The 72,089-nt window shown below is 34.0% G+C and overlaps 1 protein-coding gene across 5 annotated transcripts; it reads right to left on the reverse strand.

Moving 5' to 3' along the window:
- Nucleotides 1-7,703: 7,703 nt before the first annotated feature.
- PAIP1 (poly(A) binding protein interacting protein 1) lies at nucleotides 7,704-49,549 on the reverse strand. 5 transcript variants are annotated; one of them, XM_031964777.1, is made up of 11 exons: nucleotides 48,685-48,783; nucleotides 47,648-47,811; nucleotides 42,825-43,013; nucleotides 36,473-36,585; nucleotides 34,214-34,325; nucleotides 18,779-18,904; nucleotides 15,764-15,870; nucleotides 14,676-14,793; nucleotides 14,067-14,121; nucleotides 10,861-10,954; nucleotides 7,704-9,202 (listed from the first exon to the last, which is right to left on the reverse strand). In XM_031964777.1, exons 1-11 carry the CDS (start codon nucleotides 48,710-48,712, stop codon nucleotides 9,109-9,111), a joined length of 1,200 nt encoding a protein of 399 aa, XP_031820637.1. In that variant the 5' UTR covers nucleotides 48,713-48,783; the 3' UTR covers nucleotides 7,704-9,108. The 5 variants fall into 5 exon arrangements, with proteins under 5 accessions (XP_031820637.1, XP_031820624.1, XP_031820645.1 ...); XM_031964764.1 differs by having other exon boundaries at nucleotides 48,436-48,758; XM_031964785.1 differs by lacking the exon at nucleotides 48,685-48,783 and adding an exon at nucleotides 49,445-49,549 and having other exon boundaries at nucleotides 7,704-10,954.
- Between the last annotated feature and the right edge of the window lie 22,540 nt (nucleotides 49,550-72,089).

Raw genomic sequence — 72,089 nt, forward strand, 5'->3', positions numbered from 1 at the left:
ACACTGGGAAATGATTGTGGACCACAACATACTTTTACACACTTTTCTTATTGTTTGCTTGCATTTTTGTTTTTCTTCCCAGGTTATTTTTACCTTCTAAATCAGATTTTTCTTGTGCAGCAAGATAACTGTATAATTATGTAATCATATATTGGTATGGTTTAACATATTTTTATTTAACATATTTAACATGTATGGAACTACCTGCCATCTAGGGAAGGAGTGGAAGGAAGAAGGGGAAAAATTGGAACAGAAATTTTTGCAAGCATCAGTGTTGCAAAATTACTCATGCATGTTTTGTCAATAAAAAGCTATAATAAAAAAGAGAATAAATGATATACCCTGTACTTTACCTTGAAAAAGACCTTAAGTTTGATTGTGAAAGTGGGTGTCAAAATTCTAAAGCTACAATTTTAAAATTATTTTAAAGTGATAAGGCTGTTTTTGCATTTTCTCGAGATTGTTAGCAACCCAAATTTTATGTTTTGTTCAATTGTGTTATAACAAATTTGCATTTTCAAATTAAGTGTTAGAGAAATGACTAGATTATATACTAAAATTATTTTAAAAGATGTAATAAGTTTAAAGACTGAAAGCACATAGGAATGTGACTTCCAAGAGAAAGGGGGCCAATTCGATTTTTTTTTTTTAATGAAAACTTTTAGTTGTTTGCAGAGACAAATGTGGATATACAGGGAACTAACCAAGCAACAGAGATTTTAAAATTTGGAGTCAGGACCTGTGTTCAAATTCCACCTTTCCTTAAAATTTCAGTTTCTTAATAAAATAAGGTTGATTCCTTACAGTTTTACAGATATGATTTCATGCTCCTAAGATGGAAACAGAGCCAGGTAAAAAGAGAATGGAGATGTATGTAGGACAATCCCATAAAGTAGTATAAGAAATGATAAAGCCCAGAATCAATTGACAATGGACCAAAGAAAACTAGAGACAAGTTGTTTTTAAATTTTTAATAGCTATATAGGGGGAAAAGAGCAAAGGATCAAACAAGGATTACATTTGCTTAGAGTGGATGAAATGATAACTTAATTGGGAAGAAGCAAAAGCTGGTCCAATTAGATTCATAAATCTACAGAGTTAGAAGAGAACTCTGAAGCCATTTAGTCCAATTCCTTTATTTTAAACATGAAGAAATACACTCATAGAGTTGAAGTCATTTGTGCCAACCATCATGTAGATGGCAGCATCAGGGATAAGAGCTGAATTCCAGTTCTCAAGATTTCAGGCAAAGCTTTTCCCATGGTAGCTGTAGGGGTTTTTTTTTTGTTTGTTTTTCTGCCAAGAGAAACTTTTGCACTTGAAAAGACTGAACAATAACTGAGAGAGTTGATACCCAATATAAGTAAGACATAATGAGAACATTAAGCTGCCTTTGATGATTTATATCACTGTGTCCAGAAGAAACTTTAAGCATGAGTAATTAAATATATAAGATACAAGTGCTAAGCTGGCATAATGATCTTTAAAAGATTCAAGAGAATGGATAAATTTTACACATCTAGAAAAAAGCAAATGTGAATCTGCAAATTACAGACCATTAAGCCTAATTTAGATGACTGCAAATATACAAGAAATAATTAATGAGACAGTTGTTGAATATTTAAAAGGAAACAGTGATGACAAAAAACCTTCAAAAGAGACTTCAAGACAGTCTTGTTAAGACTAATATTCTCAACAGAATTACCAATCTGGTAAATTGGGTGAATACTAAAGATATTTAGTTGACCTAAAGTTTTAGCAAAAAAAAAAAAATTCTTATGAAAAATGTAGGGAAAAGTAATATAACAATTAGATGGGTTCAGTATTGCTTCTATGGCTGAATTCAAAAGAATGATATTTAAGGGTTCAGTTTTAATTTTGGAATATTCTCAGACGAAGTGCTTCAGGGATCTGAACTAGGCTGTTATTTTTAACATTTTTGTTAATGCTTTGAAGAATAGTAGCATTCTTATTAAATGTGCAAATTTATGTCAGTCAAGATTAATGAATACATTGACAATCTAGAAAACTGGGTTACATTTAAGTAGATCAAACTTATTTGGGATAAGTGTAAAGTTCAATATAGATTTTGAAGATCAAAAAAAAAAAAGAAAAAATTAAAAATTAAAAAAAAAGAAAAAAAAAGACAGTATAGAAGTTAAAAAAAAAAAGATTTTGAAGATCACTTTTTACAAATACAAGATGAAGAAACCATTATTACAAAGCAATTTGTCTTAAAAAACATATGGTTTTGTGGATTACAAGTTCAGCTAGGCACCAGTGTATCATCCCAGGCTGAAAAGCTAAAGGGATCTTGGCTGCATTATGGTCAGTTTAATGACCATGATTACAGAAGAGCTGTACTCTGCCCAGTCAGACCACATGCTGGGTAGTGTGATCAGCTTGGGTGACAATTAATGAAGGACATCAACAAGATGAAGAATATCCAGCAGAGGGTCAAGCATAGTAGAGTCCATAGCAAATGAAGAGTAACAGAGGAATTGGGGATATTTAGTTTAAAGAAAAAGAGTGAAACTTATTTATGATAATTGTGTTCAAGTGTTTGAAAAGCTGTCACACTAGATGAGGGATCATGCTTGTTTTCCTTGGCCTGGAAGGGGAGTACCAGAAGAAGTAAAGGATGGAAGTTTACAAAGGGAAGAATTTAGGCCACAGGGAAAAAAACCCCAACAATTAGGGATATCTCAAGGTGAAATAGGTTACTGAATTCACCTTCACTGAAGGGCTTTAAGTAGAGGCTAGACTCCCATGTTAGAGAGGATTGATTTTCTTTTCTAAGGATTGTACTTAATCCCTTCAAATTCTGAAACTGTGATAGTCTAACAGGCTCAAAGAGGGTTAAGTGAGTTGACCAATCTCAAGTAATAAGTCTTCAATCATCTCCCTACCATATTGCTCTGGAGAGCTTACAATTTTAAGATACATACAAAAATTACTAAGGGCAAAGAAATGATTAAAATTAAACTAGTGACTTGAAGGTGTGATCCTGCTCAGTTGTAGTACACAAGGAGGTGGTATTTAGGTTAAGTCTTCAAAAAGAGAGTTGGGAGGGAAGGAGCCCATTCCAGCCATCAGGTAGAAAGGCAAGGATAATAGAGTACAGCAGACAATGATTCATTTAGAAAAACTGATTAAGGAGCAAACTAGGAAAACAAGGTATAGTCCATTTCTCAAGTCTATGGAGAAGGGAGGACTTTATAGCCAAAGAAGAACTAGAGATTATAAAATGCAAAATGGATCATTTGATTACATTAAATTAAAATTTTGTTTTTACAAAAACAAAACCAATTCAGCCAAGATTAGAAGGGAAGCCAAAGAGGCAGTTAAGTGGCACAGTGAATAGACTACCAGCTCTGAAGTCAGGAGGACATGAGTTCAAATTTGACCTCATTCACTTAACACTTCTTCGCTGTGTGACCCTGGGCAAGTCACTTGACCCCATTTGCCTCACCCAAAAAGAAAAAAAAAACGAAGCAGAAAATGGGGGAAAAATTTTTACTGCTAGTGTTGCTGATAAAGACCTCATTTCTAATATAAAGAATTGACTCAAATGTGTAAGAATTCAAGCCATTCCCCAATTGTAAGTGGCCAAAGGATATGCACAATTTTCAGATGAAAAAATTAAAAGCCATTTCTAGACATATGAAAAAATTCTAAATCACTACTGATTAGATAAGTGCAAATTAAGGCAACTCTGAAGTATTAACTTCATACCTCTCTCATTTTGGCTAAGATGACAGGAAAGGATAATAAATATTGGACATTTGGGAAAATTTGAGACACTAATGCATTGTTGGAGTCTTGAAATTATCCAACTATTCTGCCCAAAAGACTCACCCTGTGCATAGCTTTTGATCTAGCAGTGTCTCCACTGGGCCTGTATCCCAAAGAGCATAAAAAAGGGAAAAGGACCCACGTGTGCACAAGTTTGTTTAATCCTTTTTGTAGTGGCAAGGAAGTGGAAACTGAGTGGATGCCCATCAATTGGGGATGAATAAGTTATGGTGTATAAATATTATGGAATATTGTGATGACCGCGTATTTTAAAATCAGCCGGAGTCAGGAATTCAGGTTATGGGAAAATCGTCAATCTTTATTCTTAGCAGAGATGAAGAAAGGTCGGAGGTAGAAGGGAATCAGCAATAGCAACGTCAGTAGCTGAGTCAAGAAGCTAGCTAGACCAGAAGCCATGAGACCAGCAGCTCCTAGAACTGAACCCCCTGGCAATCTCTCCCAGCTTCTCTTCCTGCCTCTGTGCCTCCACCCACCAAAATCATCATTTCCTATACAACATATTAGGACTTGCACAGAGAGTGGGCGGGGCCATTCTTTATCCAAGCATGTATATTAAGAGTATAGTCCAATTACTATTTAGCCTCACCTGCTTGGGACCTCAGTGCATCAACTCAAGCCACAGCCCATTACAGAATATTATTGTTCTATAAGAAACAATCAGCAGGATGACTTCTGAAAGGCCTGAAAAGACTTATATGAACTGATGTTAAATGAGCAGAATCAAGAGAACACAGTACACAGTAACAAGATAATGTTATCAAATGTGAAGGACTTGGCTCTTTTGAACAATGAGGGGATTCAAGGAATTCCAATAGACTTGGGATGGAAATGTCATTTGCATCCAGAGAAAACTATGGAGACTGAATGTGGAGCAAATCATGGTATTCTTGACTTTTTGTTGTTTCTTTTTATCTCATCCCCCCCCCCCCCAACCACCCCTCTGATCTGATTGTTCTTGTGCAGCATGATGAATATGGTTTAATCTCTATCAATTGCTTGCTGTCTTGGGGAGGGAGGGAGAAAAAACTGAAAGTTTTGCAAAAGTCAGTGTTGAAAACTATCTTTTGCATGTATTTCAAAAAATAAAATACTATTTAAAAAGTTGATTAAAGGTATTGTGAGATGAGGAAAGATAGGTTGGAGCCAGACTGCTGAATATCATGATGTGGAATTGTTTTGCTCAATGGGAAAGAATTTTGGGCAAAGGATCAGACATGTATTAAAAGATTATTCAAGTAGGTAATGTTTAAAATGGACTGGAGAGGAGATATACTAGATGCAGAAAGAAGAGCTTATAGTCGATTCCAATTTTTCAACTAAAAATGAGCATTTAAAACACAATGGAAAATGGAGAATGAAAGCAGAATACCTATGTGGAAAAGTATTTGAATTGGCAGTTTTAAAAAATATCAGTAATTGGAGCAACTAGATGGTACCCTGGATAGAACATCAGCCCTGAAGCCAGGAGGACCCGAGTTTAAATTTCGCCTCAAGACACACAACATTTACTAGATGTCTAATGCTGGGCCAGTCTCTTAACTGACTCAAAAAAAAGAAAAAAAAAAACATTAAAAATATCAGCAATCATATGAAAAAAATACTTAAATTAGCAATAGTTAACACTTACATTGGGCTTGAAAAGCACTTTAAAATAGCTCATTTTATCCTCATAATCCTGGGAGGTAAAGGCTATTATTCCTATTTTACAGAAAAGTAGAGACTGAGAAAGATTTAACTTGCAAAAGGTCACAATACAAAGTAAATGCCTGAAGCTGAACTTGGGACTTAAATGTTGACTCCAAGTATAGCACTCTATACATTGTGTCACATAGCTGCCCTCAATAAGAGAAATGCAAATTACAACAGAAGTTTCACCTCATCAGATATACAAAAATGACCAATGACAAAAATGGTAAATGTTATTAGAGGAGCTGTGAAGATAGGTACACTAAATACATTGCTGGTCGACTAGTGAAATGGTCCAACCCTTCTGAAAAATTTTTGAAATATATTTCAAAATGTCACTAAGTGAAGGAATACATATCCTTTGACCTAGTGATACTACCAATAGACTTAGCTAACAAGGAAACAGTTTCATATGCACAGAAATGCTGTCAAGATTCTGGTGTGGCAAAAAATTACAAGAAAAACAGGTACTCATTGAAAGAAAAATGCTTGAATATGAATAATTCAGAACTTGGTTATACTTATAAAAATCCATAGCAAAGGAAATAGAACCAGGAAAACAACTTACCCAATAACCACAGTATTATTAAAAAAAAAAAAAAAAATGTGCAAAGTCTTTAGAACTCTGATCAATGTAGACACCAATCATGACTTTTGAGCAGTAAAAAGTAAAGCATCCTTTCCATTTTTCAGACACAGCCAATGTATTGATTTATGAATGTACAAAAGAAAGTTTTGTTTTAGGGAAGGAAAAGTTATTGTAAAGTGGCAGTGGAAATATTTTTAAAAGAAAAGGAAATGAATGAGAAAAGAACCCACATGTGCAAAAATGTTTGTGGCAGCCCTTCTTGTAGAGGCAAGGAAATGGAGACGGAGTAGATGTCCCTCAATTGGGGAATGACTAAATAACTTATGGTATATGAATGTAATGGAATGTTACTGTTCTGTAAGAAATGATCAGCAGGATGATTTCAGAAAGGCCTGGAGAGACTTACATGAATGTATCAGAACCAGAAGAACATTATACACAGTCATAAGATTGTGATAATCTACTATGATGGACTTGGCTCTTTTCCACAATGAGATGATTCAAGGCAATTCCAATATACTTGTGATGGAAAGAGTCATCTGTATCCAGAAAAAGAACTATGGAGACTAAATGTGGATCAAAGCATAATAGTATTTTCACCTCTGTTGTTATATTCTTCCCCTCCCCCCCATTTAATCTGGTTTTTCTTGTGCAGCATAATAAAATGTGAAAATATGCTTAGAAGAAACACTCATATTTAATCTATATTGAATATAATTACAGTCTAGAGAAGGGAAGGAAAGGGAGAAAAATCTAGAACTGGTTTTGCAAGAGAGAATGTTGAAAACTATCTTTGTATGTATTCTAAAAAATAAAAAGCTATTATAAAAAAAAGGTAATGGATCATAGAGGTTTTTTTTCTGCAAAAGAATTAATAGGATTTTAAGCATTTTAAGTCATATGGAAGAGGAAAGAAAATAAATTCTGAAGGCCATGTGGTAAGTATACTCAGTCATATTCAAATCTTGAAGAAAGTCAAGTTTTCAAGAGAAGGCAATTAATTTAGTTTTGGACATGTTGAGGTTTATCTACTTCTATGGAAATATCCAGAATGTAGTTTGGTATTTGAAAATATAGTCTGAAAGAAATGTTGGAAATATTTTAGTAATAATTTGAAGGCCATAGGTCATATTAATAGCTGTAATAATCTCAAGGACTTACTTGGAATGCTAATCTCTCCTGAGTTCCAGTTTGAGAAACACTTCCTTTATATCCAGGCATTATGGCAATACATTTTGAACTGTTGTTGTGGTGCTTAGTATTTTTTTTCCTTAAGCTATATGCTGGGAAGGGAGAGGGAAGCTGAAAGTTTTTTTTTTTTTTTTTTTTTTTTTTGCGCCTTTTATTCTCATAAACATTTCTTTGGATTTCAAGAATAATATAAAGGAGAACAACACTGAAAAGATCAATTTTTACTTCAGAGAACTGCAAGTGAAACATAATTCAGAGCTGGTAGAATGAGACATATGTTGTCAAAACATGGCCAAAACGTTTAATTTGTTTTGCTTAATTGTACTTTTTGGTTACAAGAGAGCGTTCTTACTGATAGTGATAGTCAGGACTTGGGGAAGTAAAACAGATCTAGAGAAACATCAATAGAACATTTAAGAAATAAGGAAAAAAATAAATTTATTTCTTTTTTGGTCAATATAGTCAAATATTAGATCTGAGAATCTTACTTATTCCAACAGATGTCACATGTGGGACAAGCTCTTTTAAAGCAATTTAAAATAAAAACAAAACAAAACCTGGCAACCACTACAAAACTTCATTTAAAGAAACCCAAACTTTTTTATTTAAAAAAAAAAATTCATTTTAAACTAGTATATCCAACAAATAAACAGGCAGAAAATTTAGTCAGAAATCTAACTGTATTAACTGACACAAATAAAGGTTCCAAATGTGTTACAGTGCATTATTAACAGTACTATTTACATGCATATTTACAATTTTTTTATACATCAGTTTTTGTTTTTTACCTACTTATGGGAAGTTGGAAATAAGTACAGGTTTCAAGTTTGGTAGGCAATTTACTTAAATTACTTATCAGTACAGAACCAAACTGAAATAAAAGAATATCAGGAAAAAAAAAATGACTCTTTAAAAATTATAAAGCAGGAAAAAAAAAAAAAAACAAACACACGGAATTATAGATGTAGTAGATGAATAAGCCTGTTAAAATTCCGAAGTACAAAATCTTCAAAACTACAAAATAAAATTGAGGAAGTCACATAAATTAAATAAAAATTTCCAGTTCTTTTATAGAGGATAATCAAGTTAGTGATGTGAAAAAATTAAACTTGTATATCTAAAAAGAAAAAAAAAAAGCTGCCAAAGTAGCCGAAAATGTATGCTTGACTTTGTTTTTGTTTTTTTTTTTTTTTATCACATTAACACTATGGTTGTTTGAGCTTTCTCCTATAAAATGCTTTAGCTATCAATTTTCTTCCACAAACTAATCTTTAAAGACCCTGGTAAGTAGTATTTTGTTTGCATATGTAACATTAGTTGTTAGAACGATTTCAAACTCTGAATGCTAAAGCTTTTTTCATGATTATGACTCATATTTGAGACCCAATTTGTTAGTGGATACTTCTTAACCTAAAATTGTATTATTCATAGCTACTAAGAGGGTGCTACATTTATGTAGTAATGTATAAGCTAAGGTTTATTTTTTCTTACGGAAAATAGTATTTTAGTAAGATAAGCTTCTAAATCAGTAAAATCTTCTTTCAACATGTCACTTATTTCAAATAAATTTTATTGCAGCCAAAACAGTTCATAATATGTACATAATAAACTATGATATATTTACACAATTTAAGTTATAGGAAATAAGTTTACTTTTTTTTTTTTTGGCAGATATTGTTAAAACAAAATTAAAGTTGCATACATTAGTAACTTAAACTCAACATCCTTAATTTGGTATAAATGTGACATGTTTCCTTGCTTCCTTCTGTTTTTGCTAATCATTATACCTAAACTGCCTTATAAAGATAATATCTTTTTATCTAACTTTACTGTTTTCTCTTACGCTCTGATTCTAAGCAAAATTTTTCATAGGCTTCTTCTATTTCTGGGTCCATCTCATCATCAATGTCATCCAAGTATCTGTAAAAGAAGCAATGATGATTCTAAATTATTTATGTACCTATCATTTATTCAGAAAGTAGCTGCTTCAATTCTAAGACACTGAAACAGTTGGTTATCTACTTCCTGAAGTTCTCATTTCAGATTCATGTAAAACCTAAACTATGTCAACTTAAGATATTTTATCAAAAATTCTCCCTCTGGCAGCCTATTTTTAAAAACTAATCCTATATATATAGTATAAACTACTATTCCAAACACAGAATTCTAGAGTTACAATATCTTATCAGTTTGGCTCTGCCATTTGACTTTTAATGATGCTTTAGAATTTAGTACTTATCAGAATTTAAATCCCATTAAAAAGACCATTCCATTAATGATATATAAATGAACTACATATGATATTTACTTAGAATCAGACTTCTAGGGTAAGAAGAAACCTTAGAGAGCATCTTAGAGCATCCACTGGTTCAAACCAATAAACTGAGGGCAGGAGAGAGGTACAATGACTTGGCCAAGGACACATTAACCTCTTAGTATCAGAGTAGGGTTAAAACTCATCTCTTGATTCCTGCACTCTACTATATAATGCTTAATATTGATTTTAACTTCAAAAATCTAACCTTCACACCAAGGCTTAAAGTATATCCACGCTATAGCACAGTATTATTCAAATTCTACCCCTGTAAACAACTGTGTAATCTGTATCTAACTCCTAAGATTTACCTAATATATTCCTACATAAAGACACTAATAATAACAGATGCTTTTTATATCGAGATTACTCAGAATAAACACTATGGGTTTATTTTAAGTGCAAGACATTAATTCTGTGCAATTATTTATACAATTTTAAAAGTATTAAGTACAGAAATACAATGTTCTAGAAAGAATACTTTTGGAGGGACTCATGTTTTAAGCATCATGATACTGAGGAAACATTTTCTTTTTTTATAAATAAATAAAAGTACTGCCACAATATAGTAACTACAAAACTGTTGATATTATTCGATTCACTGACCTCACTACTAGGAATATACTTTAATTAACACTATTAAGATAAGACTTCTTTGTACAAAAATCTTTTTAGCAGCATTATCTGCGCTAGCAAAAAACTGAAAATACATTAAGTCAAATGGCTGAGAACTGGCTAAATAAAATTCTGACATATTAACATAAAGTATTACTATTTTACCATAAAAAATTATGAACATGAACAATTCAAAGAAATATATAAACCCTTATAGGAAATAATGCAATTAAAGAAAGTAGAATGAAAATAATATATGTATTTGCTTCAAACTATTTAAATAGTAATAGCTATGTAAAAATCTGAAAATACAAACAAAATTTTAAAGGGAATACAGAAGCAGATGTTTCTCATCTTTTAAAGTTACTTTCTGAGACAAACTGTAAACAGCACATATTTACAGTTTTATACAGTTTGTTTTTAGTTGATAATTACTAAACTTAAATTTTTTAAAATTGTCACGTATCTAATACCAGGGAACAAATACAATATCTAAGTAATCAAAATATATGGCCCCTCAACATCTAATTTTTTGACCACAAATTCATCTAGGAAAAAGCTTTTCATAAGAGTGATGGAATATTTTAAGAAAGCTCTGCCATAGAGAGATGTTTTATAGAAAAAAATATCAGCTACAAATGAAACATACGGATCTCCAGCCCCTGATAAGTCTGTTCCATTTTCCTCATAATCTGGGAAAAAAATCTCTCTGTCAAGTAACTCCTGATACTTTTCTTGATAATCTATATAAAAAAGAGAAATATCAAAGCTTAAGATGCTTAAAAAAAAAAAAAAATACAAAAAAACAAAACAAAACAAAAAAACCCCACTCTGCATACAAATATTTCTAAGTAATGCACCTATAATTATATGACATATATTGGGTTTCTTTGCTTTCTAATAGTAGTGAAAAATTTAATCAATTTATACAATTTCAGCCCATCCCTTTCCTGGGACAACAGAGTAACAAAATTAAATACCTTCTTTGGGAATAGAACTCTAATCCCAATTTTGTTATTAATTACCATTACATTTTAAATCAAGTGAACTAAATGAAAAAAGATTTAAAAACATTGTTATTCAAGTAATTTATGTAATTCTTCTGTTTAAAAGTGAATTATACTAACTACACACCATCATCCTGTTGAAAACAATAAACAGTAGCACAAGAAGAGTGACTAAATAATGTGAATTTACAAATCCAATTTATACCCGCTGGGTAATACTGCCAAAACTGACAAGAACTTCTGACTAAGTGGTCATTAATTTGAGGTTTGTAACTTTTTTTGTTGTTTTTAATATTGTGTTAATTGTATTTCAATATAATTAAGGGTTTGGGGATAATATGTATTTTATGGATTTAAACATCCATTATTCTAAATGGCTTCATCAGACAAAAAGATACAGGATACAAAAACATTAAGAATCCCTGAAATAGAGAATGGGTGGTCTAACAAACAATTATAAGAATAAAAGCTGGAAAGCAAAAGGCCTGAATTTGAAGGCTGGCTAAAATACTAGAGCTTTGGTACCCTGGGAAACTCAATGAGACTTTTTTTATTAGTAAAATGAAGACTATTCACCTACCCCACAGGGTTGTTGGAAGATCAGGAGATATACAAGTAAAAATCTTTGCAAATTTTGAAATGCTAAATAACTGTGAGCTGTTATTAGTAATATTAATGTAACATTCACTATATATAAATAAAGGTCCTTCAGATAGCAGTATTCTCATACTATATTTTAGGAGCATTTTTTAAAAGCCTACCAAATAAAGATTATTTTATACAAAGAAAAATCTTTTTTTTTCTGTTTCTGTTAAAAGTAAATTACTTCAAGCGGCAATTATATGGAGCAGTGGATAGAGTACCATCCAGGAAGACCCAAGTTCAAATTTAACCTCACACTTAATTATTATTACTTGTGTAACCCTGAGTAAGTTATTTAATTCTAATTGCTTCAATCACCCTCCCCCCCAAGTTTTTCTGACATTAATGAACAAATCTTCTGTCTGATTTTTATTAAGAACCACCTCAACTCATTAGCCTCATCAAAAAAAGCCACTAGATTCTGGAAAAGGTTTAAATGGAAAATGGGAATAGGGGAAAATTGTATGGTCTTATAATTCTTACCGAGGTACTTTCAAGTAACAGGCTCAAATGCTACTATTTTTTTTTTTAAACCAAAGTGTAATTAATTAATCTCTCAGAAGGAAAATTTTCAAACCTCAAAACATTTCACACATTCCTCAATTCCATTTTATTGTGCCTTGTTTTATCTTTCTTTCTAGACAAAAGGTTGGCAAATGAAAATCTCCTCAAGCCAGATCTAGCCTGCCACTAGATTTTTGTATGGCCAAAATGTTATCTGAAAAATGTAAAAGACATTTCTAATTTTCAGACCATACAAAAATAGGTGGCAGGTCCCTCAGGCTTTGCCAACTCCTGCTACAGAAAATGAGCTTCATGTTTGTAGAGATCACATCTTATTCTCCCTAACAGTGCCTTGAATACAGAAATTCTTTTTGAATGAAATTATAGGATGAAAGTTAGATTTAAGTGCATGACAAATTAAGGATGGTAGAAGATTGATCTATTTAATAAATGTTCCTTTTGCTCCTATTCATGATTTTTTGTGTTCTTGCTTTGAATGGTCACATGGATCTTTCTGTATCAGAGCAAAACTATATAAGGCATTATATCCATATGATATCCATATAGGCCTACAGGCTTTGTAACAGTGGGTTGTTTTATTGTGCAAGTTTTTTAATTTGCCTGTAAAATAACTGTGCCATACTCCATTTTCATGTTCTGTAGTAGGTGATTTATTAGTATTCCATCTTAGAAGAAACAGAAAAACAAAACATCATATTGTAGTGAATAAAGCAACACATTTGAAGTCAGGATGAAATAGACTCAAACCCTACTTCAAATACTTAACTAGCCACATAACCCTAGACAAGTCACTTAATCTCTTTTGGCCCCAGTTTCCTCACCTGTAAAAAGTAGCAGGACCTGATGACTCTAAGGTCCCTTTCAGCTTTAAATATATGATCCTATGAACACAACCTTCCACCAACCCCAAACAATTGGCTAATGAGCATACATTTCTATTAGCCTCCATAGATTTTCATTTTTGCTGTTCCCAAAATGGAACTTTCCCAAAAGTTAAGACAGGCAATACCAAATGTCTTTATGGCACTTAACAAGTGCCAAAATACAGATATATAAGTTACCTATCTGGTTTGTTTTCATGCACCTCTCATGTATTTCCTATTTCAATATGTTGCAAAATAATTTTATTAAGAACCCTAAACAAAATAACAATAAGACAAACATGCTTCTTGAATAGTAATATATTCCACAAAGCCAAGTAATGTTGTATTTTTTTTTTAAAGTTCCCTGTCAATAGTAAAATTATGTTCAAGTCTATAATTTTTTTTTTTTTTTGTATCTTAGTAAGGATTAGGTAAAAGAAGCTTAGATAATCAAAATAATAAAAACTATTTTTAAACTCTATTTGTATTTTATAAATATAATCATGTCAAATATTAAATGATCCATGGGCTAATTAACAATACTATTACTTCAAAAGAACAGAGGTCTTATTTATCCAATGTAGTCAAACTTCCAAAAAATAGAGCTTACTTCTAAAGTAGTACACAATAGAAAGTGATGATTTTTTATTGATTTCCTACATATTATCAGACAGACAATAAAATTGCTTGCTGTATAAGAAATTTCCAAAGTAGATGATACAAAGTTTGAAAACAACTAACCAATCCTAATAAGTATCTGGTTGATTTCAGACTTTTTATCACTTATTTAGAAAAAACTTATTATTAAAACAACATACCTGGATCAGCAGCAGTAAAAGGAATGCCATCAGATGTATAAAATGTAGGTTCATTCTAGAATTCAAATGGTAAATTATGGAATACACATTAGTTTACTCAATAATCACTTCTTAAAAAAAAAAAAAAACTGACAAAAGACAAACACTACCTACATTGTTAAAGGTTGTAGGAGTAGATAAAAATCTATGTGGTCAGGATAGGTAGGTGGTGCAGTGGACAGAGCACCAGCCTTGAAGTCAGGAGGACCCAACTTCAAATTTGGTCTCAATCACTTAACTCTTCCTAGCTGTGGGACTCTGAGCAAGTCACTTAACCCCAACTGCCTCAGCCAAAAAAAAAAAAAAAAAAAAAAAAAAAAAAAAAAAAAAAAAAAAGCGTACTGGAGCTTTATAATTCTAGAACCCCACAAATTTCTTAATTATTCCCCTTACCTAGATAATTTCTGTTTCATTTCTGCATGGTTTTGGTTGCTACTTTGGACATTAAAAAAAAGTAGTAACAGTTGGCTAACATCAAATTTCGGGGATAAACAACGAAGCAAATTTATTAAATGTAAAAATTTTATTCATACCCCAAATAAAACATTTTGATTTTGAACACTGTCATACCATAAAATAATTAGGATCATTTTCAGGTGTTGCTTCTCTATATGTTGAAGTGGCATGAACTCTACCCCAGTTACTTGATCGGAGTTCTACTAGCTTCAAAAGCATCTGTTTTACATCTCTGCAGTAAACAAAAGTTTATAATTTATTAGAACAATAATGGAAATTTTCTTGCAATATGGTAACACATAATCTAGTTACGAGAAACTAACTGCTTAAATATTTAGGATTTTATCGGATCTTGCTGCTTAAAATCCTTACCTTCTGAATTTTTCTATATAGTCATTATCTATTTCAATTTCTAAAACATGAATGAACATGAAGGCCTAAACTATAACTTGAGCTCTACTCTAGAAGGCCATCTCTAGCTCACACTACCTTAATTCTGAAGACAAAAAAAGTGTGCCTTATTTTTTTTTTAATACTCTATATTGGCGAAAGTACCATACATATTTAAATATGTGTTGAGTAAATAGGAAATTCTTGGCTTATTTCCCTGTGTTACTTGGTTTTGTCTCATTTATGAATATATGTAAGGATAATAGAATTAACTCTGGAAATTTCACTTGCTGTATTTGTAATAGAAGCTATAGGTCTGACTATTCAAAACACAATATAAATCTTGGTGTATGTAAATATGACAGATAATTATAGACCCAAGAAATATTAGAAGTTTCTGAATGAATTATTACAACCTAAATTCAAAATTAAATGATAAACTACAATAAAAACATCTTTAATGAGGCACTTTTTTTAATGAGGCTCTTTTATCTAGTTACCACATTGATAAACAACCATATTCTCTTTAGTTATCTTTAAATCTTATTAAGCTTTTAAATTAATTCCTTTGTTGAAAAAGAGATATGATACAAAGAATTAAAGCAAAGTGGCCAAATATTAATCAATAAACTAGTAATCCTTTGAAGAAAATATTTCTATATCTCTACAAAATATTTAAGATAGTGAATTCATTTAACCTAGAGATAAAATGGTCCTAAAAAAAGTATAATAAAACAAAACACTCCACAAATAGAAAGCAGGAATGAACTGCATTAAAATTAGGCTGCTATCTATGTCACTTCTCTTCCCACCTGCTGCAATTTGCATCTAGGACAACATTTTCAATTCTCTGAATCACTTCGTCCATATCTGTCTTTCCTTTTTCCTTCCATGCATCTTCCAAAACTGACCCTGTCAACTAAGAAAGCAGGTAATTAGTAAAAATAAAGAATTCAGTAAACTACAGAAATTCTTTAAAAAAAAAAAAAAAAAAAAAAAAAAAAAAGCAAGATTATTAGTTGCAATCCTAACATTCTCTGACAAATATAGAACTGAGAGAGCTAGAAGCAACTTTAAGAGATAATCTAGTCCAACTTCATTTTATAAATTGATGATCTGAGGTGAAATAGCTTTCTCAAGAGAACATTGCTAGTTAATAGCAAATAAAGGACTAGCATTAGTTGCCATTGCTCTTCCCATTATATCTAGCAAGCCACTTCACGTTTCCTAATTTCTTCTTTATGACTACAAAACTCCTGAAATTGGGGTCTTCTACTGGCTGTGGTTCTACTTTGAATTAGATAACAGTTAAAAAGCTTAACTTAGCCATGACACTAATAATTATAAAATAGACAGTTTTGTTTTCATTTCTTCTATTCCCAGGCTTTCAGGGAAATAATAATTTAAAAATAAATTTTTCAGTAAAATTTTTTAATGTATTGGGTATCCTGAAGGGCATATCAACTCAAATAGAACCATAAAATTAAGTGAAATCCTATATAAATCTGAAAATTAGTGTCTATAGCTCTTATATTGAAATATTGAATTGGATTGAAATAGATCACTTAAAAGACAAATATATTAGATATTAGTGAAATTTGGATATGAAAGCATATTTTGGATAAGCTTTTAATTTTATGAATGTATTACCCCACCCCAAATTAGCATGATCTTTTCTGCATCTTAAAATTTTTTTCTCTACTTTTTCAGTCAAAAAGAAAACAAAATCTATGTATGTAAAAAAAAATCTAATTGAAAACACAATTAGGACAATGGTTAAATGTTCCTTATTCATTTTTATATAAAGATCCTTCATTGATAAAGAAAACTATTTTTTTTTTTAAAAAGGCCTTGTTAGTGACATTTTACAGAGCTACAATGCTGTTTGTATTTTGATCAACACCTCACAACCAAAGTGAAATTGAATGAGCAAAAATTAGAGAAAAACCATAAAGCACTCAAAGACTTGGAGCTTTATTTAAAAGTGTAGGAATATTCTAAAACTATAACACACACACATACATATATATATATATAAATATAGGTATATATTTATGCATGTGTGGATGTATACATACATCCCCCTACACATAACCAATTCTACATGTTTCAAAAATTCATTTTTAAAGATATTCCAGGTATACCGTTTCTATGGAAAAACTCTTCGTAAAGCAAGGATATTGTCATTTAACATGGAGAAAAAATAGAAAACTGCTGTACAATAAACCAAAATAGAAAAATCAAAACTCAATAAAAGGGTTTTTATTTTTCCTCAATGCTAGTAAGTTAAGAAAAATCAACTCTGAGGAAGAAAAAAGGTATCAAATGGAAACTTTTTTTTTTTTAATTGTACAATTAGCTTGTGAAGGAAATCAAAAATGCAGGTGGGCATAAATATAGGGATTGGGAATTCAATGTAATGGTTTTTAGTCATCTCCCAGAGTTCTTTCTCTGGGCGTAGCTGGTTCAGTTCATTACTGCTCCATTGGAAATGATTTGGTTGATCTCGTTGCTGAGGATGGCCAGGTCCATCAGAACTGGTCATCATATAGTATTGTTGTTGAAGTATATGATGATCTCCTGGTCCTGCTCATTTCACTCAGCATCAGTTCGTGTAAGTCTCTCCAGGCCTTTCTGAAATCATCCTGTTGGTCATTTCTTACAAAACAGTAATAAAATGGAAACTTTTTTCAACAGATTTCTGGGATTTTCTCAGGATCTAGAGGAAGCTATTCGTATAAATTCTTTTAATATGTCACAAACCAGATGGCTCACAAACAGGGAAAAAGGAGAAGGAAATGAGATTTTAAGGTAACTGAAGAAAAGTTTGATAAAGAAAGGCCACAAGGGACCAATAGTAAAACTGATGAAATACTGAACTATAAATAATGAAAAGAAACAAAATTAACAGTGCCTATTTATGATAACCCTTATAAGTAAGAAATGGGTGTGGAAAGGAAACCCTGAGTAGTAAGTTTTCTCTGGGATACAATCCACTCAGCATAAGTTTGTTGCGTTTGCTGATATTTCAAGGTGAAGAGGTTATTAGACTGTTCCTATATACAGAATGTTCATGGGTCATATGTTTTTAACTCAAGAGCCTGTATGTGAAGATAAGTGTTTGTTAAATAATCAAGTATCAGCATCCTTTTCTTTCTTAGCATTTAGGGGAGGTTTGTACCAAAAAGTTTTGTTTCCTTTGAATAATTTATAGAAGTTTCAATACATATCTGTTAGGTTTATGAAGAATTAAAACAATATTTGATGGCTAAGGTGTTAAGGATGAAAAATCAAAAGAAAATTCAAGGGCTATTTGTTAAAGAAGGCAATAATCATTAGAAAGCACAAAAGCTACAAATGGTGAAAACTACCTTAGATTCTACACAACTTAACAAAGGAATGATGGAATGCTTTCAAGCAAATTTCCTTAATATTTATGTGAGTGGAAAGATTTTCATATGACTGACTATAAGAGTAACAAATTAATATTACATTTTGTTATGTAAATTACATAAAGCTTTCCCATTAAACAGGAAAAATTATGAAAAGCTTAAAGTTTACAAAAACAAAATGAGTCAGAATAAAATGTCAATATTTTTAATCAATCCTCAATAAGCATTTATTTACAAGTGTACAGGCATTGTGCTTACTCTTTTGCCCTTTAATGTTAGAATGTAAAATTTATGTGAAGTCTTTGATAAAATACTTAATATGTATAATGTATAATTTGAATAACATGTAATGTAGACTATCTTCTTTTAAACATAAGACAGATACAGTAAATGATAAAAGATGAAAAAAAAATTTTTTTTTTTTACAAACCCTACCTTCAGTAGTTTTACTGCACAGATTAAATTGTTGTCCACAGGATTAGAAAAAAGGGCATTCAGTAATTCTCGAAGACCAACCTGAAGAATATCTGCTCTTGTGACCTGCCCCTTTGTTCCTTTAATCTATGAAACAAAATAAAATAATTAAAACTTTGCTACTACATTATAAAGACCTAATTGGACAAAGTCCAAGAGTTATGGAAGAAAGTTTCTGTTTAATTTAAGAATTAAAAAATATATTTAATTCTACAAGCTGGTATCTTAATGGAATTACTTTGCACAAACCTATAAAGCTTTCCCTTATAAACTGATCAAGTAACAATAAAAATACAAAATTTTCAACTGTGACAAACAATGAATAAAAAGAAGAATAATTTTAAATGTCTATAATATAAAGAACACATTAAGATCATTACAGAGATAGATAATGCTCAATTTGGGAGTCAGGAAGATAAGATTTTGAATCCTAATTTAGTCCCCTACTGGCTATGTGACCTTAAGTAAATCACTTCAAATCAAAAGCACTTATTAGGTATCGTTAAGTGCCAGGCACTATCCTAAGCATGAGATCTTAGGGCTCATTAAATTCAGTGGAATCCATGAGTACACCAAAACAGAATATAACCCAGAGGAGGGTGCAAGGCAAAGCCCTTTTGTAGGAAGTAGGACATCAATGATGATTTAGCAAAAAAGATTTAAAAGAAGGGATAACAAAGTAGAAAAACCAAGAGAGAAGTTATCATTTAAAACACAGGGATATTCAAGGAGGAAGGTATGGCCCTAAGCATCAAGTACTACAAAAAAAATAAATAAATAAAATAAGAAGAATGAGGACTGAGCAAACACCAGTTAATTTGACACAAAGAGCTCTGGTAATCTTGAAAAGTGAGAAGTGAGGAAGGGAAGCAAATGAGTGAAAAAACTAAAACTTTGGTCATGAAAAGGAAGACAATAATTTGAGTTGATGACAAGGTTAAGTGAGAATGAAGAACTAAGCACATTTGGAGGCAAAAGGGAAGGAATCAGCGAACAAAGTAAAATTTAAGTGAGAGTGAAGGACAGAGAAAGGAAAGGTGATGATCAAAGGAGGTTAAGCTCTTAAAGATAGAAAAGAATGAGATGAAAGGCAACAGCAGAGAAGGTTGGCCTTGGTATAGAGAAAGATTACCAATTCTTCTAAGGTACAAGAGAGGAAAAACCAGGATGTTGAACTAAGGGCATGAAACTGAAGAGAAAAGGGAGTTTATGGAGGCTGGCCTCAATTTTCTTGGTAAATTAAGTAAAGAGGTACTTGGCTAAGGATGAAAGGAGATTATATGTGGCTTGAGAAGGAAGAAAACAGATGCTATGAGGAGTACAGCAGGGAGTCAATCAGGAAAGAATAAAATTACCATGCAGCAGGAAAGACTCAGTTAAAATTAGATAATAAATTTGAAGTGAACCCAGAGAACATTCTTGAATGACTTCCTCCATGCATCCAATAGCATAGGACTGTAACTTCTAAGACAAATTGTAGGGATGAACTAAGATTAGGTGCTTGGAAAGGTATGATCTAGCAACAGGACAGGAAGGAAAGCATAATGTAAAGTTGAACTATGAGTATTGGGCCAAGACTAGGAATGGAAAACAATGAGACCACTGCAGGGATGGTATTACTAGGAAAGCAGGGAATCAAGGAGTGAATAGAGATTATTGTAAAAATGAAGAGTGGTTTCAGGAAATTCTATTTTATGGGAATTAATGCAGGTTTGTTTGTTGTGAATTTTCTTTCTTTGCACAAGTTCAGTTTAGATTAGGTAATCATTTGGGAATATTAATAGGAAGCAGATATTAAATATATTTACATTTCCTCCCTATTTCTTCCCTCCCCTCAAGCTTGTTTGAAATAAATTAGCAATGGAAAACAACTACATTTATAGAATTTTTTTGAGGTGGAAAGGACATTTATAACATAAATAATCTGATGCTTCTCAGATCTGAAACATACTAAGGTAACTTTACTGTTACAGAGAGAGTTGGGTACTAGAATAACTGGGATAAAGGGAAGAAAAAAAAGAAAAATTTAAAGCAGAGTAGAGAATGTGAAATTTATTGTAATGGTACAAGTGACAAGACTCGACTATGGGGACTGTGTGAAGGTTGAGAACAAGGTATAGAAACTCTTAATTATCATTCTGATCTGATATCTCTCTTTTTTTTATTTGTTTTTTTTTTCATTTTTTTTTTTTTTTATTTAATAGCCTTTTATTTACAGGATATATACATGGGTAACTTTACAGCATTAACAATTGCCAAACCTCTTGTTCCAATTTTTCACCTCTTACCCCCCCCACCCCCTCCCCTAGATGGCAGGATGACCAGTAGATGTTAAATATATTAAAATATAAATTAGATACACAATAAGTATACATGACCAAAACGTTATTTTGCTGTACAAAAAGAATCAGACTCTGAAATATTGTACAATTAGCTTGTGAACGAAATCAAAAATGCAGGTGGGCATAAATATAGGGATTGGGAATTCAATGTAATGGTTTTTAGTCATCTCCCCGGGTTCTTTTTCTGGGCGTAGCTAGTTCAGTTCATTACTGCTCCATTGGAAATGATTTGGTTGATCTCGTTGCTGAGGATGGCCTGGTCCATCAGAACTGGTCATCATATAGTATTGTTGTTGAAGTATATAATGATCTCCTGGTCCTGCTCATTTCACTCAGCATCAGTTCATGTAAGTCTCTCCAGGCCTTTCTGAAATTATCCTGTTGGTCATTTCTTACAGAACAGTAATATTCCATAATATTCATATACCACAATTTATTCAGCCATTCTCCAACTGATGGACATCCATTCAGTTTCCAGTTTTTAGCCACTACAAAAAGGGCTGCCACAAACATTCGTGCACATGATATATCTCTTAAAACAGAGATGCCGCCCTTACAACATCCTAGCATAAAAAGAAATTCTTGTTTAAAGACCTCCATTGAGACAGTCCCCCAAAAAACCACAAAACAACAAAAATAACAATCTTAGCAACATTTTCTTTTTTTAAATTGAAGTAAGGAACTGGAAATAAAGTGAGTGCTTCTCACACACTGGGGAATGGCTAAACAAATTATGGTATAGGAACAGAGTGAAATTGTATACTACCATAAGAAATTACCAAAGGGATGGAATCAGAAAAAGACTAGGAAGAATTATATGAAATGTTGCATGGTGAAGTGAACAGAACCAGAGGAATTATTTATATAAAGGCCATAATACTGCAAATGAAATTAACTTTATAACATTTAAGAACTCTATCAGTACCAAAGTTAAACATGACTTCAGAAGATTGATGAAGCGTGTTTTCTACCTTTTGGCAAGATAAATTACTTTACTGTCCAGAAAATGGCACAAATTTACAAATGAAACCAATATAATACAATAAGGTTTTACTTGACTATAACTTACTTATAAAAGGGAAAGTGAGGATGGAGGGGAGGAAGAGAAGAGAAGAATGAATGATAATGACACCCCTTCAAAATATTAATGAAACAAAATTCAAATCAGAAAACAGAAGGAAATTCTTAACAGGATTTACACAAAAGCATTATTATTGTGAGTACATTAAATTTAAAAATAACTGTATAACTATAAACTCATGATTTCACACATTTTCTATCCTTTGTATATGGAAATATTCATATTTATGGAATGATTTTTTAGTTGATAATGCCCTCCAAAGAAGTCCATTCTACTAGTTAAGAAGCCTCAAGACTGTTTCTCTGTAATATTTGTTTAGTCACTCTGCCAAGCAAACGTATCTCATCTTTCCAATTCCCTGACAAGTTTTCTCTGCAGCCGCACATTTCTCTTCCTTTCCAGGCTAAATATTCCAAGTTCTTTTAATCAATCCTATAGGTTCAAGTCTCATAAATCATCCTGGTCATCTACCACTAGATATATTCTAGGTAGTTAATGTTAATACTCTTCCAAATTACTCATAATAATACCTCAACTATAGTCTAATCATGACTATCACCTTCCTTGTTCTGGACACCAGATACTTATTAAATGAAATGAAAGATCACATTATATTATAGGAGCCAAACTAGGGATGCCCAACATCGCTACTGACACCTTCTTTGGGGAATCAGAAACCAGAAATAGCAAGGAAAAAAAAATCAGACATTGCTAAAGTGGATCTGACCAGTTATCACCACAATTTAAATCAATATTCAAAAACTTTTTTTATTACGCAGCTATGTGCAAGGTACTGGGAAATATAAAGTCCTAGACCATAAGGAATTTATAATCTGATGTGTAGGAATGCTACCAGACTGATTCAGAAATCAACAAATATCTTCCCAACTAACTATCCCTACCTATTATGAAATAGGAGAAAACCCAGGGCCAAATATTACAGGTATTGCCAAATAAATCCCTCCCGAAAGATTAGCAGTTGCTCCCTAGAAAACATTGATTCTCATCAAATGCTTTTACCAACATCAAACAATGCATTCTCAATAGCTTACAGTTCACATCTACATTCATCATTCAATAGGTATTAAGTATCTACCACGTGCCCAGACAGGACACTTATCTGAAATAGCACAATAAATTAACCACTCCTTCCATAAATTAATGCCACAGAACAGAGGGAAACCTTACATATTACACTGAACACACACCTGTGCTCACTCTCACTGCCTTCTATTTCTCACATCCTGAAAGATTATAAACACACACACACACACACCACACGTATAAAATATGTGCTGCATGCTACATAAATGACAGCTTATGGTTTATTAAATTCCCTCCTCACCCCCATATTAACTATACATTTAGCCATGTCTATTCTCATTCTAATATTTGTACTATTTGTTTTCTATACCTAATACTAAGACTGTATTTATCCTAACTAAACCTCATTATTAAATTTGGTCCATTATTCTAGTTTACTGAGAATCTCTTGTCTTTTTGGAGCCTGTTTCTTTCATCTAATATACCAACTCTATTCTATCTTCATGTCATCTGAAAATTGAATAAACATGTTATACACGTCTTTATCTAAATCAATGATAAAAATATTGACCAGAATGGAATGAGGATAAGAACCCCATGATATTCCATTACAGAGCACCCTCCAAGAAGATATTAATTCATTAATCATCACTTCTGAAATAGAATTAATAGACAATCAATTTAAGTAAACTATCACCCAGTTCATCTATCTCTACCTTCGCCATAGAAGGTGTGTCAAAAAATTGAGGTAGACCATCCCACCAAAATGTTAATTAGATAAGGAAATAAGATCATCCTGACATGACTTGTTTTTGATGAAGTTTTGCCAATTCTAAGCAACTGCAAATTCCTTCTTGAAATGCATACAAACCCTCCTTTTAAATGTATTTTAGAACTGTTAAAATTAGATGTCAGTCTCCCTAGTCTACCTAGAGTTGGAAGAATACACTTTAAAGATCTACTTTTAAGGTTTGTAACCATCTGCTATTACACTACCCTCTCTAACCCTAGACAATCAATTTTCAATTCTTAAAATTTCTACTTGTAAAACTTCTTCTGTCCACTCATTACAGCTACGATCTAACTTCAAGCCCTCATATATCACCTGTCGCCTAGACTTTTGCAAAAACCTTCTAATTAGTCTCTCTGCTTGCATAGCTGCCAAGGTGCTTTTTCTCAAATGCAAATCTGGCCATATCACTCCCTTACTCGATAATATTCCAATGGCTCCCTAATTGTTTACTTTTTTAAGCTCTTCAAACCTAGTCCTAATATCTATCTATCTATCTATCTTCATATCTTCGGCAGCTTTATATAGCACTCCTCTTGCTCCACAATCTAAACTGGCTTTCTTTGTCCCTCATATACAGCATTCTATTTCCCTTTTCTAAGCCATTGAACTGCTTTTCCTATATGCCTAAAATACATTCTTTTTTCCACCTCTGCCTCACCAAATCCTTCTGTTGCTTCAAAATACAACTACAGCATCCCCTTCTATATGAAGCCTTTCCTTAGTGAGTAACTACTAGTGTCTTCCTTTTATTTTGTACCGATTCTGTATGTACTTATATATCTATGTTGCCTCAGCTAATATGCCAACAGAAGCTCCTTGAGTAGGGGCTATTTATCTTTTTTTTCCCTTTGCAATGTCTATACTATTCTGACTTGTAAAACCGCTTTGGAACTAATGTCTTCTCGTTTCTAGCTCTTTACTAAATTCCCTTGGAACTTTAGCCCAACTGAATTGGCGTCACAATTATCTCCTTGATTCTGACTGCTAAAATTCCATTGGAAATGAATTTTTTGTCAAGCAGTATAACATATCTTTGCCCCATAATTTGGAGACAAACTAAGTGTGCAAATTCCTTCACCAAATCCACAACATTGACCAGAGAGACTCTAATCTTGTTGAGGAATCTTTCTCCTCAACACCCAGGCTAAATGTGCCTCGTTTCTCCAACTAATTCTCATTATATGGCCTCAAAGATTCTTCACCATTCTGGCTATCCTTCTCTGGATATTCTTCATCTGTACCTATTGACTTAGATACTCATTCTTACAAGAATGTTAAATAATTCTTTCCTGCATTTATCAGTGAAATCAGTAAAGTTCTTGCTAAGATATTGTCTTTGATAGGGTATCTTACAGGGGTCTGAAGACTCAGACAAATATGTAAGTTAGAGAAATTAAAGGTATCAGGGAAATAAAGGGGTAACATGGGAGCCCCTGTAGACTTCCTCCAAACAGTTCTAAAAGGGAGGTTGTCAGGAAATCTATGGTTCAGTAAATATGAGAATGATCAGGGATCACAGGAGTACAGAAAGGAACTTGCACAGGGAATATTTACAAGAACCTTAAAGGGAGACAAGTATTAAATATATTTACAAGAAACTCTTAGGGAAGGAGTAAAGAAGTGGGTTCCCAGAAGAGATAAGAGATCCTTCTCCAGGAAACATTCCTCTAAAAGACAGAAAGAAAAGGAATTTTAAAAGGATGTAGGGATGTGTGTGTTTCTTCTAAGCTTCTATAGGTCTGCTGAATTAAAGAAAAAGACCTAGCCATTTAGGATTTAAAATTTTTCTTAAAATTTAAGCTTTCAAGAGATTAAAAAGAGCCTCTAAGTTTTTCCTCCCTTGAAGATATGGGGAATGGCCAAAGTCATTGCTAGTAAGATGATATGTCCAAATCCAATCTCTCTGAAAAACAGTAGGTCCCCCAACACCAACTAGAGTCAGTTTCTCTCTAATGAGGACCCTTTGTGTCTCCATTCTCCAGAGTCCTAAAATCTGGATTTTAGAATTCTGTAGAAGGGTGTGGTCTTTTATACTTACCATTCTCTCTCTAGATAGACTCAACCACAAAGCTTGGGGAAATCTAGAAAAATCCCACTTTACACCTTAAAAATCTTCCTTCTTTTCCTATATGAGCAGTAAAACAAACAAACAAACCAACCCATGAGGCACATGGGTTTGGGGAAGAGATTGTATAGGCACTGCCATTTTGTTCCCAGGGACCTGTCTCCATCTCAAGTCTCAAATACTCAAGATACCCTATCAAAGAAGTTTAAAACTCTGGTGGGGGGAGGGGGAAGAGGGGAAGAAGAGAATTAATGAAGAACCAGGAGATAATAAGTCATGTTCCTTAGGAAGGAGGAGTGGGTGAGGAGAGAGAGAATTGTTGTTATCAGAAATAAAGGTTCAACCTAGAAAAGTGGAAAATTATTACAATAGGGGAGAGGGGAGGAGAAGAAAGCATTTACAGTATTTACATGCCATTTCAAAGATTTTGAGGAGTCTAAGAGAGTCTGGAGTTTTGAGGAAGAGGGTTTTTTAATCTCAAAAATATAAACTAAATTTCTGGATATTTAAATTTATATTGCATATGATTAGAATTACTTTCAATTGATACACTGATTTTAGAAATGTGTGCATTAATATTTAAGTATTATTACTAAAATTTTAAATCTATATCTGATTTAAGTTATTCCCCCCAAAAAATGGGTATTAAAAAAAAGTTCTCTGGTAACTTACCTAAAGAGGTCACATTTTTGTACCTCCTCTAAATAGATGGAATATATTTAAGATACTAAGTTTCTTTCTAAATTGTATATTATGCAATTTGTAAAATTGTATGAGTCAAATTTTAAAATTCTATCAGCCCTGTTTGACATAGGATGTTTTGTGAAGTTTTGCCTAAAATTTAGATATTACCTATATGCTGAATCTTAAAGTTTGTTTTTAACAAAGAAATATACTTAAAAGTAGAGTCTATAAAACTTAATAGAAAGTTATTAAAAAGGATTTGAAAAACAAGGGACAAGAAAGGTTGATTATAAAAACAATTGATAAGGTAAAAAAGACAATAAGCATGTACTGACATTAACAAGAATCAGGTTTATAGGGCTATGCTAATAAAAATCTCAAAAAAGAAAAGGCCTGCAATCTAGAAGTTTAAAAACAAACAAAACCAGGTACTAAACCCAATTGGGAAACAATCAAAAAGTACCTGAATTTGGAACATCCCATTAGAATTTAGGAAATCTCTCAAACTGAAGAAGCACTGGTTGATTTTAAAATAACTTTTCCAACTGATGTGTTAAAATTAGAAATCTGACTGTAAATTACATGATATTTCTCCATTTTTTAAATAAATTATGTTAAATTTGCATTTCAAGACTATTTGGATATCTCTTATAAAATTTAATTAAGTTATTTGGGGTTATTGTCATAACATTGGAACCTAAAATTGATAATTACCATGTGTAGGGAAAACCCAAAGCAACTCTAAGGATAGAAAAAGGCGAGTTGGACTCAGGTCCTACATATTCTCCTTCCTATCGTTATCTTTCATAAATAATGACATGCAAAAATGAATGCAAAACTCCAAATAAAGTGTGAAGAGAGCACAGTACAGTGGATTTCTGGATTAGTATTGCGAACTTCTCAACTTCTTTTAACATAGAACAAAATCACATTAGCTTTGTTGATTGCCATATTATCCCAATAACATATTAAGCCTGCAATATAATAAAACACCAAAATCTTTTTCAGAAGTGAAACTTTAAAGAACTTTTTCATATATTTATGTATGCCTTCAGTTTTACTTGAATTTAATTTTTTGTACTGAAATGCAAAATTTCATATTTATCCCTACTGAATTTCATCTTTTATTAGATTCAGCCCAATGACCATATCGAGATAAAATGTATTCCCATACAAAGAGTAGAATAGTCCTGTGATTTGATGAACTCTTGAGAAATAGGTACTATAGATTAAAATTATGAATTCAAAAAACATTTAAGCACCTATTGTGTGCAAGAATGCAATGATTCAAATTAAACACTTTACATTCTATTAGCAAATATAACACAAAAAGCATAATGCAACAGAAATTGAGGAGAGAAAGAATAGTCCACATATTTAGAGATCAGTAACAGCTTCAGAGGTGACCAACCCTTTCTATATAAAAGATAGAAATGAAGAGACAATGCATTATAAATATGGGAAAGAGTTGTGTGAATTTAGAGAGTTGGGAGATGGGACATCAAGGGAAAACGAATAGCCTCGTTTGACTGGAACATAAGTTTGGGATGAGATGGGTAAGGTAAAAGAAAGCCAGATTTTAGAAATTATAATTAAATTTAGTAGCACAACTCTTATTTATTATTTCTACTCAGATATAATGGATATCAGTCCAGGAAAGGGCCCTAAAGAATATTTTATATATAAGGAATCAGATCTAAAGAGCTGAAGTAATATGCAAGCATTACTTGGCGACTTCTATTTTAATACAAATGTCTGCTGAATGGCAACACACACACACACACACACACACACACACACACACACAAATACAAAATAAAAATTAGATGAACGAATACAGCATGCATGGAATTCTTTGTACCAAACTCAAGAAACAAGGGAATCAACCAGTATTCATTTACATAGTAGCTTCAGATAAAGTGGGCTTATTTATAAGTGCTCCTTGAACTAGTTTTTTGGCAATTGATTCACTAGACCATGTACTCTCTAAGTACTTGATGCATTGCCATCTCAGTATTTCATGCTTTTATATTCTAAGTGGGAATGTGCAAGACAAGTATATATAGTGACTTCGCATATTTTAAAAACATGTGACTGACTACTGAATAACAAGATTAATTTGCATAGACACTATAATTGCTACATGATATATATGACATATAATGTATAATACATATACATATATAATTGAGTGAAGAATTTAAAGAAACCTGGATTAGATTTGTATAAACTAATGCTGAGGAAAATAAACAGAATCATGAGATTCTGAGAAAGTGTCTTTCAGTTTAAGACTATAACAACAAGAATGGGATAAAAAAGATCACTAAAAAGAAGTTTAAAACTCTGGTGGGGGGAGGGGGAAGAGGGGAAGAAGAGAATTAATGAAGAACCAGGAGATAATAAGTCATGTTCCTTAGGAAGGAGGAGTGGGTGGGGAGAGAGAGAATTGTTGTTATCAGAAATAAAGGTTCAACCTAGAAAAGTGGAAAATTATTACAACAGGGGAGAGGGGAGGAGAAAAGAGCATTTACATGTAAGTAACCTACTATATATGTCAAGATATTGTGCTAAGGACTTTACAAATATTATCTCATTTGCTCCTCAATCAAAACAATCCTGGAAGGTAGGTGTTATTAATTTATCCCCGCTGTTTTACAGTTGAGTAAGTTGAGCCAGAAATTTAGTCACTGGCTCAAGTAAGTTTCTGAGGCAGAATTTGAACTCAAATCTTAATGACTTAAGGCCCAGCACTTTTCATTCACTGTAGCACCTAACTGCCTCAGCAGAGATGAGAAGATACCCTTACATGATTATGGTGTATTGTATATATTTTCCGACTTTAAAAAAAAAAAAATGTACTGATTCACAACAATCCAAAGAAAATATCAAAGGGCTCATAATGAAAAATGGCATCTACCTCCAGAGAAATAACTGATAGCATCTGAATATAGACCAACACATACTATTTTTCACTTTCTTTTTAAAATTCACATTTTCTTTCATAAAATGACTAATACGGAAATGTTTTACATGACTATACCTGTGTAACCTAGAATACATTGTTCACTGTGGGGGATGGGGGGAAGAGGAATAGAATTTGGAACTCAAAAACTAAAAAATCATCAACAACAAAACCCCACAATGTTTAATTATACTTCTAAAAAGCTTGGTGATTCTGACAGCAAATAGTGGTAGTTAATAACTTCCTTTCAACTTATGTGAACTGATGTTTAGTGAACAAAACCAGGAAAACATTGTGTGCAGTAACAGCAAGATTATGTGACCATCAACTATAACAGGAAAAATATTAAAAAAAAGAATGCATAAGAACAAAAAAAGCATTTTTTTTGATTCCCCCTTCTCTTTTTTCCTCCCTTTAAAAATATAATTATTATAATATTAAAAATATTTTTTGCTTTGGGATAGCTTTATGGGAGAGAAAAAGGAATACTAAAATTCTAGTGGTGAAAAAACAAGAGATCAATAAAATTTTATTTTAAAAAAAGAAAATTTTTGAGTAATTGGAGTAAGGGAAATGAATGCTAGGAAAAAACAAATGGGCTTGTCACATGAAGAGAACACTAAGGATAAAATGTAGAGAAGCAACAAACAGTTCATACACTAATATTATCCTCATGATACTAGGCAAAACTGAGGATTCCCTGTGACCAACTTAGGAGACTCTGACAAAAGTCACATAGAATAAGTAAGCACAGTTAGATAGTCATCTATATTCTTGGAGGAACATCTACATTAATAAGATTAAAGATTTATATAAGAATCTAAGTAACATTACATTTATCTGATATCAAAGAAATATTCTACAGTAATCTCTAACAGTCAAAATATCTTTTAACAAGGCTTCCTTTTAATGGATATTAAAATGTGCCTGGGCTACACTGTTTTAACTCTGGGATTCCCCCCATCCCCCAGTCACAATCTCCTAACTTAAAACAAAATATTTTTTCTATTAAAAATTTTTTTAGGTTACATATGTACATTTATTGTTTATGTACTTCCATATTAGTCACATTGGGAGAGAAAATCAGAAAAGGGAAAAAGCCTGAAAAAAAAAAAAAAAAAAAAAAAAACAGGATAAAAAAAGTGAAAATAGTGTGCTTCAATCCACATTGCAATGCTTTCCTGATTCTGCTCACTTCACTAAGCATCAGTTCACATAAGTTAAAAAAGTTATTAACTACCACTATTTGGTGTCAGGGTTACTAAGTTTGTTAGAAATATAATTAATGGATTCTGGACATGGGCTTAAGGTGTTGCCTTTGTAAGAAGATAGCCAATCTAATGGATTTTCTCTAATAGTTCGTCTGAAATTACTTTCCTACTTATGAATATAGCCAATTACAATACCTCACCAATTTGTGACCTGAAATTCAAGTGTGAAAAGGGCAAAATTGCAATGAGGTCTTTTAAAAGGCAACAGATAATAGAAATAAAGGCCAATTTACTTCACAGAAATGTCATTTTTATTATCTATAGTAACTATTTCTTCTACCAAATTCTTTTTCAGAGCTCCAGAAAGGAAACAAACATAACTGAGTTTATCTTAACACTCTTTCATCCAAACAGGTGGGATACAATGGGAAAAAGCAATAAATTTAGAGTCAGAACCACTTTATTATAAAAGTATGACAATGTACCAAGTAACTCCCAATCTCTTTGTCTCTGCAGTACTTACATCATCAGGTTGTTTTGAAAAGCAAATGAAATATACCATGCAAACTGTTAAGCATTATATATAAGTAAATTATTATCATTTCCCTTTCTTGTGCACTGGTAGAAAATGAGAAAAATGCCAAGACAAAAAAAGTCAAATTGCCCAGATAATCCAAGTAATTAAAAGCTGACCAAAATTCCCTGTACTAAATTAAGCTAGCCATTAATTCAAACCTATATACACACAGGTGTACTCAAATATTAATAAGAGGCTGAACAGCATATTGTGTAGAGCACTAGCACCTGACTTCTTGCATTTCCAGTACCTAGCACACAGTAAGCACTTAATGATTATTGATTGACTGTGGAAAGTCTGAGTTTAAGTCAAGTTCACTAATCTCTCAAGTAACTCTTAAAAATTTACTGAGAAGGTGCTATTTTGTGCCAATTGATTTAAGTTTCCTCACCTAGAGTTCCCTATATTAAAGAAATCATAGTTCTGATTTAAAAAAAAAATTATTGGAAAAAAAATGGGTTTTTGGGTGTGCTTATTTTGAACTTAGATAAAAAATGAAGAAGGAAAAAAAAAAAAAATATATATATATATATATATACTGCCAGGTATATAGCACAACACAAAAGAGGATCAAATATAAAAAAAAAAATTTCTACTTTAAAAAGGCCTACGTAATAAATAATTACAGTTTTCAAAGCTGCCAGCTTTTCTTTGCTTCCTTTGTAGATATTCTTTTATTCTCTGCTGTGTACTTTTTACTTTATTTTTTTTCCTTTGCCCTCCTATGATTTAAGTGCAGATATATATATATATATATATTTTCATATATATATTCATACACAAAAATAGATATCTGTAAATATGCACATATAAACACATATCCACATACGTAAGATCCTCCTATGCTTATTTCTATTCATCCTCTCTCTCTGAAAGTAGATAGCATCATCCTTCATAAGTCCAAGTCTTTCCACGTTTTTCTAAATCTACTAAATAATTTTTTGCTAACCCACCATAACATTCCACAATCTAATCACCTCCTAAAAAAAAACCTCCTTTTTTCCAATTTTCTGCATTTCTTCTATTTTTGGCTGCATAGGTTTTATTTATTCAAGAAAATGTTAATTTAATGTAATCAAAATTATCCATTTTACACTTCAACAATACTGTCACCTTATAATGTAATTCAAAGGTCTAATACTACTGAATCTATTTCTTCTACACCCTTTTTTCTTCTTTATTATCTCCTTTATATTACAAAGTTTAATAGTGTTTTCAAACATTTGTATCCTTCATATTAGTCTCCAATATTAGGAATTAAAAGCATTTAGTATGGATATGAGCCACAGATTATGCCAGAGGAATAAAACAATGTACATTTCCTGAACACTTAACTGGTATATGGTACTGTAATGAAATGTTTAAAAAAAAAAAAAAGGCAGAAACCTTTCCTTCACATAATTAATAAATTAAATGAGAAAGCAAATATATGTGACCATGTATAGAATACAATATAGAATAAATAACAGTGGTTAGTGCTATTTCAGAAGAAAGATTATTTATGGTCTAGGGTGATTCAGAGAAACTTTCACAAGTAAAGCTGAGACTGAATCTTAAGGGAATGACTTCTAATTTATTTCATATTCCCTTCTCTACAAATATGTACTGAGAGGAAAAATTTATAAGAACCATCTAATTGAGCTATTGTATTTGTCATGTCAAATGCAGGTCCTATATCAAGTAAAAATATTGGAGATAACCAATTTCATTTCATAGAATAATAAGATTTACTACAAGGAACTAGAAGAGACCTTTGAAGTTATTTAGCCCTATTCCTTCATTTTAAACATGAGGAAATAACTGAGGACCAGGGTAGTTAAATAAATTACCCGAAGTCCTTGAGGAATCTACAATTTAAATCACTGACATAAAATAGAGAGGTAGATAGGAGTTTGATTGTGAAAAGCTTCAAATGACAATCAAAAAGCATATAATATTTGTTAATAGCAGAAATTGCCTAATTCAAAACAGATGTTATCATGATGTAATAGCTATTGATCCAAAAACAGTGTATGAGAAACAGTGAAATAAGTCTAAGCAAAATTATTTTCATTTCAATTTTGGTTCCTATGTGCCATAATGAAATATTAGAATACCTTTAACTTTGTAATATAATACTTTTAAGAATAAATATCCCAAATATTTTCCAACTTACTGCAATTTTAATCAATGAATCATTAATTTTTCAAGACAACTTTAACAAATAATGATCTGCTTTACTTAACAATCATAATACACACAAATTACTTTTACAATTACTTTTTACTTAAAAATAATGGAAAAGTAATTGTCCCTGTTGTTCCAAATTCTTTTCCAAAAAGCTGATCCTCAAATTATCTTTTATTTATTTATTTTTTATTATAGCTTTTTATTTACAAGATATATGCATGGGTAATTTTTCAGCATTGACAATTGCAAAACCTTTTGTTCCAATTTTTCCCCTCCCCCCCCACCTTCTCCCCCAGATGGCAGGATGACCAATACATGTTAAATATGTTAAAGTATAAGTTAAATACAATATATGTATACATGTCCACACAGTTATATAATTATTTTTTTTAAACAAAATGACGAATATAAAAACTACTCAACAATGTAAATGTTTTCAAGACATCAATAAGAATTATGCTTTCTTACCTCCAAATTAAGGTAAAGTTCACCCAAGAAAAGTACAAAGGAATGAAATCGTTTTCTGGTAGCTTCATCTCCTTTTGCAGCCTGATCTTTGTTTTCATACTCAGTTCGACATCTAACACACACAAAGATAAAAACTCTCAGGATTTTAAAATGTTTTCATAAACATTTCTTCTGAGTTTATATTCTCACAAAATCAACTATAAAAAAATTAGAAAATGTCTTTAAAAATAATGTGTGTGCATACACATCCAAATATATAAAAATAATAAACATCAATTCAACAAAGATGGGCACCTATTTAAACAATTCAATAAAGTAACTTCTAATATGCAAAAAGGTACTAAACTAAGTACTAGGAATACAGATAGAAACAGTCACTATTCTTAAACTGCTTTAAGAAAGAGAAAGGAGGGAAAAACAAAGTGATATTTAAGTACACAGGATAGGTAAAGATGTCATGTAGGAGATATTTAAGCTGTGCTTAATGGAACTGTAACCACAGATATGAGGAGGGAGTGCATTTTAGGCACAGAGGACCACTTGTAGAAAAGCAGAGATGCAGGAAATCTAATGCCAAAAAAGGGAAGTAGCTAAAAGGCCAATTTGTTGGGATCAGAAAGGCATAAGGATATATGGCAGCCAAATAGTGAAAGGCAGGCTAAGGATTTTATATTTTACACTACAAGCATGTATGGGGGGAAGAGGGAGGGAGGGATGGAAAAAGTAGGATATGTTTTAGGAATAATAATTTGGCAACTGACTAGAAAGTAGGATGGATAAAAGATGTGACAAAGGGAAACCAGTGAGAATGTTGTTCTATTGGGACTTCAGACTACACCTCCTAAACATCAAATAAGTATTACTACATGGGGGGAAAAAATTCAATGTATTGTTGAGGAAAGGAATTAAGGAATTTCTCACCCCAAGACACAGACTCTGAAAGACTCACCTACTAATTAACTAATCTTTCTTTGTGCCTTCCTGATGACAGGAAAAAATAATGATGATTGTTGGAGGGGATGCGGGAAAACTGGGACATTGATTCCTTTGACTGTCAATCTCACTCATGATCACTGGCAACCTCAAAGTTTATTCAAGTTTAAAAAACCCATAGGTCGAATATATTGATTTACCATAAATCTTCCCTAACTCTTCCCCATCCTATACAATTTCCTCAATACTGCAAAGATCCTCGATTTCACTTGTGTGGATACTTCCTCCAGGGCAACCTCTCAACAATTTAGTAGACAAAACTTCAAGATTTGCTGTGGTCAAAAAATTCAGTCCTTCCATCAATTTGGGGTTAAGCTTCTTTAATTTTAATTGAGCTGATCCCACCTGACAAACATTTAGTCCACTTCCAAATATGTATTCAAAACCTTGGGAGATTTATCAAAGCTTATGTTTTTCCCTCATGATTTCTCCAGCCTTTTCCATCCCACAGTGAGGATTTTAGTGGAGGAAAGTCCTATGTGCATAAATGAAAAAGCCCAATCCTTTTAAAAAGTTCTTACTTATATAAGTTTGTTTTACTGTGAGTAAAGGAGAATTCTGTTCCATTTAATAGTGAAGGATTTTTAATTCATTAACCTTTATTACATCCGCAAAGTAAAAATTTCAAAGCAAAAATCCAAACAACCTTCTATTTTCAACCCATTGGCCTACTTTCAAAAGATACTTTCAATCGATAACCATCTCAAAGTTGCAGTGTAAATAGCTCTCTTTCCTTGCCCCTACAGACTTCTATATATACTGGGTAGCATCTCAAGGTCAATAAAAATTTGTTTGTAATAAATATGCTGTCAGTAATTTTAAATACATTAGTGTTAAATTATGTTTGCTTTTGAACTTTGGGGAAAATGTTAAATAAAAAAGTTTATCTTTTAAAAAATTAACTTTATTTTTCTTTTAGAAGAGATAAGTAGTAACCTAACCCATACAGATTAGGATATTGAGGCAGGATAACTAACCCCCAACACAGTGTTCATATAGACTAGGCTGTCTGTGCTTTTGTCCTGCTCAAGAATTCCATCTTCATCTGATTTTATATACACCTTAGAAAGTGAAAAACATGCAGCATAGTTGGATACATTCAAGAGGGTAAGAATAAAGAATCACAAGTTAACATTATAATAGGTAGCTAGGAAATAAAAAAGGATATAATACCAAGGCTGATTTAAATGTCTGTAATTTAAAAACTCAAGATGAAAATGAAGGAGGTATGGAAGAACTTTATGAATTACATATATTTTCCATTACCTTTTAAGTAGTAACTGCCGGAAATTTCCACTTTGTGGACTAATGGTTAGATGATGAGACAAATAATTACACAGCCTTGCTCCCATGTAAGAGAAATGTGGTACAGTTGTGGCCTTTTAATAGAAAATAGGAATACAATAATTTTTACATGAAATAAACCATATATGTAAATTAATTTTTAAAAATACTTTAAAAATGAAAACAAAATTATTCCAGAATAAATGCATTTAAGAAACTGATATATTTCAACACAAAGAACTGGCTATATTACTAAGCAGATAAATGTCCAAATGTTTGGAATAAAACAGTCTTCCCCAATGTTTACTTAATGAAGCAAATTCAAGAGAAAAAAACTTTTATTGAACTTTATTCCTGTGATAAAGTTCAAATACCTAATACTCAATACAATAGTATATTCAAAACCCACTAGGTTCAAACTAATTAAGAGCACCAGAGGGGATGCTAGAAATGACATGTCTTTTAAGAAATCCTCTTTTTCAGTTAGGTATGATAGCACAACCCTGTAATGTAGTCCCTTCTACTGAGGATGAGGCACTGGTGCCTTTTTCAGTTAGAGAAGTTCTAAAGTGCAGAAGGGCTAAAGGAAATCATATTCATATTAGTAAGAAAACACAATCTATAATTATATATATGTATATACACAAAACACACATACATAAAACCAGCAGGAATTTTTACGTTATAAAGACCTTATAAATGAACTCTACTCAAATTCCAAAGAATATGTTCTACCCCACTTAGAACTTATAAAAGGTCTTACAGAATGACAAAATTTACCCATGTTAAAGAAAAAAAAAATATATATATACATATATATATATATATATATATATACACACACATACACAAATACACATATGTACATATAGTTGTATTTTCTGTATGGCAACATTATATGATTCTTAGTTTCTGTTACCAAATTTCAGTTCCTTAATTGCTTAATACCTTAAAATTTCCTCATCTGTATTAAAATATTTTAAATACACAAGTTACATTCTCCTCAATGAAAATTTTTTTAAAATTCATGTTCTGAGGCCTCACATCAGCAAAAATACATTAGGACAGTCAATTCCATATTTAGCTTAGAACACAGTTCTAGATTTTAATGACCAATGAGAATGCGAATTCTAAATTTCTATCTTGTCTTTTTATTATATATATTTTTTGCTTTTTGCTTTTTTGGGGGCAATTGGGGTCAAGAACTTGCCCAGGATCACAGAGCCAGGATGTGTTAAGTGTCTGATTCCTTCATTGCTTTTAATCATAATAGCCCTTTGATATTTCACTTATGCAGATTTTAAAAATCTAGTTACCTAATTCCAGAGTTCAATGACCCAACTATAACATTCCTAAAAGTAGAATTGAGAAATTATATAAAGAGAGAAAGGAAAATTTAATTCCCCTTCCAATTTCCAAATATTAAGTAAAAAGTGCACAATAAAATCTCAATATTGCATGATTAATGTAAATTAATTAATCACATTCCTTATGCCAAAATCATAAAGGCATTCTATTGTATTATTTTTGTAAAGAACAAATGTCCTCTCTATGGGTTAATTTTGACAACTTTGTTAATTAGTGATTTATTGCAATCTTTTGGAATTTTGTTTTGAAACTATTAAAGGCCATACATAAATACAGCCATTAAAATAGCTAGGTGGAAAGACTTTCTTGGTGATGGATAAGATGGGAATTGAAATGAAATAAAAAAACAAGATTTAGAACTAACAACTTTTAGTAAACAAAATGAGTTTGCTTTCCTATCGCATTCAGAAATTAATCTAAAGATGCTTAAGCAAGTCATTTTACTATTGCTCTTAGTAAAGACCAAGTTCTTCCTGCTGTCAAGGAAAGTCTAGTTCTCCCCAATTAAGAGTGTGAACTGTGTCCCTGCCCTTGGGTTTTTTCTATTTGTATCCATAGTGCTTGGTCTGTAGTAAGCACTTAATAAAATGCCCCCTTTTCCCCATTTATTTACTTATTATCATATCAGCACAAAAGTTAACAACTGCCACAATTCTGGCAACCATATCCAAGAGAACATTAGACTCAGCTTTGCAAAAAACTATGGGGAAATCTTCAGCAATTCTATTTTTGGCTCCACACAAAGTTCCTCCTATAGTTTAGTGGTTTTACAGTATTCAAGGCAGTAAACCAGAAATACTATTCATATCTCTTCTAGTAATACCTAGTATTAGAGACCATAATACAATAAAACAATGTACCAGTTTCCTTTGAAGGTATTTTGTTAAAACTAGCTATCCTAATCCACAAATACTGAAAAGGACAAGTTTTTAAGGAAAAACAAAACAGAAAGGCACAATGTGATACCTTTCTCAATAATTCAAAGTTGTGACTGAATGAATCTATGAAAGAAACTTTTAAAGCAATAATACAAACAAAAAGCACCATATCATCCTATGTGCTGGGAATACAAAGTAGAAAAGTAAGAGTCTTTCCAGAAGCTTGAATTCTAATGGGGGACACAACACATATAGGTTTCAGCTACAAATTAGATGGAAATGTGTAATGGCCCTTAGAATGCAACAGCAAAACGTCTATCACTGTCAATTCCACTGATAAAAATCTTATTTTGACAGTGCCAATGGCTTTGGAGAGAAGAACTTCATTTTCATTAAATGTGACTATGAACCTGTCTGCCGGAAGCTGCATTTGCAGTCCAATTCTCTCCAAGCCCCTTTCTTCATCTATTAAATAGGGATTCTACTATTTGCAACAGGGCTTCTTAAAAAAGCAAAACAAAACAAAACTGTGAAGTACTCCATAAGTTTAAATTACCATTTCAGATTACTATTTTATGTATTTAAAGACTTCTAATACTACTAGTACTCTGCAAACTACTACAAAATCAAGTGATATCCTTAAACTTTTCTCAGCAAGAACCTATATATTTTGCATCAAAATGTTCTTAGAAAATTTTAAATGCTTTTTCTATAAAATAATTTATTTTTGAAAATATTAGTGGAAAAAAAAATTCATCAAAGTAGCTCAAGATAAGTCAAAAAGAACACTCTGTCCCTAGCATCTGAAAAACTGCCTCAGTGGCCATGTAGTTTTATAAAAGCTAAAGCCTAGGTTTCATGTTTGCAGATGAGGAAATTGAGGGATCTGATCTCAGGACTTCCTCACTCCAGTACAGCAGCCTGTCCACCTAATTATCTCAAGTGTAGGTGAAGCAGGAGCTAAATTTTGATTCCTCTCTCATTTATTTAGTGTTCCTCCTTCTCTTAATCCTTCTAGAGATTAAAAAATACAAAAGAAAAGCTGATTTTTCTGTGCAAATCTTTCTGAGGCACACTACCTATTATTCCAAATGCATACCAGGAAAATGGATCCAAAAATTCTTGCCATACTTTCTTCTAGTTCTAAGGACATTCTAAATTCTAAATTTAGAATTCTAAACATATTTTGTTTAATTCTTGGCCTATTTTTTCCTCCATTTCACTAGAATTTTTCATATTCAAAAATTAAAGTAACATTGGAACCTTCTGGAAAAAGACACTATTGTAGGGAGTGGGGATCAAGTGGTGTTAGGAGGGTGAAGGTACACATGGGTAATTTCTGCTAAGCTTGGCAGATTAGGATAGGGAAGTATCGGAGTATACTAGAGCTAAAGCTGACTGTCTATCTGAACTAGAGCTGATAGGAATTCGGTGAACCTCAAAGAAGAACTACCAGGCTATTTAAGGAAGAGTAAACCAGCTTAGATCAGAAACAAAAGAGGTCTGTACTTCTGTGCTGATCAAACAGTGTGTGTGGCTGCTGCTGGACTTTTAGCCTAGGCAAGAGAGGGAGACCAGACCAAAAAAAATTTTTTAATTAAAAAAATAAATAAAAATAAAGGGAATGACTACTTACTCTAAAGTCTGGAACATAGTAGGCACTTAGTAAATGTTTCCCCCTACTGGCCTTAAAAAAATCCTATTTTAATTTCACATAGTTTTATTGCTATAATAGAGCTACCATAAGTCCCAATTTTAAAAAGTCAAAAACTAGGAAAAAATGGTCTTTCTAGGCAATAGTTCTACAAGACAGCACAGCACTTTTTAATCTCTTGAATGGGTTTCTGTTTGTTTTTGTTTTTTTTAAACAATATTTTGATTTGGACTAGTTATCTGTATACTGTTCTTATCTTTTCTAGTAAATGATAAATCCTTTTAGGGCAAATATTATGGCTTGTTCATCTTTTACAAAATGCATCTAACATAATATAGAACTTAAACTACTAGTTAAATGAAAGCTTTATTTTTCCCTGGTGAATTAAAAACTACAATATTTTTAAGTACTATGATTCTAGGTCTGCTCTTAATTTGCCACACCTTCTTGATCGATTAACAGATGAACAAAACTTACCCCCCCCTCTCCAAATTATAGGGTTGCTATAAATGGGCAGAAATGAATTTTAATTCCTTTTATTTTTCCTTGTTTACCATTAGAAGTAGGCAATTATACCTACCTCATTACAGAAAAGTGCTAGACTAATGTTCAAAACTGATTTCTAGCCTGAGTTAATATGGGCATTTTCTTTCTTTGTGAGAAGGGGTAGAATTTAGTACTGTTTTTCCCCTTGGGTATTTCAGAGGAAAACTAAATCCTAAATAATTACAAATAAAGTTTAATTTTTTTTTAAGTAAGCAAAGGAAAAGGAAAGAAGATAAAATACATAGATTTGAAAATCTCTCAATATGAGAGTACACTGACTTTATCATTATATGCCAAATCTATGAAATGAAACGACTTTTATAGTGCCTGAAAATACTAATAAGGAAATAAATAGTAAAAAAAAATTTTAAAAGACTTTCTTCACCAAGTAAAAACTAAAACTCTGGAAACTTAAAAAAAAAAAAAAAAGCCATTAATTTGTCTCTTCCCTCTTTTTCCCCCAAACTTGTCTCATCATCTTTGATGATTATGCCTCAAGAGATGCTCCTGAGTGTTATGATGAAGAGTGGATAACATAACAAAAACAAAAACAAAACCAGAACAATGTGGATTGGGTTTTAATTAGAATGTCATCTTCCAAAATTGTTTTTTTTTTTTTTTTCCCCCACATACAAAGATCATCCTCTATCAGTAGGCTCTGAAGGTCAGGTTGTTTTTTTTCCAGTAATCACAAAGGAATGCAATAAAACTTTTATTCTCTTTCACCCAATTCCCTGTGAATAACTACATCCATTTACAAGATTCCTGGCTATTTAATTTACAAGTGAAATCTGTGCCTGTATTAGACCAAACTGAGCTAACCAGCTCCAATAATTATGTAGAAAGATCTATGCCAATATGTGAGAAAATACTAAACACAGGAAAAAAATAAGTTTTCTCTTCATATTGTGACTATTCTGAACAAAAGTACATAACTTCAAAAAACCCCGAAGTTTCATCATAACAGCTAACACTTTTTACAACATAATTTATGTTACCTTCTTTGAGTCTCATGACGACTTGTAGGGTATATATTATTGTCCCAACTTTTACAGATAGGGGAATTGACGTAGACAGTAATTAAGTGACTTGAATAGAACAACACAATTAGTTAAATATCTATGGTGGGAATTGAACTTAATTCTCTTGTCTCCCAAGTCCAGCCACTTAGCTGCCTAACAAACTTTGGGCTAAAGAGGAAAACATTAAAACCACAAAGGATCAAACGTTTAGAATTGGAAGGGACTTTACTTAAGAGGTTATAATTCTAATATCTTTATTTTATAAATGAGGAAATGAAAGCTCAGAGGGCTTATTGGAAAGCCAGTATTTTAATTTGGTTGTCTTATCTCAAATTCAACATTGTTGCACTATATACCATACTGCACAGTGGGAAAAAATTTTTAAATCACTGCTAATTCAATTAAATAAGTTGAAAAGTTAAACTACTTTGTATGATTTATAAACAACTCTATGGCTTTTATTCAAGATCCTATCGCTAACATGAGGATGGGAAAACAACAGAAAAAGGATAAAAAGGGATTGGTTATAAGGTTCACAAGATCAGAGACTGTCATATTTAAACTGCTTTTTATAAACATTATTCATATGTGTTTTCTTTCATTTCCATTTCATGCTATTTAACTTAAGTCAAAGAAGGAAAAAAGAAAAATACTATTTCTAAATCTTATAGGTAAAAGAAGGGAGATAGGAATAGTCTTCTGCTCAATGCAATTTAATAAAACTCAGTAAGCTTAAAAAGGTGAAATGAGTATAGGCTATCTGTTAAACCTTTCAAGCATTGGATATTACCTATTTCTCTGGGGGCCAAAAAAGCTAGCTAGTACTTAAAGGATTAAATGATGTCAAGTCAAAACACAGACCATACCTGTTGGTAGATGAGTTCCACAAGGTCTAGTAAAGCATCATCAGTAGTGACCCAGCCTTTAAGAGTCTCTGCAAATTGATCGATTTCAGTTTCAAAACTTCCTGGCTGTTCTGTAAGATGATTCAAAAACTCCTGTACATATTCTGTAAGAGTAGGATAACCATCACATCCATCTTCATAGGAAGAATCCTACAAGATAACCACACATAATACACATGAAATTCATGAGTAAATCTCAGGTAATGTCTCTGGTAATACAAACTATAGATGTTTCTACCACTTAGAATCTGATTTGGCTAACACAACCAGTTTATGTTGAGGAAAGACTTGAACTTCTTCCTCCAAGATATCAATTATAAAAATTTAAGGAATTATTTTTATATATAACTTAGGGAAGATCTCCAAAGGCTATGAGTTAAGAAAAGTATTAATAGAAGTTCCCTTCACTAAAGGCATTTCTTAATTTAGCTCAAAACGAGCCCCCAAAACTTGGATTTTGAGGTGAAAAAGTTGCATTTAAGAATATCTTACAAAAGATGGTGAATACCGTATAATTCATAGGTCATAAGAGATGGACCTAAAAATTAAATTTTTTTAAAAATGAAAGACAGATAATTGGTAACACCACTAAAGCAAACTGTTAAAATTTACTGTTAAAATATTTTGAACATTTTTCAAATAATCCCTACACAGGTTTTACTCTATGACCAAAACTATTGGGAAAACTGACTAAGTCTGGTAGAAAATAACTCCAGACAAATACTTCAATCTATAAACTATTGTATATACAATAGTATATCATCCATATATACTATATGTACCAAGATAAGCTCCAAATGAATACATGGACTTAGAAGATATATTAGGGAGCAAATAAGTTGTCTGCTTAGATTTATGAATATGGAAAGAGCTCATGAACTGAATAAATTTTAAGATTACACAAGATAAAATGGATAAATTTTATTAGGTAAAATTTAAGTTTTTGTACAAACTCCATTTAGTAAAAATTTTAAAAAGAAAATCATTGGGAAAACAAATCCCTACAACATATTTCTCTGGTAAGTCTCATTTTTGGGATATAAAGACTTGATCAAATTTATAAGACTAAGAATCACTTCCCCAAAAGACAAATGATAAAAGGATAGAAATACATAGCTTTTATTTTATGGGAAAAATTAAAGTTATCTATCAAAGTCATATAAAAATACTTCAAACCAGTAATAATTAGAGAAATACAAATAAAGCAACCTTGAGGTTCCATTTCATACCTATCACACTAGAAAAGAAATTTTCAAGGAAATATATACTTCGAACACCTTAACTGTTTGTTTTCAGATTGGCTGAACAATTTCACAATTTGGAACTAAGATCATAAATTTATCAAACTGTGCATACTCTAAGCCAGCTATATCATTACTAGCCCAATACTTCACAGAAATTAAAGAGGAAAGGGTTATGTATGAAAAAAATCATATATGTATGTGTGTGTGTATATATGTAATTTTTTTATGGACACCTTTCTATGGAAGCTCTAAACTGGAAACTAAGAAATTGTTTTCTTACAAGAGGAAATGCTAAACAAGCTATGATATATTAATGTAATGGAATTTTATATTGTCATAAGAAATTAAGTGGAAGATTTCTGAGAAAATTGGGAAATCCTGTATGAAATGATGGTGAGCAAAGTAAAAATAACTAGGAATGCAATTTATATAATGATAATATTCATAGGTAAAAAATTTTCAAAAACTTTAGAACTACAATCAATAAACTGATAAATCATAAGTCCAAAAGAATAAAGATCAAACAAGTCACCTCCTGAAAAAGTAATGAAATTAAAATATAGAAAGATAAATTTTTGGACATGGCAATGTAGGAACAGTTTTGTTTGATTATGAAACTATGTAATTAAGAAATTAAAGACAAAATTCCTCAAAGGAATAAGAGGGTCAAATTAATTTCAAAAAATCTTGTGAAAAAAAATTTTTTTGAAGTCCCTATACAGGTCAAGGTTCCCATTCATAAAAACACAGATTTATTACAATATTTCCTTTGCATAATTGCACCACTCCATCCATTTCCCTTATCAAATCTTATTTCCAAAGAAATAAGCAAAAGAGGTAAGCAATTCAGGATCCAAATTCCAGATATATTTAATTCAGAAATTAAACAACTTTCAAGAACGATTAGATTTACAATTTACCATCAACTGATCAAATATAGAAAAACACATCAAGCCTTTACAAAATCCTTTGTACAGTAGTATCATGACTAATGGAGAAACAATGGATGACTAATAGAGAAACAAAAGGGTACCCGAATATAGTGACTTCCAAAAAGAGTAAGTGATAATTTGGGGATGAGGGGAAGGGAAGATGATTTCACCAGTATAAAGGAACTTGTTTGAAAAAAAATGAAAGACACAGGGCACAGCTGACATGAGGCTACCTGCATTAGCTAACAAAGTTTAAAAAGATCCTAAGAGCACACTCAGGTATGGACCTGAGTACAAAAAAAGTACAAAGTACAAAAAAAATTTGCTAATTCAAGGAATTTCTGTAATTAAAATAAGGAAGATTAAATCAAGTTTCAGATAGCTAAAGGAAACTAGTTACTAACTTGAAGTTGAGGCTTCAAAAAAGCTACAAACAAGGAGACATTTTTTCCCCTCCAGAGACCATAAGGATTTCGATGAAACTAAGAGTGAATTAACAAGTAAAAAGAATGATCCAAAAAAAAAAAAATCAGATTACAGGAAAAGTTTGGATTCATGAGCAAGTAAGAAAGCTGTGGTGGAAATAAGAACTAGCAAGTAAAAAGAATGACCTCCCCCAATCAGATTACAGGAATCTAAATTTCTAGAGCAAGTAACCTAGACTCTTAGGACCACAATTTCTCAATTGCAAAATGAGGTTAGACTAAATTATTCCAAAGCTCCTTTACAATTCTAACAGTTATTAATTCTAGTGTTTGGAAGAGATTGAACAATGCTTTGTCAAATGTAACTGAGTGATGAGACTTACTCTATATGTAGTTTTTAACCCAAAATTCACTTCTAATCTAGCAAGACTTCATGTACCTCAAGAACGCCCTGGAAAAATGGGCAATACTATGGTGCCACGATTTAGGAGTCATCTGTGTCATGCACTAAGCAGGACTAGTCAAGTACTTATTAGAAATAAATTCTCCTTCCCAAGGCAGGCCAACATTTTCTCTACAACTTGCAATTTTACAGAACCATCTAGAATAGTGGTGTCAACTCAAGGCCTGAACCAGATTAAAATGTAATTAAGAAATGTTTAGCAATATAAATAACAATACAACATAGATTAATTAATTTGTGGTTTTATTTGAATTTGACACCATTTAGTGTAGAGCATTGAAAAGTTAAGTGACCTGCCCAAGGTCACACAGCCAGTAGCTATCAAAGGCAGAAATTAAAAGCCAGGTCTTCCTGGCTTCTAGTTCAGCTTTATAGCCTCTCCCCAATACTATTTCTCTGATGTCTAAATTGCAAATATAAAATGAACATTATGAGAAAGAGACAATCTTTAGAGTAGAAATCTACCACTTTTCCCCTTGTCACGAATGACTACAACCAAAGTTCTCTACCAATGCTTCAATAGCTTCCTTCCATATTTGGTGTGACAAATAATTTCAGAAGTCTTGCCTACTCTCACCTGTGCTGTACATAAACAGAGACTACCATCCACTTTCAAATCCTCTAGGACAGATCGGCTTGTGTTCTTTTTGCCTACCCAACTTATTTTCTTCTTTTTCTACCTCATTTTTTCTCAAAGTGTCTTTAATAAATTTGAATTTTTCTTAACCATTAAGCTAAATAATCCTTTCTAGTTCTATAATGTAAGAAGAACAAAACAACAATTTAATCTTTATATAGAACTTTAAAGATTTCCAAATTGACTGCCTCATGATGCTTTGGGGTAGGTATTACATTTTACAGATGTGGAAAGAGAAGTTATGAAAACAAAGGTCTTATCAAGGTCACATAGCTACTAAGTAAAATGACTTAAGAGCTGGTCTCAACTATTCTTTAATCTATTAACAATCTTTTTTTTTTTCATATCTCTTTAACTAAAATCTATTTTCAATTTTTGAATGTATCTGGTACCATGTTGCCTTTTGCTCACTTTACCAATCCTAGATGACTGCATTTCTTGTATTTTTGTAATATTGATGTAAAAAAATTAATTAAAAGGGAAATTAATTTTATATCAAGATTACAAAAAAAAAAATAAAATAAAATTCAAGTACAGTGTTTTTTCCACATTTGCATTTTAAATGTTTTTCATTTATGTGTTACTACAAGGTGGTATATTTGAATGTGCTGATGTTTAAAATACAACAATTTGAGGTTACCTAATCACTTTGCTTCTAAAGCCCTAGCCTCAATTTTGCTTAGTCAAATAGTTAAAGATTGTCAAAGTAATCAAAATAACAGCCATATAATTTTCTCATAGTTGGATTTCTAGAATCAAAAACATTTTAATTATTGCAGATGACATATTTTTCTATTTTCATATTTTCTAAAACTTCTCAAGATTCATTTCTTCTAAAATATAATACAATTAAAGACATCTTTAAAGCCTCTAAGTAGGAATACACTTATTCTTCTATAAATTCAATCCTGAAATAGTTTACATACCATAAATATGATTAAAAATTTTTCATCATTTCCTTTATAGGTAAACTTCGAATACATATAATAAAACATCCCTCACATGCATAAAGATGCTGAGGACACAAGTGAATAATTAACAACTGTCACGAAACTAATGGTAACGAAAAATGCCGATACTTACTGTAAAATTAGAAGTGTAACCTGACGGATAAAATTCCGGAGCATTCACAGACAACTTCGACATCAGCACAGGTGCTACAACCACCTGGGGTTTAGCCATCGCCGTAGTACGCGGGGAGATTTTATCCTGAGAACTAGGTGGAGCTCTCGTAGGCTTCGGATGTTCTAAGAAAGAACAGAGAAAGATGTTAACTCTTTAAATTCCTTTGTGATATTGCTTACAACAGAAAAGCCCCCGAAGGGAGCCTTCCTTTTTAAAAGTTACAACGGAACGACAAAAAGTATGGCCATTTCTAAAGAAGAGGCGAAAACCCCGGAGAGAAGCTTCAGGTGTCGGACTACCTTTAGCAGCACAGTGGAAGCCCCGCCGACCAGAAGGAATGCCGAGGACGTTTGGGGAGGGGGAGCTGGAATTAAGAGGGGTCAGTACCCCAGTACCTTCCAAATCAGGGGGGAGGGGCTGGCTTTTTTCTCTCCCCACCGTGGGAGCGGTCGGAGGCTCGAACCCAGCCCTGCCCCGGGAAGCACAAAGGCAACCCCGCCGGCCTCTTTCCTCCTCCCCACTCCCCAAATAACTCAAACCATAAAAAGTCAACCAGAAACAAGCCTCTCCGTGGGCGAAGGAAAGGAGGAGGGGAAGGAGGCGGGCCACTGCTCCACGCCGAGCCGTCCCCAGTCCCTGGGCGCACTAAGGAGAGGGGGAGCGGTCGGTCTCCCGGGTCGGGGCGCACATAGGAGGAAGATCGAGGGGCAGGGGAAAGGCCGAGGCTTTACCGAGCCGCGGTATACCTGCGGGAGGCCCGCCCGGGGACGACCGGTCGGGGGCGGCCGGGAGCTCAGGCAGGGCCCCAGGCGGAGGGGACGTCTTGGGCGGCCTCAGCGGCTCGGGGGGCGGGGGCTGCTGCGGCCGCGGCCGCTCGCCAGGCTCAGCGGTCCCACTGCCGCTGCCGCCACCGCCTCCGCCGCGAAAACCGACGCCCTCAGGCCCGCCCCCTCCGCTTCCTCGGCCCCGGCCCCGGCCCTGGCCCCGACCAGCACCTGGGGCCCGGTCAAAACCGTCCGACATGCTCCTCCTCCAGCTGCTGCTACCACCGCCGCCGCCACCGCCGCCGCCGCTCCGGGAGGGAGGAGGGAGAGGGAGGGGGAGGGAACAGGGAAGCGAGAAGAGGGAGGGAGCCCGGGCTGCGGAGCTGCGCTCTCGCCTCGGCCCGCCCCCCGCGCGGCTCTGCCCCGCCCCACTCGGGCCTCATGGAGGGAGGGAGGGGAAAGTGAGAGGGAAGAGGGCTAGGCCAGATGGGACACCGAACCCCAACGCAGGGGCAGCCGCCTCGGTCCCGTACCCACCCCGCTTCTTCTCCTCCCCCGGCTCCGCCCTCTCCAATCTCTTGACTAGGAGTGCTACTCTAGGTCTCCCCCGCTCCCCACAGAGGAGATGGGGGGCACAACACGCGGCCACAGAGGCCGAGCAGACCCGGGAGCACCCCCGCGAGGGCCCGCGCTGCCCCGGGCTCCCCCTCCTCCACGGGAAGGCTCCACTCGGGACGCCCCGGCCCCGCCCCCCTCTCGACCCCGTTCCCCACCGCTCGAGGCACCGCCTCCGGCCAGGCCCAGGCCCCGTCCCCACCCCCTTCTGCTGCCAGCTGCCCAGAGCCAGAGGCCGCGCCCGAGAGTGATCGGGGCCTCCCTGAGGGACCGAGTCAAGGGCTCTATAGGGACTGCGGGGCTCAGCAGGCTCCGGACCGCGGCGGGGTGGGAGTAGGGATGGGAACTTAAGAGAAAAGGCGTCGCCTCACCCTACCCTGCCTGAGGTTCCCGCAGGGCTGAGCCACCTCTGCGGACGCCGCACCACGGAACCTAGCTCTCCTGACAGAACCGGGGTCAAAGCCACGGTTGTGAGGAGGGTGGGGCGGGAGCGGACGAGGGGGGAGGGGGAGACCTGTTCACTCCGCGCCGCCGCCGCAGCCGCAGGGGTCGTCCGGGTGCGCGCTCCGCTCCCCTCAGGCGGGCACTCACCGCAGTCTGTGCGCACGACCGTGCTTCCGCTCCCCTCCCCCCCAGCCCCTGCCCGCGCGGAGCGTGCCCGAAGACAGACGGACTGGGGCGAAGGGCCTGAGGAGCTCATTTCTCCATTTTCCTGTTATGCCCATTTAAAAAACTAAAACATCCATCCTGTTTGCCCCTGATTATACTCCGTGCTAACTGGGCGAGAGGGGGTGTTATACATCTTAAACCGAAAAAGACTTTAGGAATCACTTTGCGTAAATACCTCTGGTGGTAGAAAAGGAAATCCCTGTCCCCCGAAGCTACTTGCCCGAGGTCCTCCGGGGCAGAGCTCATTCCCTCCCCCCAGCCAAACTCCAGACCCCAACCCTAGTGCAATTTCCACTGCACCCTGAGGGAAAGGCGAGATAAGTGAGCGCTCCTGTTAGGGAAAAAAAAAAAAAAACAAACTTGTGAACCTTGCAGGACCTCAGCCTCTGCTAGAAAAGCAGCCCGGGCCAGTCAGGAGCCTGCCGCTTCAGAATGGGCCTCAGAAACTGCTGGGTCCTGCCAGGCCAACGTACCTCAGCCTCTGCTGGAAAACAAATAGCAACTATTCTAAATCCTGCCAAGGCAGAAAGATCCAGCCTCTTCTAGAAAAGGACCAGAAACGGTTCCAAGTCCAGCCGCGCTAGAAAGATCTTGTGCTCCCTCTTATAGAAAAGAAGCAGAGATTTATTTCTAAATCCTAGGTCCTCTCAGGACCTCTACCACCCGGGGCCGCTAAAAGGCGGAGGGGACCATTTAAGTAATTATAATGGATCCCGTTGTGAGTTGAATAAAAGCAGTGCCATAGAAATAACAGACATGCGGAGCCCTTTCAATGAAATGCCTATCTTTCATACCAGCGTTGTCGCCTTATTTACACTAAATACGATATTGTCAGTGGTAAAGCGCTGAGATGCTTGAACAGATGTGAGACTGTCAGAGGTGCGGCAAGAAAAACGAGACTTGCTTTGTGTTCTTGTTGCTCTTACTTACATTTTTTTATTCCTAACTTTACTGGAAGGCCTTGTATTTTTTTTTTCTTTTCTTTTTTTTTTTTAAATTTTTTATTTATTTAATAGCCTTTTATTTACAGGTTATATGCATGGGTAACTTTACAGCACTGACAATTGCCAAACCTCTTGTTCCAATTTTTCACCTCTTCCCCCCCCCTCCCCCAGATGGCAGGATGACCAGTAGATGTTAAATATATTAAAATATAAATTAGATACACAATAAGTATACATGACCAAAACGTTATTTTGCTGTACAAAAAGAATCAGACTCTGAAATATTGTACAATTAGCTTGTGAAGGAAATAAAAAATGCAGGTGTGCATAAATATAGGGATTGGGAATTCAATGTAATGGTTTTTAGTCATCACCCAGAGTTCTTTTTCTGGGCATAGCTGGTTCAGTTCCTTACTGCTCCATTGGAAATGATTTGGTTGATCTCGTTGCTGAGGATGGCCAGATACATCAGAACTGGTCATCATATAGTATTGTTGTTGAAGTATATAATGATCTCCTGGTCCTGCTCATTTCACTCAGCATCAGTTCGTGTAAGTCTCTCCAGGCCTTTCTGAAATCATCCTGTTGGTCATTTCTTACAGAACAGTAATATTCCATAATTTTCATATACCACAATTTATTCAGCCATTCTCCAACTGATGGACATCCATTCAGTTTCCAGTTTCTAGCCACAAAGGCCTTGTATTTTAAAGGCAACACTGCTTAGAGGCATAAGAAAAGGAGGTTGCATCCCAGTGACGAACATTCTCAGGTAACAGGGTGGACTTGTGGGAAAGATCTTTGTAAACCAGTTCCCAAAAACATTCCTACTTGCCGCTGTAAATTTAAGAAAACAAACAAAAACTTCAAATGAAAAATCATTAGAAGCTTTCCCAAGAAAAGCAGACATAAGAATATGTGCTTCCCATTATTATTTGGTATTGTTTTTAAATTATATTGACGTTTTTACACAGCAATGACAAAATCGAGATCAAGACGTTAGAAATACAATTTAAAACTTTTTAAGGAAATAATGACAAATTGTTGAAGGAATAATCAATGCTCGTGGTTCAGATGTTCCAATATTATAAAAATGACTGCTACATAAATGTATTGGTATTATGCCTCTCAAATGATCAGGGCAGTACTTTTAGAATTATTCAAAATAATGAAATTCAGTTAGAGGAATAAAAGGTCTGAAATCTCAAGGGGAAAAAGTGAAGAAAGATTGGATTTATAGGCTGAAGGTCTATAAACAAAAGCTGGTATATTATAAAGGGGATTCTTGTTTAAGTTGGGTTTGGATGACAAGGCCACTAAATCCCTTCCAACTCAGATTTTCTGATTATTAGCTTTACTGTTCATTATCTATTATGATATTGAGTGGATCAATTTAATTTCTTTGGCTCTTAAATGTTTCTCTATAAAATAAGGTTAGATTCCTAACCTGAGAGTCTCAGGCCTTTTAGGGTTATTGCAAGTAAGATGTCTCTGAATCTCTATATGAACCAAACACTGTCATATTTATCATTGCTCTATAAACTTAATGATGAATTATACACTATGCATTTCTATTTTTCAAATATCTATTTTTATTATAATTAATAAAATACAAATTTATTTAAAGTAATTTACAATAGGTTTTTTGTTATATATTTTCTCAATAAGCAGGTACCAGTCAGAATCACTATCATATGGGAATCCATGAGTTTTGGGTTTTTTTTTTTTGTCATTGTAACAAACTTCTAATATTCAAGACGATTGAGTAAGGTGATCACCTACATTTTCTTTAGGTTAATGGCCCTAAAAGATGAAGCAAATTTGTTTCACAAAACTTTTGGAGTGTTTAATATGAGATCTGACTAACCCAATAATTTCTGGAGAATTTGTAGGTAAAACTGGAAGAGAGCAAACATATGTGAAATAGAATAGATCTATAAGAATTTTTATAGTGGCATATTTTATTGGCAATGGCAGAAGAACGTTTGAGCTTTACTATCAGAGTACCTTTAATTATATAAGTAGTAATGGACTAGATCTTACTCAATACATAGGAAATACTTTTGCTATAAGTAACTAAATATGATTCCCTAAGGAACCAAAATAATTCAGAATGATTCCAAAAAAATAGAAAAGATTATAGATGATGCTTTTACTTGGAAAAAGGCAACTAAGAAGATATTAGCATTTATATATTAGATTTGGTTAAAAAAATAGGAATTTAGTAGATGATTTCCCACCACATCTTTAAGCACAACTGACTGAGAAATACAAAGAATTTAAGATACCATTGGGTTTATTGTTTATTTAAAATATATGTTGGACTCAGTAAATTCAGTCTCTCACATGTAGATTAAAATTTTAAATTTCTATACAATAGATTGACTTTGTTGGAAGGAAAAAAAGTATTGATATCAATCAAGAAATAAGTCAAAGAGGCATATTCAACTTAAAGTTTTCACCAGTATCTTGGAAGATGTATGGAGCCAAAGTTAAGCAAAAATACTGTGTATTGATGGCAAAATTTTCCTAATATGTCTATTCTCAGATATTGTTCATCAATAGTTTCAGTCCTGTCCAACTCTTTATGACCTCATTTGGAGTTTTCTAGGCAAAGGTGATGAAGTAGCTTAAAATGGTCTTGAAGTCATTAAAATTTTTTTCACTTGGAAATGTAATCATGAAATGGTTCATGTACATATCCCAGTTAGCAATACTCTCACAACTAGTTAGGTATGGAATTTCCATCCCTGCACTAGGAAAGATCCCACTATTTTACATGGCTCTAATTACCACAAAGGGACATCCAGGAAAATAAGTGCAAGTCAACTAAAGGTGCTTATGAAAAATGATATTAAATCTGGCAAAAGTGTTCTTTAACGGAAAAAAAATTTAAGAAAAGAGGGTAGGGCTTTCTTCGTTTTCTCTGTTCCCCTTCTCCAAAGCCCATGATAAATCATACAATGATGCATCTCCCAACTTGTCCATTTAGATGAAGTTCATCTCTTAATTGTCTTACAAAAGAGAATTGTATATGTAGCAGGTATCAGTTACTGTCCCATTGTGTCACTGCCATGGGACAACCACCTTGCCTCTTGTTCTCAGGAGTCCTCCTATCTGAGGCTCATTTGAAAAATCTCAGCCCTGCTTATCAGAAGGCTGATCTGTGATTTATTTCTTTCTTTCCAAACTGAAGAGAACTATAAATCCCAGGAGATTTTGTGGCCAGCCTACCCCTTTCCAGGGGGTTAGTGCATAATATATAACTCAAATATGAAGTGAATAAATTTAAAGTGGCTTGGGAGTAAGAATATGAGTACTTTGGGGGATTGGGAAAATTTTCATGCAGAAAATAGTGCTTGAGATGCAATAAACTTTAGTGGCTCCCTATCACCTTCAGGATTAAACATAAAATCCTCTGTCATTCAAAGCCCTTCATAACCTAGTTCCTTCTTAGCTTACCAATCTTCTTATACCTTACTGCCTGTCACTTCCCCCTACTCCCTGAAATACAGTAATAATGGTGTCCTTGTTATTCCATGAACATTTTTAAGTTCCTGGTATTTTCATTGATTGTCTCCATGGCTGAAATGCTTTCTCCTTCGTCTCTTATTTCCTGTCTTTTCTGGCTTCCCTCAAGTTCCAGCTACAGGAATTTCTCTACATAGCTTCCACAAGAAGGCTAGTGCCTTCCTTCTCTTAATTATTTTCTATTAATCTTATATATAGCTTGCTTGTACATAGTTGTTTGTTTTCTGCCAAATCAGATTGTGAACTCCTTGAGAGCAAGAACTGGTTTTTTATCTTTCTTCATATCCCCAATATATTGCACAGTGCCTGGAATATAGTAAGTACTTAATAAATTTATATTGAATGGACGTTTGAAAGCAATAGGAGAGGAGTCAATTGGTAAGTGAAAGACAGAAATTGATTTAGGATGGATTTTGTTATAGAAAATGGGAGGTAATAGACAAAATACATATATTAGCCTTGGCAAGGAAAAACCTGTCAAGGGGTTTTGAGATGAAAAGAATGGGAGAAAAAATTCTCATCCAATGGATTCTATTTTCTTAGTAAAATAAGAGATGAGGTCACTAGTCCAGTTTAGGTGAGGGGGGAATGCTGATGATAGGATGAGATGTGAGAGGGTTGATGAGGGTAGAGAAAATTTAAAATCATTTCTGAGAATAGTAAGTTAAGTAATAGTAAGTAAGTTTCTAGGACCCAGGTGACATGAATTTGTAATGAATCCAGTCGTCACAGCTGTGAGAATTTCTTCAGCTGGACTAGGAAGCAGGAGTGGAGGAGGCAGATGATGGGAGAAAGAGGCAGATGGTCAGAATAATATGTGATTGGGGTTTAGAAAGAGATGGGAATTTTGATAGGATATGAGGCAAGGAATTCAAGGATAGCATATTATAAAATTTAAATGGCTAACTATTGGGCTGACTGGAGAGGGAATAAAAGGAAATGGAGTTGATGGTAATGGTTTGAAAAAGTACTAAGAGGTGCAGGGGCTGGAAATTTTAATGAGGACAAAAATGATGTTTAAGAATTCAGAAGGTGAGAGGGAAGAAAGAGGCAGAGAGAGAGAGAGACAGGCATAGGAGATTATGGTAAACTAGGTAAGTAATATGAGAATTTCTAATAAGAAAATCGGAATATGAATGGGTAATGGTAAAATCTCATTTAAAGATATTCCTATGGGTAGCCTAGGTAGAATGAAGACATAGAATATGAGATTTAAGGAGGCTAGGGAAGGATTTGAGACTGTATTTTATGTGAATATTAAAGTCCCCTAGTATAAGAGCAGGAGCTGGGGAAAGTAGTAATATAGTAAGAAGATGGTAAGCCAGGTACTGAACTCCTTGAGAAATGAGGAAGAATGACCTAGGAGTCAATCCACTATAGATACCATAATTTGGATGGAATAAATAAAAAAAATTTTTGTCTGAATTTTGAAATGAAATTGGATGAGCAGTCTCCTGATAGTCCATTAATATATTTATTCAAGCATTAAAGAAGATGGACAGTTGAAGAAGATGAACCCAGAACTAAGTAAGAGGAAATTAGGTTGAATTCCATTTGCAAAATTGCTCAGTGTTTTCAATGGTCACAAATTATTTTCTGCTTCCATAAAATCTCTAAATAAATGTTTTGCTTCTTTCAGATTTGTAGCAGAATTTGTAAAGGATGTTTTGCTCTTTTAGGAAATACCAAGAAGTTCCTCAAACTTGATGGAAATATGGGGTGATTAGCTGTTGGCTGACTGAAGAATCAATTTATATCCATAAAGTATCTCTAAATACTAATGTTGTTCTAGAAGTGCTTTACTAAAATAGTACTTTTCCTTGATATTGGAAGAAAGAAAAAAAGACTAAAAGAAACCCAAATGGCAAGGAAATTGCACATAGTGTGTGCAAATGGTCATAAGCATGTTGCCAGTGGTGACTTGCCCAAGATATAAAGACATATCTTTCATTGCTAATTAAAATGGATCACTATAAAGTACATATTGATCTGCTTTATTTCACACATTTTTTGTTTTTCCAATTTCAACAAATTCTTTAGGGAAGAGCTGGCTTGGATCTCATGCCAAGATAAAGAACTCTATGAAGAAAGCAGGTGGTACAATTTTTAAAAATCTAGAAGAAGACCTGAATTCAAACAAACTTAATCACTGATAACTATGTATGATTTTAGGCAAGTTACTTACCCTCCCTGGGCCTCAGTTTCATTATCTGTAAAATGAAAGGTTTCAATTAGATGGCCTTTGAGGCTCCTTCCAAATATAGATCCATCATCTTATAAAAAGTTAACAGGTGCCCAAGTCAGGTAACAGGTGGTACATTAGTACCTCCCAAGGTAATGTAATAAGGATGGCTCATGGGGGTCTCCTGTTTAGCTCAGTCCAAATTGAAGAGGTTCCAGGATTTAAAGGGCATTTAATAGACAGATGTTTTGCTTCTTTCAGATTTGTAGCAGAATTTGTAAAGGATGTTTTGCTCTTTTAGGAAATACCAAGAAGTTCTTCAAACTTGATGGAAATATGGGGTGATTAGCTGTTGGCTGACTGAAGAATCAATTTATATCCATAATATCCCTTTTTTAAAGAAGCAACTTGGTGAGCTCTAGAGACATATTCTTTCTAAGGGAATAAGATATATTAGTATAAAAAGTTAGTTTTGACAGCTAAGAAGAAAGCCAACCATGAAGCAAGAATCCAGTTCTTGATAGGGAATTACTCTTTGTTTTTTCCCTTGAGTTTCTTTCTAAATGAAGCAGATGGAAAGATTTAGTTCAGAAAGATTTCTTTCCTTTTGCATCCCCTGTCATTGAAATGGCATTTATACCAATGGGAGATAATACAACTAGTGGAGATCAGTTGTAGAGTATTATGCTGAATAGTACAACTGATTATGAGGAAGTCTTCATTTAGTGATTTGCCCAGCAGAAATTACTTATCCAGAGAGAGCAATGGGAGAATATTATGAGATTAAAAAAGACATTAGAGTCCAGAAGTGTGGGTTGTCTTGGCCATATGTGTTGCCAAATGTATTTCTCGACTAGTATACTTTGTGTGTGTGTATTTCCATTTTTTCCACTGATTCTGTGTGTATTTGTGAGAGTATCTTCCTGATTTATAAGGGAAATTTTGCTATAATTACTCACATTGTGACACTTCAGGAAGTGCTTTTGTTTTGAGCTAATTGTATCAACTGGACTGTTTAATATATATATATGTATATATATATATATATATATATATATATATATATATATATATGTGTGTGTGTGTGTGTGTGTGTGTGTATAAATAGACACATAGATATACTGGTAGAAACTCCTGAATTACAATTTTAGAAATGTGGTCCTACGGTGTGCCCTGAGATAGTTGTCTTCTGGGGAAGAGATATTGCAAGTACAAGTTGCAGGGATGGAGATGGGGTGGAGAGCCAGAGTATAGACTAGATGGTCCCCTATAATAGTATAAACCAAAGCAAACAAAATATCTAAATATAGAGAGTTTTTTTGGGGGAAAAACACAGATAAGAATTCCAAAAGCTATAAGGATGAAAGATTTTTTTTTTTTGATTGAAGTGAAGGTCTATATCAAAATCACAGAGCCATCAAATTATCAGAATAAAGTACCTTTCCTAATAACAAGGCAGTGTGAATATAGTAGCGAAAGCATTAGAATTGCAGTCAGACCGACTTTATTTAAAATTCTACCTCGGATACATACTAGCTATTTGGCATTGGCCAAGTCACCCCCACAGCTTAATTTCCTCATGTATAAAAGGAGGGAGCTGAACTCAATGACTACTAAAGACCTTTTTAGCTCTAAAATCATGATCATCTTAAGGTATTATGTTGCCTTTTTTCTTTTGATTACATTACATTAGGTTGACAAATTCTTTAATCTAGTGACTTGACAATTGCTTTTCCTGAGTTATAATTTATCATGTTAAGTCCATCATTCTTTAAGTACATTATCATTTTTTATTAAATTCATTACCTTACTTTCCCTTTCTGAAACTCAGCTATTACTTTCTAACTACTCATATAACTTTTAGAGATCATTATGTAGTGGTTTATTTCTATAAACTTGGCATATTGCCACTCTGAAGAGCTTGGAATTATAGAGAAACTTAGAACTTTTACTCAATTTCACTTACTTTAACAAGCATTTAATAAGGCCTGAATATGTGCAAACCTCTGTTAGCTGCAGGAGACTAAAACAACAATAACAAAATTTTTAAAAAGAATTTCTTCCTTCATTAGAAAAATCTTTGCAGCAAATTTCTCCAATAAAGATTTCATTTCTCAAATATATAGGGAGCTGAGCCAAATTAATAAGAATAAGAGCCATTTTATAATTGATCAATAGTAAAGGATATGAACAGGCAGTTTTCAGAGGAAGAAAGCAAAGCTATCAACAGTCATGAAAAAATGCTTTAAATCAATAATTACAGAAATGCATATTAAAAGAACTCTGAGGTATTTCTTCACACCCATCAGATTGGTTAGGATGACAGAAAAGGAAGATTATAAATGTTAAAGGACATATGGAAAAATAGGTTCATTGATGTACCTTTGGTGGAGCTGTGTATTAGTCCATTCATTGTGGAGAACAATTTGGAATTATGCCCCCAAAACTATAAAAGTATGCTTACCTTTTGGTTCACTAGCTCTACCCCTAAGAAATAAAAAGAAAAGGATGCACATTTACAAAAATATTTAAAACAGCTCTTTTTGTGGTGGCAAAGAATTAGAAACTGAGAGGATATCCATCAATTTGGGAATGGCTGAACAAGTAAGTTGTGATGCATGAATGTGATAGAATACTATTGCCTTGTAAGAAGTAATGAAGTTAGTTTCAGAAAAAGCTAGAAAAAGTGAAGTGAGCTGATCCATGAAAACTACTTCCAGGGAGTTATATTGTATAATTAAACTGTGAAAGACTTAGTTACTTGATCAATACAATGATCCATGATAATTCCAAGGAAGTCATGATGAAAAATATTAACCGCTTCTAGATTGCTTGGTTGTTGTCCTTTGTTCTCAAAAGAACCAAAATGACATCACTATGTTAGAGGTACAGTATGTCCAACGGTGGCTAGTCAGACGACAAATGAACTTGCCACAGGTCAGACACTATAAATAGCCCATGTGAATATTTGGGGTGGATTTTCTAAATTTGCTTATCTTAAAGTTTGGGTTTTGTTTTGTTTTTTAGCTACTTCAATTCTGCTTTGGTCTTAGAGCATAGAACATTCTCTGATGAGGGCATGCCATCCTGGGGTGGGGGAGAGAATCCTCCCATGCCTCATAATCAATTCTAAAATTCTAAAGAGAGATTTTGAGAGAATTTTTTTTTTTTTTTTTTAGTATTTGAGCTTTATTTATTTTTTGTTTTCATTTTCCCCAATTATATGTTAAAAAAACAATTTTGGGGGGGGTTATACATATACATGCATTTTTAAAACATATTTTCTTATCATGTTGGGGAGAGAAAAATCAGAGCAAAGGGGGAAAGTCACTAGAAAGGGGAAAAAAAACAGAAGAAAAAGGGGAAAAAATAGTGTGTTGATTTACATTCAGTCTCCAGAGTTCTCTCTCTAGATGTGGATGGCGTTTTCTATCCAATGCATAAGCTTGCTGTTTCTGTGTATAATTTTTCCTGGTTCTGTTTATTTGACTCAGCATTAGTTCTTGTAAATCTTTCTGGACCTTTCTAAAATCAGCCTGTTCATCATTTATATAAAACAGTAATATTCCATTACTTTCCTATATCATAATTAATGGACATCTACTCATTTTCCAATTCTTTGCTACCACAGAAAGAGCTACTATAAACATTTTTGTATATGTGAGTCCTGGGTCCTTTTCCTTCTTTTATGATTTCTTTGAAATCTAGACACAGTAGTGGCACTGCTGAATCAAGGGCATGCACAGTTTTATAGCCTCTCCAGAATGGTTTGTTCAAAATTCTATCAACAATACACTAGTGTCCAATTTTCCCACGTTTCCTCCATTTATCATTATCTTTTCCTGTTATCTTAGGCAATCTGATAGGTGTGAGATAGTACCTCAGAGTTGATTTAATTAATCAATAGGGATTTTGAGCATTTTTTCATATGTTTAAAGATGGTTTAAATTGTTTTATTTGAAAATTGTTCATGTCCTTTGACCATTTATCAAGTGGGAAATGACTTGTATTCTTATAAATTTGATTCAGTTGATACCTTAATCGGAAATACTGGCTGTAGAAAATTTTTCCCCAGCTTTCTGCTTCCCTTCTAATCTTGGTTGCATTGGTTTTGTTTGTGCAAAAACTTTTTAATTTAATGTAATTAAAAGTGTCTATTTTGCATTTCATAATATTGTCTAGCTTTACTTTGGCCATAAATTACTTCCTTCTCCAAAGACTTGATGGGTAAACCATCTCCGTTCTCTTATTTTCTTATCACCCTTTACACCCAAATCATGTACCCACTTTCACCTTATTTTGGTATGGGGTGTGAGATGTAGTTCTATTCTGAGTTTCTGACATATTATTTTCTAGTTTTCCCAGCATTTTTGATGAAATAATAATTTCTCATCCCCAGAAGCTAGAGTTTGGGGGTTATCAAATACTAGATTACTATAGTCATTAATTATTGTGTCATGTATATAAAATTTATTCCACTGATTTACCACTCTATTTCTTAGTCAATACCATATGGTTTTAATGACTGCTGCTTTATAATAGAGTTTTAGATCTCATTCTGCTAGGCCATTGTCCTTTGTATTTTTTTTTTCCATTTATTCCCTTGATATTCTTGACCTTTTGTTCTTCTAAATGAATTTTGTTAATATTTTTTCTAGCTCAATAAAATAGTTTTGTTTTTTTTTTTGGCAGTTTGATTGGTATGGCACTGAACAAGTAGACTACTTTAGGTAGAATTCTCATTTTTATTACATTAGCTCAGCCTACCCTTGAGCAATTGATAGTTTTTCAACTGTTTAGATCTGACTATTTTTGTGAAGTCTTTTGTAATTTTGTTCATATAGTTCCTGGATTTGTCTTGGTAGGTAGATACCCAAACATTTTATTTTGTCTACAATTATTTTAAATGGATTTTCTCTTTCCTTCACAGCCTCTCAAACACTGAGCTAGTTCTGACAATGCATGTCTCAATCTCATTATTCTTGTGACATAACATTAAGGTACATAAACTTAGCCACAGCATTCAAAACTTATTGTTTTGTTGTAATCAATGGATGGTGTGACACTAGTTTATGGAGCACCTATATTTTCTTTCTTTTAAAAAAAATTTTCTTTTTTTCCTTAATGAGACAGTTAAGTTAGTGTTATATGACTTGCTCAGGGTCACACACCAATAAGTACTAAATGTCTGAGGCTGGATTTGAACTCAGATCCTCCTGACATTAGGGCCTGTGCTCTATCCACTGTGCCATCTACCTACCCCCTAGCATCTGTGTTCTCTTGGTGGTTAGGCAAATTGGCACAAATAGCAGAGAATCAATCCATATTTTATGGCATCTCAGCTTCAGAAAACTACACTGAGTAAAATCATCTGCAAACAAAAAATCATGTACCAACACCTCCTTCACTTTAGTCTTGGCTTCTTAAACCTTTGAAGTTGAAAAATTTACCATCATTTACATCATTTACATTTACCATCAATGTGATAACTTTCTAAATCTAAATCTAAATCTTTTAAAATCTAAAATTGAAAGTGTTTGACAATGATTAAAACATCATGCTAAAAATCATGGGAACAAACATGCTGGCACTGGGAAAGTGTGATAGCATTGTCCATTATCCAGAACCTGATATCATGATTGATGTGGGACATTGACGAACTTTTTTGGGCAATCGAATTTTGACATAATTTTCCATAAGCCCTTATGATTGACAGTATCAAAAGCCTTAGTATCAAAGGCTGAGCAGCAAGTACCAGAAGCCCCACTGGCTCTCAGGTAGATGACCATCTTCCAGGTAAAGCCACAGGCTGTTAAGGAGAACTCTGGCAAGAATCTTGCTAGCAGTGACTAAGATTGAGACTTCCCCCACCTCCATGATTGTCACAGTACAATCTATTCCCTTTGCCTTTATAGAGATGGACAATGGAGATATCCTTGAACTCCTGGGGAATGATCTATTCTTGCCATATAACCCAGAAAATTTTGGTCAGCTTTTGTTTGAGCAGAGAATCCTCTCACATTGTAACTTTGAAGTGGAATAGAACCAGCACCAGGTGCTTTCTTACATAAAAGGAATCTAATGGTATTCAAAACCTCTTCTTTAGTTGAAACTTCAGGTAAGGAGGGATTGAATTTAATTTTAAGTAAATGGTCAGTGGTTTCAGCATTGATTGCTGATGTTCTGTTAAGAAAACTATGGAAGTGTTCTGCCCATCTCTAGGATATTGTCCTTATCACTAATCAATGTGGTTCTATCAGCACTGAGTAGTTGAGATACACTATAGATCTTTGACCCATGAATAGTCTTCAAGAAATCATAAAATCACTTTGGATTGTCACTGGATTTCAACTGTTTTCTTATTGAGCCAAGAATTCTGCACCTCCCTAGTTTTGCTTATACTTTAATTTTGATGAAATTAAATGTTGTATTCTTAGGAATGAATGAATTATCCTGCTGGTATCCTGTGGTGTTCTTGTTTTTTTCATTTAGCAATTTTGAATTTTCTCATCATTTTCATCAAACTAGACTTGATATTTTCTTGATGATGATCTACCTCTAGATAGAAAACTGATGATCTCAGAGTACAGATTCAAGCATTTTTTCCTTTTTTTTTTTCTGTGCAATATCAATGGATATTGCATTTCTTGTCCTTTCCATGAGTGGATGAGAAGGGTAGAGAGAGGGAGACAATTTGGAACTGAAAATAAAATAAAATTGAATTTTGAAAAATTCTGCCTTTTAAAAACTTATACTTCACTAGAATAGTATCATTACACATATAAGTAAAGACAAGATAAATAATTAGAGGCAATAAAGAACATTGACAACTGGGGACATCAGCAAAGTCTCCCTAGAGGAAGATACTTTGAGGAAATGAAGAAGGAGCATTTTCTAAGCATGAGAAACAGCTTCTGCAAATCCAGATCTGAGAGATAGAATGTTGAGTTAAGAGAATAGCCAGCAGTTTGGTTGGTAGAACACCCAGGGCATTGTTTCAATAGAATTTTAACAAACGGTTAAACTGAGGCAGATCACTTAGCAAGATAACATTTATTAGCAGTGGCATGCTACCTGTTAATAAATGGGTCCATTGCTTGCCTCCATTAATACCAGAAACTCTAAACAAGAGGATAGTTTCTCTTATATAGGTTGGGGGAATGGGGAATTTAGAACAAAGAAAAGAGGAGGGTTGATGACATTGGAATTAAGAGCAAAATGACTGGTTACAGAGCTGAGGTACATGGAATAATGTGACTGGTTCAAAGTTTGGTAACGGGGGTTATCAAAGATTTTCTTCTCTCATGAGACTAAGAAGTCTCTTTGTTTAAATCCAGGCCCAAGGAAGTGGCTCAGATTTTTGAACAATAAATTAGAGATCCTCTATAGCTTGCTGGGAAAAAAAAAAAAGATATCAGGCACATTAATCAAGATCAGTTAAATTCCTTCAGCAAGGAAAGCTGAATTTTTAAACCTTAACCATTAGAAGCCAGTTGAATTATACGCTAACTTCAGAGACAAAGAACCATGATTAAAAAAAATTACAGAATAATATCAATTAATTGTAAATAGGATCAATAAGAAAATGATACAGGATCAATCTTAATCTTATCTGCATCAAGAGGAATAGCCTATTACCAGACTAGGAGGTAAGTTAGTACTAGATTGTCTTGAATGATTAATAAGGAGTTTTCACTTTATCTCAGAAATAATTATGAACCAGAGAGTGGGGAGTGATAGCTTAGATAGATATTTTAAGTTGGCAACAGGAGAGAAGAAAGAAGATGGAAAGGGAAAGGTCTAGAAACATGGAAACCAGTTATAAGGCATATTAATATTAGCTAACATTTACATAGCACTTTAAGATTTGCAAGGTACTTTACAAATATTATCTCACTTGGTCTTCATAACAACCCTGCAAAGTAGGTACTATTATTATCCCTAGTTTTAAAGATGAGGAAACTGAGTCAGGCAGAAGTTAAGGAACTTTCCCAAGTTACACAGCTAATAAATATCTGAACCATATTTGAGCATCAGTCTTTCCACCTGTAGGTCCAGTACTCTATCCACTATGTCATCTAATTGCTTCCAATAAAGAAATACTCCAAGCAACAGATGATAAAGGCCTGAAGTAAAGTGTTAGCCATATCAATAGAGAAAGGCACAGATATATTTTAAAACAAAAGCATAGAGACAGAATCAATTGCTCTTGGCAAATGATTGAATATGATGGGTCAAGTAGAGGGAAGAGTAAAGGAAAATTCTTCTTCCTTATTCAAATCTAGCTTCAGATACTTGCTAACTGTGTGATCCTGGACAAGTCCATTAATTTTGTTTGCCTTAGTTATTCCCACCTGTAAAATGAGCTAGAGAAGAAAATAACAAATTACTTGAATTCCTTTGCCAAGAAAATCTCAGAACAGGATAACAACAAACTGGAAAGGTGGCAGTAACCTTAAGAGAAAAACAAAGCAGAAAAAGAGAAAGTTCCAACTGAGCCCAGTTCCTCTCCAAACACTCCACCAAAGATCTGAAAGGATAAAGTTATAATCTAACAAATTCAAAGAGAGACACCAATAAACTCTTTCATCAAGTCCAGGACTAGACAAGAAACTGGCTGGAAGCCTATGAAACTTGCCAGTGGGGTTGAAACTATTATGATCTATGATATCAATTAAACTCAACCTGAAGGAAACCCAGCCTGTCAGAGCCTCAGGAGGGGACTGTGCAGAGATGGAAATGGAGATATGGCAGAAGTGTCCTGGACTGTACTGGAATCCTCTAGGAGTCCTGAAGCCAGAGCGATATCTATTTTCCAGTATTCTGGCAGATCACAGTGAAGGAAAAAATCAGTTTCTAATTAATGATTGATTTTGGGCAGGAGACAGAGAGACATGGAAGAGACTGAGGATTAAAAAAAAGGCCAAGAATAAGGCAGACTTCAGAAGGGACCTGATCCTAGTTTAGGGTCCAGCTTTCTGGAAAGGATGGGTTCAAGAAACATTTATCCCAATCAAAACTTTCTCAAGACAGGAGAAGAGGTATCCAGAACCAGCCATATACACCTTATTCAGGAGTGAAGGATGGAACAGAGCCTTCTGAACCCAGTGCAAAGTCCCAATTCAAAAACTGAGGCCTAAAATATAAACGAACTAAAGAAAATTTCTAACAATGGAAAATACAATAAGTTAAGTAAGACAAATCCAAGAGATAAACCTGGAAAATGAGAGCATTTACACAATAAATACAAGTACAGTCTCTAACAATAACAACAAAAAAAGCCTTGACTATAAAGATTCTTAAGGGTAGATGGATTTAATCAAGGAAGATATTTCTTTTTTTAATTATTAAAGTTTTTTATTTTCAAAATACATGCATAAATAATATATAATTTTCAACATTCACCCTTGCAAAACCTTGTGTTCTAAATTTTTTCCTCCCTTCCCCCACCTCCTCCCTTTGATAACAAGTAATCCAATATATGTTAAACATGTGCAATTCTAAGGAAGATATTTTTAAAAATGAAATAGAGAACTTGAGGGAAAAAATCAGGATAATAAATTACTTGAAATCAAAGGTAGAAAATATTCCAGTAAGAAACTTTCAGAAAAAATAGAATGAAATGAACAATTCAATGATATAACAAAGCCAAAATTCTTTATCATTATATAATTCAGTGAGGGTTGGGAAGATAGGGGGATTGGGGTTGGATGATTCCCTAAGGAATCTGATTCTACTACACTTAAGTGTAGGGAAATGTGAGTCTTAATTGACAGAGGCCTCTGAGCCCATGAGCCTGGGTACAGTGGGAAAAAGACTTCAAAAAAACTAAAGAGAAAGAAATGGAGTTTGAGAGACACAGGATATGTTAGGCAAGGCATAAATTCTGAATGATAAATGGAAGAACTCCAGGAACCATAGACAGTCAAGAAAAGCTTACCCTTTCCAAACCCTCTCAACATCTCTTTTAATTCCTAATACCTGCAAACCAGAGACTTCTAAGAATGGGCTTTTTGGATGAGATTATTCTCCCCTTGGTTGATCTGTGATATCATCTCACTCGAGTCTAAAAGTCAATTTACACTATGTACTTTATTATCTATACTAATCTACTGATTAGTAGTTTCCTGATTTCTGTTTCACTTTTAACTTTGAGAATTAGGTTTGCTCACTACCCATTAGTGTTTTCTGGAGTAACAAGTATTTGGTAGCAGGGAACCACACTGATCAAGAGCATGATTATAATTACCCTTTCAATTTGAAATGGTATAGCTTCCCACTCTGAATGACCAGGGAGTGGCTTTTAGGGCATAGTACTCCTAGAATTAAAATATCTGACATGTAGCAAATGTATATATTTCTAGCTCTAATATTCCTCTTTTTTAAAAAAATAACATGTTGGATTTATTATGTACTTTAAAAAAAAAAGCTTATATAATAGTGTTATATAATATTCTGACATATAACCCTTTTTTCCTGTTCTACTTTGTTCATGGAAATGCTTTTAGTTTTGGTATTCATTAAATTTGAGATTTTTTTTTCTAATACTCTTCTAGAAGATAGGAGAGAAAGAGTGATCTCCTAGTCATGGATGTCTTCCTGTTCTCTATTTAAGCAGAAATCACTTTTCTTTGGATGTATAGAGTAAAGGAGGCCATATCTTATATATTTAAATTTATCCATGCTATATGGGTTGTCTCAGCTTATATGGAAACATAAGTAAACTGAAGAAAAATTCTAACAATGAAAAATACAATATATTAAAAAAAAGTTCAAGAAATAAACTGGAAGATGAGAACAACTCCATAGTTGCTGTGGAGCAATCATAAATCACAAAATATAAAACAGACCCAGTTTTTGTTGTTATTCTGTTCAAGTCTGGTTAGAGCATATATTAACCACATCCATCATTACATCCCTGAAAAGAAGGACTTTACTGTAAATTCCACTTTCTAAAGACTGAAATCTTCATATTTGCCATAGGAATCCTTCCATCTTTAAACTTTTTATGTACTAATTTGTTGTAGTTAGAAGACCACATCATTACAGGCCCCATGTCTCTGACAATTCACTAATACAATCTGTTACAAATGAGCCTGTCAAGACTTGTAACATGTCTTTCTACTATAACATTCCTTCTATCTTAGATGGGGGTCCATAGCACATTTAGAAATTAGAACATATGAGATTTCCACTCTTTGACCTGGGAAATAGGTCAAAGAAAGATAATTTAAGAACCATAGGATTTCCTGAGAAATGACTCAACAACAACAAAAATTCTGGATATTATATTTTTTGAAATCATAAATTAATGCTTTACTCCATTAGTGCTATTGGGAAAAATGAAAACAGAAAGATTTCACCAGCCACCTGCTGAAAAAAAATCTCTCAAAAGAAAACTTTCAAGAATGTCATAGCTAAATCCATAGTTTCCTTTAATAAAGAAAAAAAGGAGTGCGAAAAAACAGAAAAAAAAAAAAACTTTAAGCAGTCAAGAAACCAGTTTAGGTTCACACAAGAACTGGTAGCTGTTACTATTACCATTGCTGTTGTATAATATAGGTTCTGGAGCTACTTTCTCCCCAACTTCCATTGGTAATGGCAGATTGAGCCCCCCAGGATGTTACTTGCACTCCCCTGAGGGTTCTAAGGTTAACACAATCAGGGCAGTAATTCTCTAATAATATCACTCACAGGGCCCTCTCTGGTGTGTTCTCCCTAAAATCAATTAATTAGTTGATAGCACCCTACTATTAATCAACCAATTAACATAAATTGGCTTTTAAAGGAATACTTACTGAGAAAGTATAGCAAGGATCAAAGTATATCAAACTTAGACTCTACATACCTACTTGTTCCTTGGGGATATTGGATTTAAACTTAAAGGAATTGTTACAAACCATTGTCTCCCCACTCTTCCCACCTCGGTGGGGGTGGGTGGTATTTCCTGGCAATCTGATTCCTTTTCTCCCTTCCTGGAAGAAAATGTTCTTGTTCTAATGAATAAATTGCTCCCCTGCTTAGTTGGGCTGTTTCCTTACTGATCTGGGTCAAACTCCTCAGTGCTGGTTCCTCCTCAGTGGACTTGGTCTCTGTAACTACCAGGAGATTAAATTCTTCTGTGACCAAAGTATCTTCATGACTGTTTGATGGCCTTGTGGGGAGACAAGGCAGCTATAGATTTTTAAAACTGCTTTTTCTCTTACTCAGGAATCCATAGCATTTCTTCTATTTGAAAGACTTTAGGAAGTACAGTCCATGTGCCATCAGTTTCAACTCAGCAACCAGTTAAAAGATTTCTTTTTGTCATATGAGGAACAAATCAGAGAATAAGAATGTTCTGAGATGGTGGAAAGGAATGACCCTGCCATTACCCATGGGACATGGTTCACCAAGCCTCCATGGGGGTTCACACAAAACAATGTATATTGTGCATGCTCAAAGGACTGGACCTTCATTGGCCATTACATTATAAAGTAGATGCATAGTAATGTGCCAGGTACTATTCTAAGTGCAAGTAACCAAGACAGTTTTTGTTCTCAAGAAGATCTGTTGTAATAGCAGAAGATCATAAAGAGGACTTAGAAGGAGCTGTAGGGTAGGCAGCAGTGGCCTGGTATGAAGCTGGCTAAGAAGTATCATGATGGTCTAATTCACTAAAAAATAAGGCAAGAGGGGCAGCTGGCTGGTGCAGTGGATAGACCACTAACTCTGAAGTCAGGAGGACTTGAGTTCAAATTTGACTTCAGACACAATACTTCCTAGCTGTGTGACCCTGGGCAAGTCGCTTAACCCCAATTGCCTCAGCAGAAAAAAAAATGAGGCAAGAGATCACTTAGACTCTGGGCTAGACCGTAAGGTTCCAGTGGAAGGGCTATGAGGATAAGGATTAGAGTGGAAGCAGCAGGATATGAGGAAAAAAATCTTAGGAGTGCATTATTCTAAAAAAGAAAATATGAAGGCTTGAAATCAAGGATAACTTTCTCAGAAGGACTGATTATAATTTTACTGGGAAAGGGAATGAGCCTTTAAAAGTCTAATAGATTTTCAATATTTCTTTATGAAAAAATCAGAATTGAGTAGAAATTTAAACAAGTGGAAGTTAGTAGAAAGAGGAGAGATTTTGGTCAGGCATTGTGTAAAGTGCTTTTCAAATATTATCTCATTTATCAAACAAGAGTCAAAAGCAACCTAATTAGAAGAGACTAATTGTAGTGCTTATATTTTACTAGAGGGATAAGAGACACTAATGTCTTCAAGAGTCACAGAGGATATTTATGCACACATGCATTTTTGATTTCCTTCACAAGCTAATTGTACAATAATTCAGAGTCTGATTCTTTTTGTACAGCAAAATAATGTTTTGGTCATGTATACTTATTGTGTATCTAAGTTATATTTTAATATATTTAACATCTACTGGTCATCCTGCCATCTAGGGGAGGGGGTGGGGGGGGTAAGAGGTGAAAAATTGGAACAAGAGGTTTGGCAATTGTTAATGCTGTAAAGTTACCCATGTATAAATCCTGTAAATAAAAGGCTATTAAAAAAAAAAAAAAAAAAAAAAAAAAAAAAAAAAAAAAGAGTCACAGAGGGAGTTAATCAAGATAAAAAGAGGGATTGGAGGTGGTTAGTTCTTTTTTTTTAATTTAAGACTTTTTATTTTCAAAATGTATGCATGGATAATTTTCAACATTCATCCTTGCAAAACCTTGTGTTCCAAATTTTTTGCCTCCCTTTTCCCCTCCCCTCCCCTAGATGTCAAGTAATGTTAAATATGCTAATGTATGTATGTTATGTTAATGTAAAATATATTAAAATGTATTATTCTTCAATGTATATTTCCACAAATATCATGCTGCACAAGAAAAATCAGATCAAAAAGGAAAAAAATGAAAAAGAAAACAAAATGCAAACAAACAACAACAAAAAGGGTAAAAATACTATGTTGTGATCCACCCTCAGTTCCCACAGTTGTCTCTCTGAGTGCAGATGGCTCTCTCCATCACAAGATTGCTGGAACTGGCCTGAATCATCTCATTGTTGAAGAGAATCATGTCCATTAGAATTGATCATCATATAATCTTGTTGCCATGTATAATGATCTTCTGGTTCTGCTCATTTCACTTAGCATCAGTTCTTTCCAGGCTTCTCTGAAGTTATCCTGCTGATTATTTCCTATAGAACAATAATATTCTATAACATTCATATACCATAACTTGTTCAGCCATTCTTTTACTGATGGACATCCACTCCGTTTCCAGTTTCTTGACACTACAAAAAGGGCTGCCATAAACATTTTTATATGTGTGAGTCCCTTTCAGAGGTGTTAATTTTTGATGTTCATAAGAGAGAAAAGAAAATGGAAGGAAAAAGGAAGAGAATAAATAAAGAAGAAGGGTGTAATTGACTCATTTGTGCACTACTGGTAAAAGTAGAATAAACCTCCAAATTTAAAAAAATCAGACAAAAAACAATGATACTGGACAAGCTTCCAAAATGTTGCCCATGGAATTGAAACTGATCTTGGACATAGTAGACTGATTTAAGTCCTGGAGTCTTCTCTCTCATAATAATTTCTATGATTCATAATTGGACATAGGTTCTTCCTTGGGAAAAATTAAAATCCATCTATTTCTTTCAAAGAATCCTCAGCTCTCCTAAAACTTAGGCTAACCATGTAAATTCAGATAACTGAAACATAAAGCAGAACATGTTTATCTAAGGAATGATTAACTCAGCAAGACCCATAGCAAAGCAATTTCTGAGCCCTTTCTGGTAAATCTCATTTCCCTCTCTAGAAATTAAGCTTCTAACTCTAAAAATCACAATGTGATTTAGTAAGTCCTTACAATCATGAGTTGAATCAGAGTTTCTGAGGCACTTCCATTCAGTCTCTGGTGAGTCAGCCATGGATTCAGGTTTCTGTTCTCTTTCTCTGGTTAGACCAGGCCTTACTCCTACAGTCTCCACACATAGCTCTCCATCTGCCACACAAGCACCCAGTTTCTCCCACACAGCATCCCAAACCATTCCAGTTTGTACCAAGTTTCATTCCAGCATAGATGACAACATAGACCATTTAACTACCTTTTAAGGAAAACAACAACAACAAAACTAATCTAGCCAACTTGGTACATGTTGTTTCTACAATAACAGTGTTTCTGGAAGGATTCTTGGAAGATGGAGGAGTAGGCCAGTAAATTTAATGCTCTCCAAATTTCCCTCACAAAAAGAACAAAGTTATGGCTCAAGGCAAACATAGATTGGTGAAAAATCAAGATTATTTGGGGCAAAATGGGGGTCCTCTTGGTACACATCCACTAAACACATCCACTAAAATCTAAAGAAAACCCCAGGAATTAATCAGTGTGAATGGTAAACACCTCAGGGTAGCTCTGCAGAAACACTAAGTGGGGTCCTCTTGGGAGAGCTGGGTTTGGCTGGAGTCTCAGGAACCACAGAAACTTTTACCTCCTGGACTGTGTGCAGAGTTGGGTGTCTGAGTCCAGGAAGACTGAGTGAACCTCAGCTGAGTAGGAATACCAGGCCCAGCTGTGCTGCAGAGATTCAGCCCTAGGTGAGAAGGAGCTAGTACATTACCCCAGGAGTGCAGAAGCAGTGGGGCAGGGATGCTGCTGGCTGACACAAAAGTGCAAGAAATAATCCAAGAAAATTGTCGTGGAGTGATAGAA

The sequence above is a fragment of the Sarcophilus harrisii genome, chromosome 1, assembly GCF_902635505.1.
Source record: "Sarcophilus harrisii chromosome 1, mSarHar1.11, whole genome shotgun sequence".
Classification (NCBI taxonomy): Eukaryota; Metazoa; Chordata; class Mammalia; order Dasyuromorphia; family Dasyuridae; genus Sarcophilus; species Sarcophilus harrisii.

Coding starts and splice junctions, on each gene's coding strand:
- PAIP1 (XM_031964759.1), bottom strand. CDS start 48,712: ATGTCGGACGGTTTTGACCGGGCCCCAGGTGCTGGTCGGGGCCAGGGC. Junction 14,794..15,763: donor CTAGATGCAAATTGCAGCAG/GTGGGAAGAGAA, acceptor TGTTTACTGCAG/AGATGTAAAACAGATGCTTT. Junction 10,955..14,066: donor TTTTACTGCTGCTGATCCAG/GTATGTTGTTTT, acceptor TTTTTTATATAG/ATTATCAAGAAAAGTATCAG.